This window comes from Rhinoraja longicauda, chromosome 1, assembly GCF_053455715.1.
Source record: "Rhinoraja longicauda isolate Sanriku21f chromosome 1, sRhiLon1.1, whole genome shotgun sequence".
In the NCBI taxonomy this organism is placed as follows: Eukaryota; Metazoa; Chordata; class Chondrichthyes; order Rajiformes; family Arhynchobatidae; genus Rhinoraja; species Rhinoraja longicauda.
This window is the reverse complement of record NC_135953.1, coordinates 131,563,120-131,635,208: the sequence shown is the minus strand read 5'-3', so window position 1 is coordinate 131,635,208 and position 72,089 is coordinate 131,563,120. Positions and strand designations below refer to the sequence as shown.

Genomic DNA, 72,089 nt, shown 5'->3' with positions numbered 1-72,089 from the left:
TTCCCACAGTGTCCTCGGATATATCTGATCAGACCTGGGAGAATTATCGACCCTCATACACCTGAGGATACCCAGCACCACAATACGGACTGTCCTCATGACATCACCATTTACTGTTACAAGTTCCCCAGTCTTCATGTGTCTCTATGTTGAAAACAGAGGAGAAATACTGCAACTACACACAGAGCATTGGTTTTTAAGGGGCATTATTCTACTTTTATTACACTTTTCCCTTAATGTACTTTAAAAATCTCTTTCCATTTTCCTGAAATTTATCTATCAGAGCTATCTCCTGCCTTCTTTTTGCACTCCTGATTTTCTTCTTCAGTATGCTCCTCATTTCCTGAAACTCCTCCAGGGATACATTTAACCCCAGTTCCTTATATCTGACCCATGTCTCCATTTTTTTCTGACCACATTTCTCTCATCATCCAGACTTCCTTACTCCCCCCTGAACCTTTGGCATCACACTTTAAAAAACATCCCACATTCCGGATGATTCTTTTTCCCACAGACAACCTACTCCAATCAACTTTAGCAAGTTCCTGCCTAATGCCATCAAAGTTGGCCTTGCCTCAATTCAGATTTTTTAACCTGGCCCTGCCCTGTCTTTATCCTTAGCTACTTTAAAGCAAATGAAATAGTGGTCATGTCATAAGTGATAGGACCAGAATTGGGTCATTCGGCCCACGAAGTCTACTCTGCCATTCAATCATGGCTGATCTATCTCTCCCTCCCAATCCAATTCTCCTGCCTTCTCCCCATAACCCCTGACCACCGTCTGAGGCTATGACCTCCAGTCCTAGACTCTCTCACTAGTGGAAACATCCTCTCCACATCTGGGGTCGCTGGCCCACGAGCACTTCAGTCACTTGCCCTTCCCAATTTCCAAAGAGTAGACCTAGCTTTGCCCTCTCCCGTGTAGCGCCTACTACACATTGCCTGAGGAAAACTTCCTGAACACATTTGACAAATTCCACCCCATCTAAGCCATTGGCACTAGACGGTCCCAACCTGTATTGTTAATCTATAAAGTTAAAATCCCCTACTGTGACAACCTCATTAGTCTTGCAGCTGCCCGCAATCTCCTGGCATATTTGTTCTTCTAATTCACATTGACTATTTGGAGGCATATAGTATACTCCCTACAGTGTGATCGCTCCCTTTATTTATTTCTCAGGCCCACCCTCACTGGATGTACCATTGGTAATGTCGTATTGGACCACTGCCATGACATTCTCCTTAATCAATAAAGCAGCACCCCCTCCTCTTTGACCTCTGTCTTCCCTGTAGCGCCTGTATCCTGAAACATTAAGCTGTCAGTCTTGAAGCATAAGCTGTTGATGGCATTTGCATGGCGCCATCTTACCTACCTCTTTCCCTCAACACAACTAACGTTCTTGGGCCTTTCCTCCTTCATATACACGAGAGGTGCGTGTGCCAAGTGGAGCGGAGAATCAAGAAAGCATTAACGATGAAGAAGTACTGTAACTTAATGGGCCATTAATAGTTTTTAAGACTGCTGAGAGGCCAGGCAGCTATTTTGAATAGCTTTCTTTTATAAGACTCAAGACTGGTACATTTACAAGCAGCTAGAAAATTCTGATTGAGACAGACCGCTGAGTGCATCCATTGCACAATTTCCCATCAGAATCCCTTAATAGGCATCAAACTTTAAGTTACAAAGTCAAAAGTCCTAATTGTCATATTAAACATCTTGCCTGGAAGTTAAGAAAAACAGAGGGGAGTAAATGTTGTTGTAGCGTACAAGATGATCTGTTATTACTGACAAAGGGATGCTTTGCATTTGCATTCATATCCTGTTTTCTCATCCCAATGGCCCGAAAGTGTTTCCACACAACAAATAATTTAGGAAAAATAAACATTGGTTCCAATGCTTGGCTTTTAGTAGGTACATCAGTAGGCATAAATGTTGGTGGAACAGAAGCACTTGTGTATGACGAACTTTGCATGTGCAACTTTTTAATTAAAGGCTTTTGAAAGAAAAAATGTCAATGATGCTTAATATGGTAATGTCTGCACCTCCAGCATAATGTTGAAGGAAAGTTACACTAATAGCCTTGTTAAACATATTTTAACATGGTTCAGATTCACTGTAATGAATTCCACAGATTCGCCATCCTCTGACTAAACAAATTCCTCCTCATCTCCTTTCGAGATGTTACATCCTTTTAATCTGAGACGATGGTCCTAGACTCGCCCAGTAGTGGAAACATCTTCTCCACATTCACTCTATCCAGGCCTTTCACTATTCGGTAAGTTTCAATGAGGTCCCCCCTCGTCCTTCTAAACCAGCGAGTACAGGCCCAGTAACTTTAAATCATTCCTGGGATCATTCTCGTAAATCTACTCTGGACCCTCTCCAATGCCAGCACATCCTTCCTCAGATATGGGGCCCGAAACTGCTCACAGTGTCACAGCATGGGCTAGTGCGAGTCTTTGTCTCGGTTGAAGCACTCCCAGCTCGGTATCACACAGTGTAGGGTTTAAGCCCGTTCCAGCTTGTCACAGCAAATGAAGAACAAAGTTTGGCTGTGAATGTTTGGGAGGGCAGCCAGCATGTTACTTGAGGGGATACTTGGGTCTATTGGATATATGTGAGTCATTATTACATCCATTATCCTATGGCCTGTGGGACCTCTTAGAATGCTCTCATGGTATAGGATCATCCACCTTATCATTTGATATGAAGACTTAATATGCTCCTATGATGGTTAATCAGCTTGTGAATCATTCCATTATGTAACCATATTCAGCAGAGAATGAATGCAACAACACAGAAGCAGCTACAGGACTTATTTCTAATCCTACTCATTTTTAGGGTCTTGTCATTCTGTGACACACATCAAGCGCTGTGTGTTGTCAACGACATTAGCACCGTTCTCTCCCTGCAAGATGTGCATTAACAGTCCTTTGCAAGAACACTAACTCACTAAATGTTCGTGTCAGCCTGAAAACCTGTAGGCAGCTGTTTGAAAATGTGATTTCGCAGTGCAATTGCTTCTCTTGATGTTCAAAGTGTAAGTACAGAACTATTATTAATACTTATGGGATACTTGCCTTAAATACCAAAGCCATCCGTAATCTTGGCATTTCATGGTGATAAAATTGGAACTTGCGTTGAGATTTCACTGACTAGTGTCAAGTTTGTTCCTAACTTTCAAAGATTCCTGGGCCCCATGCGAGCCAATTGATCACTTCCAAACCATTTTAGGTAGTTTAGCTAATTTTATTTTGTGTCCTATTAATTTGCCAACTTTTACTCCATTTGAATGCTATAAAAGTATGGTTTTACATTTTTCTGGCATTTCACATGCCCTTTTAAATAGATTCCTAAGATGAGATAAATGCATAAACTAAATTTCATTATGTTGGAATCCTAAAATAAATTTTAATTGCATTAGAGCAGATAATTAGTTTAGTTTTAGATCAGTTTAGAGATACAGCGTGGAAACAGGCCCTTCGTCCCACCGGGTACGCGCCGACCAGTGGCACTATCCTGCACACTAGGGCCAATATACAATTATACCAAGCCAATTAGCCTACAGACATGTATGTCTTTGGACAATAGACAATAGACAATAGGTGCAGGAGTAGGCCATTCGGCCCTTCGAGCCAGCACCGCCATTCAATGTGATCATGGCTGATCATTCTCAATCGGTACCCCATTCCTGCCTTCTCCCCATACCCCCTGACTCCACTATCCTTAAGAGCTCTATCTAGCTCTCTCTTGAATGCATTCCGAGAACTGGCCTCGACTGCCTTCTGAGGCAGAGAATTCCACAGATTTGCAACTCTCTGACTGAAAAAGTTTTTCCTCATCTCCGTTCTAAATGGCCTACCCCTTATTCTTAATCTGTGGCCCCTGGTTCTGTACTCCCCCAACATTGGGAACATGTTTCCTGCCTATAACGTGTCCAACCCCTTAATAATCTTATATGTTTCGATAAGATCCCCTCTCATCCTTCTAAATTCCAGCGTATACAAGCCTAGTCGGTTCAGTCTTTCAACATATGACAGTCCCACCATTCCGGGAATTAACCTAGTAAACCTATGCTGCACGCCCTCAATAGCAAGAATATCCTTCCGCAAATTTGGAGACCAAAACTGCACACAGTACTCCAGGTGCGGTCTCACTAGGGCCCTGTACAAATGCAGAAGGACCTCTTCTTCCTATACTCAACTCTTCTTGTTATGAAGGCCAACATTCCATCGGCCATGGAGTATGAGAGGAAACCGGAGAACGCAGAGAAAACCCAAGCAGTCATGGGGAGAACGTACAAACTCCGTACCGACGGCACCCATAGTCAGAATCGGACTCGGGTCTCTGGTGCCGTAAGGTAGAAACTCTACCGTAGCACCACAGCATACTGCCCAGCAATGTCCCTGCAATGTGGTGACCAGAACTGTATGCAGTGCTGTGACCTAACTAGCATAGTGTCACCTGGAATGCCCCTGATCTGCTGAGAGGGTGCAAAATATTTTTTAACACTCATAAATCCCAAAGCCAATTATGAGGTTTTGGAAATGGCAAAACCCAAAGCCATGTAGAGTAAGATGGAATATGGAAGAATATCGCCAACAGACAGCTCCCACATGGACTGTCAGGATGATATTGTTAGTGGCCCAAAGCAGACTTGCTCCTTTGGTTAATGCAAGAACAATGACAAGAGGAAATACATTTTGAAGGGCGAATGCACACAGGGAAATGTGTTTAATTGACATACATATCGTCATACAGAATGAGAACAAACCCATCAGCCCACCACATCCGTGCCTACCATGTAATACTTTAAGCTTGCATTTACATCACTGATTGCATTTTATTTTTGCCCACGTTTCCATCAACTGGGGCAGCACAGTGGAGCAACGGTAGATTTGTTGCCTTACAGCACCAGCCACCTGAGTTTGATTCTGACTATGGGTGCTATCTGTACAGAGTTTGTACATTCTCCCCGTGACCCGTGTGGGTTTTCTCCGGGTGCTTCAGTTTCCTCCCACACACCAAAGACGTACAGGTTTGTAGGTTAATTGGCTTGGTAAAACTGTAAATTGTCCCTAGTGTGTGCAGGATAGTGTTAGTATGCAGGGATCACTGGTCGGCGCGGACCTGGTGGACCGAAGGGCATGTTTCCTCACTGTATTATCAAACTAAACTAAACTAAACCAAACTAAACTAAACTGAACTTAATTTAACTAAACTAAACCAAAGTAAATTAAATTAAACTAAACTAAACTAAACTAAACTTAACTACCACATAAATTCCACTACTCACCCTCTCCAGGGGTAATTTACAGACAATCATCCAACCCATTTCTTTAGTATGCGTGAGGAAACTGGAGTAACCAGAGAAAACAGTTATTGTTTGGGTGTACATTGAAACCCCACACAGACACCACCATTTGGCACGTCCAATTCGGAGGCCAATTCTCTGAATGCATTCAAGAGAGAGCTAGATAGAGCTCTTAAGGATAGCGGAGTCAGGGGGTATGGGGAGAAGGCAGAAACGGGGTACTGATTGAGAATGATCATCCATGATCACATTGAATGGCGGTGCTGGCTCGAAGGGCCGAATGGCCTCCTCCTGCACCTATTGTCTATTGTCTATTGTCTCAACAACTCTGACCAACTTCTACAGATGCATCGCAGAAAGCATTTAATCAAGATGCATCAGAACATGGTTTGGGAACAGCTCCATCCAAGACAGCATGAAATTGCAAAGTTGTGGACGCAGCCCAGACTATCACGCAAACCAACCTCCCTTCCATTAACTCCAGCTGCACTTCACGCTGTCTCGGCAAGGCCTCCAGCATACTCAATTGGAGACCCTCAGACTATCTTTAATCGGACTTTACTGGACTTTATCTTGCCATAAACGTTATACAATACAATACAATACAATACAATATATATTTATTGTCATTGTACAGGGGTACAACGAGATTGGGATTACAACGTTATACCCTTTACCCTACAACTGTACACTGTGGTCAACTTGATTGTAATTATGTACAGCCTTTTTGCTGACTGGATGGTAAACCACATAAAAGCTTTTCACTGTACCTCGGTATAGGTAACAATAATAAATGGCATGGTAGTGCAGTGGTAGAGTTGCTGCCTTACAGTGCTTATTGCATTGGGGACCCGGGTTCGATCCTGACTATGGGTGCTCTCTGTACGGAGTTTGTACATTCTCCCTGTGACCGTGTAGGTTTTCTCTGAGATCTTTGATTTCCTCCCACACTCCAAAAACATACAGGTCTGGAGGTTAATTGGCTTGGTATAATTGTAAATTGTCCCTAGTGTGTGCAGAGTAGTGTTAATGTGCGGGGATCGCTGGTCGGCCAGGACTCGCTGGGCCGAAGGGCCTGTTTCTGCGCTATATCCCTTAACTCAACTATACTAAACTAAATTAAACTAAACTAAACTAAACTAAATTAATCAGAGACCAGGATTGAACCCAGGCTACAAGCTGTGTCAGTTTGCTGCCCAAACAATTAGAACTCAAGAGAGAGCTAGATAGAGCTCTTAAGGATAGTGGAGTCAGGGGGTATGGGGAGAAGGCAGGAACGGGGTACTGATTGAGAATGATCAGCCATGATCACATTGAATGGCGGTGCTGGCTCGAAGGGCCGAATGGCCTCCTCCTGCACCTATTGTCTATTGTCTAACTAGTTGTGATGCTTCTGATGGAATAACTTACATGTCGACATCCCAAAATTCATTATGTCCAACAGGTTTGAAAACTAAAAATACTGTAAATATCAGCAGGCAGTATTTGTGGAGAGAGAAACAGAGCTATAACTTCAGAGAAGATTATCAATCTGAAACATGAGCAAGTTCTTACTCCTCAAACGACTCAGATATCAAATAAAATTGACTGCGTAGGAGGCAATCTTTCCAACTGTTAATGTGTTTAGTGTTTAGAGATACAGACTGAAAACAGGCCCTTTGGCCTACTGAGACCACGGCAACCATCGATTGCCCATTGATAATAGTTCTATGTTATTACACTTTCTCATCCACCCCCTACATACTAGGGGCAAGTTACAGAGATTAATTAACCTACAAACCCAAACGTCTTTGGGATGTGGGAGAAACCAGAGAAACCCTATCTTCCAGAACTAGATCCATAGTCCTGTGGTCATGATTCATCAAGTACACATTCAAGAGCTTTTTTAAAATGACATTAGACTTTAGACTGCAGAGCCTTTAGAGATACTGTACAATGTGGAAACAGGCCCTTCAGCCCACTGAGTCCATGCTGACTAGCGATCACCCATACACTAACACTATCCTACACACTAGGGACAATTTTACAACTTACCACAGCCGATTAACCAACAAACATGTCACCTTCGGAGTGTGGGATGAAACCGGAGCACCCAGATAAACCCCACGCAGTCACAGGGAGAACATACAAACTCCGTGCAGATCGAATCTGGGTCTCTGGCGCTGTAAGGCTGGAACTCCACCACTGTGCCACTGTGCCACCCCAATGTGATGAGTGTTTCTGCCTCTACCACCCTATCAAGCAGTAAATTCCAAACCTATAACACTTTTCCGGTGCAGAAGTTTTTCTCGTCTCCCCTCTAATCACCTTTAAATATGTGTCCCTCGTTTTTGACCATTCTGCCAGGAGAATTAGGTTCTTCCTAGTTACTCCAGCTAATCCCTTCATAATGTCGAACATCTTATCAAACTCTTGACCCACCCTCTTCTGCTCCAAAGAAATCAGACTTTGTTCTGCACAATTTTCATATCTTGGCAACATTTTCATAAATCTCCGTACCAGCTGCAGTGCAATCAAATCTTTCCTGTGTTGCAGTGACCAGATCTGTACAGAGGATGCTTGCTGTGGCTTAGTTAGTGCAGGGTACAGCTATAGCATGACCTTCCACAACAAAAGGCCGCTGCCTACATGGACTTCAGCGAGACATTTGATTAGGCTCCGCATGGTAGGTTGCTCTGGAAGAGTAGACCGCAGGGGATCTAGGGAGACCTAGCCAACTGGATGGAGATTTAGTTTAATGGAAGGAAGTGGAGGGTGATGGTGGAAGGCTGTTTATCCGACTGGAGGCCTGTGACTAATGACGTGCCTCAGGGATCGGTGCTGGGCCCATTGCTGCTTGTGGTTTATATCAATGATTTGGATGAGAATGTGTAAGGCATTATTAGCAAGTTGCAACACATTAAAATGGGTGGTATTGTAGATGGCAAAGATGGTTATAAAAAAAATTACAGCTGGTTCTTGATCAGCTGGGTAAGTGGGCGAAGGAATGGTTAATGGAGTTTAATGAAGATAAGTGTGAGGCATTGCATTTTGGGAAGTCAAACAGAGCAGTATCTTCACAGTGAATGGTAGGGCTTTGGGGAGTGTTGTGGAGCAGAGGGATCTAGGAGTGCAGGAACACAGTAAAGTTCCCTGAAAGTGACATCGCAGGTAATAAGGGTGATCAAGAAGTCTTCGGTACGTTGGCTTTCATTAGTCAGGATATTGAGAAAAAAGTTGGAATATTATGGTACAGTTGTACAAGACGTTGTTGGGCCAGATTTGGAGTATTTCGTTCATTTTTGGTCACCCTGCTGAGGGAAGGATGTCATCAAGGATGACCATTTTTGGTCACCCTGCTGTAGGAAGGATGTCATCAAGCTGGAGGAGATTTATGAGGATGTTGTCAGGACTTGAGCTTTGGGAAGAAGTTGGGCAGGCTTGGACTTAATTCCTTGGAGTGCAGGAGGCTGAGGGGTGATGTTATAGAAGTATATAAAATGATGAAGGGGGTAGAAAGGGTGAGTGCACAATCTTTTACCCAGAGTACAGGAATCAGGAACCAGAGGACATAAGTTAAATGTGAGAGGGGAAAAATTTAATAGGAATCTGAAAAGCAACTTTTTCACACAGAGGGTAGTGGGCATAAGGAATGAGCTGCTAGAGGAGGTAGTTGAGGCAAGTACTATTACAACATTTAAAAGACAGTTACATGGATAGGAATGGTTTCGAGGGATATGTGCCAAATGCATGCAAGTGGGACAAGCATAGATGGGGCATCTTGGTCAGCATGGGCTAGTTGGGCCAAGGGTCCTATTTCTGTGCAGTATGACTCCATGACTCTGAAGATAGCACTATAATGCTCGGATCAGATAATTGCCAGATTATGTAGCGTTGAGTGAGTCTTGAGATTGAGTCTTCTAAAAATTACACAAGTCTCTTTCAAAGCAGTTCAGATAACGGAGCATAATTTGTGCACAACAGTGACCAGCTTCATCAGGTTTCAGGTTTGTTCCATATTTGGGATCTGGGTATTACAGAAAAGAGCAGCTAATACTGTCCATTCTTGTCCTTGACCTGGTGATGGCGAGCCTCCTTCTTCAACTGGTGCAGGTGCTGGAAGTTCTCCGACAATGTGCGTTTCCATACCGCAAATTGGATATAACATGATGGACTAATTAGGGAACATGGGCTGAATTGGTTAAAACACTATTTTGTTTGGGAACTAGAGAATTACTTGGTAATTGACAAGTAGAAATAAAGCTGTCTTACAAAAAAAACAAACACAGTAACACAGTAACACCAGTCTGAAGAAGGGTCTCGACCTGAAACATCACCTATTCCTTCTCTCCAGAGCTGAGGTCTGACCCGCTGAGTTACTCCAGCTTTCTGTGTCTATCTTCAGCATCTGCAGTTCCTTCCTACACAGTACCACCACCATTTCCCCCCGACAATGTTTCGGTAAAACAAGTAATGGAGGACGGACTACTGGAGAGCCACCATAGTCCCATATATTCTTCATTGCCATGGTGGATGCGACCGAGGTTCTCAACTTGCTGAACTTGCATGACTGGTCTGAAGTTTCATCACCACACTGAAGCTCCTGGTGGTTTCCATTGGAGCTGTGGTACGCACTGATACCTCTGCCATCAGATGGTCAATGTGTTTTGGTCACCAAGTGTTCAAATGGGTTTAGCCGCCATTTCTAGGCTAAATGTTTTACTTCCTTGCTCTGTGTCAAATCTTGTGCATGTCACAAAAAAAATAGCTTGTCAACATAAAATAGAATACACTTGGGAAAGAGGATAATGGAACAACTGCATTTGAAGTGCTGGCACATTTGAAAATGCAAATTGTGGGCGAGAAAAGTACTCCTTAGGAACATTTTCATAGACAGAAGACAGCTGTAAAAAGCATCCCATCATAACATTCTGGTGAGATGGAAATTACTGTCATCATGGTCAATATTAATCTGATGCCTCTGAGCAGGGAGTGCATATTCTGCTTATATTTCTCTTATTTTAAATACAATTTATGCTTGATATGTACATTTAGTTCCCTCTGACTGAAAGACAAATGACAAACTGAAGTCTGTTAGAACGGAGATGAGGAAAAACTTTTTCAGTCAGAGAGTTGTAAATCTGTGGAATTCTCTGCCTCAGAAGGCAGTGGAGGCCAATTCTCTGGATGCTTTCAATAGAGAGCTCGATAGAGCTCTTAAAGATAGCGGAGTCAGGGTGTAAGGGGAGAGGGCAGGAATGGGGTACTGATTGAGAATGATCAGCCATGATCACATTGAATGGCGGGTATATATTCACAAAATGCTGGAGTAACTCAGCAGGTCAGGCAGCTTCTCTCCCGAGATGCTGCCTGACCTGATGAGTTACTCCAGCATTTTGTGAATAAATACCTTTGATTTGTACCAGCATCTGCAGTTATTTTCTTATACACATTGAATGGCGGTGCTGGCTCAAAGGGCTGAATGGCCTACTCCTGCACCTATTAGACAATAGACAATAGGTGCAGGAGTAGGCCATTCAGCACTTCGAGCCAGCACCGCCATTCAATGCGATCATGGCTGATCACTCTCAATCAGTACCCCGTTCCTGCCTTCTCCCCATACCCCCTCATTCCGCTATCCTTAAGAGCTCTATCCAGCTCTCTCTTGAAAGCATCCAACGAACTGGCCTCCACTGCCTTCTGAGGCAGAGAATTCCACACCTTCACCACTCTCTGACTGAAAAAGTTCTTCCTCATCTCCGTTCTAAATGGCCTACCCCTTATTCTTAAACTGTGGCCCCTTGTTCTGGACTCCCCCAACATTGGGAACATGTTTCCTGCCTCTAATGTGTCCAATCCCCTAATTATCTTATATGTTTCAATAAGATCCCCCCTCATCCTTCTAAATTCCAGTGTATACAAGCCCAATCGCTCCAGCCTTTCAACATACGACAGTCCCGCCATTCCGGGAATTAACCTAGTGAACCTACGCTGCACGCCCTCCATAGCAAGAATATCCTTCCTCAAATTTGGAGACCAAAACTGCACACAGTACTCCAGGTGCGGTCTCACCAGGGCCCGGTACAACTGTAGAAGGACCTCTTTGCTCCTATACTCAACTCCTCTTGTTACGAAGGCCAACATTCCATTGGCTTTCTTCACTGCCTGCTGTACCTGCATGCTTCCTTTCATTGACTGATGCACTAGGACACCCAGATCTCGTTGAACTCCCCCTCCTCCTAACTTGACACCATTCAGATAATAATCTGCCTTTCTATTCTTACTTCCAAAGTGAATAACCTCACACTTATCTACATTAAACTGCATCTGCCATGTATCCGCCCACTCACACAACCTGTCCAAGTCACCCTGCAGCCTTATTGCATCTTCCTCACAATTCACACTACCCCCCAGCTTAGTATCATCTGCAAATTTGCTAATGGTACTTTTAATCCCTTCGTCTAAGTCATTGATGTATATCGTAAATAGCTGGGGTCCCAGCACCGAACCTTGCGGTACCCCACTGGTCACTGCCTCCCATTCCGAAAGGGACCCATTTATCCCCACTCTTTGCTTTCTGTCTGTCAACCAATTTTCTATCCATGTCAGTACCCTACCCCCAATACCATGTGCCCTAATTTTGCCCACTAATCTCCTATGTGGGACCTTGTCGAAGGCTTTCTGAAAGTCGAGGTACACCACATCCACTGACTCTCCCCTGTCAATTTTCCTAGTTACATCCTCAAAAAATTCCAGTAGATTTGTCAAGCATGATTTCCCCTTCGTAAATCCATGCTGACTCGGAATGATCCCGTTACTGCTATCCAAATGCTCAGCAATTTCGTCTTTTATAATTGACTCCAGCATCTTCCCCACCACTGATGTCAGACTAACTGGTCTATAATTACCCGTTTTCTCTCTCACTCCTTTCTTAAAAAGTGGGATAACATTTGCTATCCTCCAATCCACAGGAACTGATCCTGAATCTATAGAACATTGAAAAATGATCTCCAATGCTTCCACTATTTCTAGAGCCACCTCCTTAAGTACTCTGGGATGCAGACCATCAGGCCCTGGGGATTTATCAGCCTTCAGTCCCATCAGTCTACCCAAAACCATTTCCTGCCTAATGTGGATTTCCTTCAGTTCCTCCATCACCCTAGGTTCTCCGGCCCCTAGAACATTTGGGAGATTGTGTGTATCTTCCTCAGTGAAGACAGATCCAAAGTAACGGTTTAACTCGTCTGCCATTTCTTTGTTCCCCATAATAAATTCCTCTGCTTCTGTCTTCAAGGGACCCACATTTGCCTTGACTATTTTTTTCCTCTTCACGTACCTAAAAAAACTTTTGCTATCCTCCTTTATATTATTGGCTAGTTTACCCTCGTACCTCATCTTTTCTCCCCGTATTGCCTTTTTAGTTAACTTTTGTTGCTCTTTAAAAGAGTCCCAATCCTCTGTCTTCCCACTCTTCTTTGCTATGTTATACTTCCTCTCCTTAATTTTTATGCTGTCCCTGACTTCCCTTGTCAGCCACAGGTGTCTCTTACTCCCCTTAGAGTCTTTCCACCTCTTTGGAATAAATTGATCCTGCAACCTCTGCATTATTCCCAGGAATACCTGCCATTGCTGTTCTGCCGTCTTCCCTGCTAGGGCCTCCATTGTCTATTGTCTATTCTCTATTGTCTACTGTCTTCAAGAAGATTCACTATCCGCCCTTGTGGGTCTCATGGTAAAGAGGCAGCTCCTGGCTAGTTAAGCCAGGACTCTTTTTCGGGACCATGATCCTGTAAACCAACACTCGTATACATGATCCAGACCCAAAATGGATAATGTGGCCGTGTAACTATCCCAGTACCCAATTACAGCAAGGATGTGGAGGCTTTGGAGAGGGTGCAGGGTTTACCAGGATACTGCCTTGATTAGACGGTATTAGCCACATGGAGAGGTTGGACAAACATGGATTGTTTTCCCTGGAATGCCGGAGATTGGTTGGCGGGAGATGTTTGAAATACAGATAGTTTTTTCCCACGGTGGAAATGTCAAAGGCTGGCTTTAAGGTGAGAGGGGAAAGTTTACAGGAGATGTGCGGGACAAGCTTTTTTTGCAGAGGTGCCTGGAATGTGCTGGCAGGGGTGGTGGTGTGATGGTGATGTGTAAGAGACTTTTATATGGGCACATGGAAGTGCAGGGAATGGAGAGGCTTGAAACATGTGCAGAGAGATGAGATTATTTTATCTTGGCATCATGTTCGGCACAGACACTATATGGTGACGGACCTATTCCTGAACTGTACTGTTCTATGTTGTGTTGAGGAATAGAACCCCCCTAGCTACCCTCTTGCTCCTAATACAAGTGTAAGATGCTTTGGGATTCTCCTTTACACTATTTGTCAAGGACATTGCTTGGTCATTTTTAGGCCTCCTAATTTCCTGTTTGAGTTTTTCATGCTTCCTTTATATTCCTCAAGGGTCTTGTCTCATTTCCATTTCCTAAACCTTACGACACTTTATTTTTTATTTTAACTAAACTTGCAATACTTTTTATCATCCAAAGTCCCCAAAGCTTGTCAACGTTATCTTTCCTCCTCACATGCTGGAACATGCTGGTCCTGTTCAGTCTAGGTTCAGTGCACATTGGCGCAGGGGGTACAATGGCTGTCTCACAATGCCAGACACGGAGGTTCAATCTTCATCTGTGTGCGGCGTTTCTCTGTATATTCTCTGTCACCACGTGGGGTTTCTCCATGTGCTCCAGTTTCCGAACACATCCCAAAGATGTGTGGCTTTACTTGTTAGACAATAGACAATAGACAATAGACAATAGGTGCAGGAGGAGGCCATTCGGCCCTTCGAGCCAGCACCGCCATTCAATGTGATCATGGCTGATCATTCTCAATCAGTACCCCGTTCCTGCCTTCTCCCCATACCCCCTGACTCCGCTATCCTTAAGAGCTCTATCTAGCTCTCTCTTGAATGCATTCAGAGAATTGGCCTCCACTGCCTTCTGAGGCAGAGAATTCCACAGATTCACAACTCTCTGACTGAAAAAGATTTTCCTCATCTCAGTTCTAAATGGCCTACCCCTTATTCTTAAACTGTGGCCCCTGGTTCTGGACTCCCCCAACATTGGGAACATGTTTCCTGCCTCTAACGTGTCCAACCCCTTAATAATCTTATACGTTTCGATAAGATCTCCTCTCATCCTTCTAAATTCCAGTGTATACAAGCCTAGTCGCTCCAGTCTTTCAACATATGACAGTCCCGCCATTCCGGGAATTAACCTAGTAAACCTACGCTGCACGCCCTCAATAGCCCTCAATGTTAATTGGCCTCTGCAAATTGTCCCTGGTGTGCAGGGGGTGGATGTGAAAGTGGTTTAACATAGAACGAGTATGAATGGGTGACCAGTGGTTGGCACAGACTCGGTGGGCAGAAAGGCCTGTTTCCATGCTATATCTTTCGATCAAACAATGAATTAATAATCAGCTGGCCTTTAATAAACCTTCCATTTGTCAGTTTTGGATCTACCCGCAAATAGCACTTGCAGGCCACTATCCTACTTAAAACCATTGCAATTAAGCCCTTCCATAATTTTGCACTTTTGCCTGAGGATTTTTTTTTCCTTATCCCGAAATAATTTAAAACATGGAATTATAGTCACTGTTCCCAAAATGCTCCTTCATTTAAACTTCAATCAGCTGAGTAGACTTATTCCCCAACATAAGTGGCCACGGTGGCGCAGCAGTAGAGTTGCTGCCTTACAGTGCTTGCAGTGCTGGAGACCTGGGTTCGATCCCGACTACGGGTGCTGTCTGTACAGAGTTTGTACGTTCTCCCCGTGACCCCGTGGGTTTTCTCCCAGATCTTCGTTTTCCTCCCACACTCCAAAGACGTACAGGTATGTGGGTTAACTGGCTTGGTGTAGGTGTAAATTGTCCCTAGTGTGTGTAGGATAGCGTTAATGTGCGAGGATCGCTGGTCGGTGTGGACTCGATGGGCCGAAGGGCCTGTTTTCGCGCTATATCTCTAAACTAAAATAAATATAAGGTCAAGAAATTTCAAGATTTCAAGATCAATTTATTGTCACATGTACCAATTAAGGTGCAGTGAAATTTATCATAATATTTAAAATAAACATCCACCACAGCAGATTCCACATTCCTCACTGTAGAGAAAGGTAATAAAGTTCAATCAACTTCCTCTTTGTTCCCCTGCGGTCAGGGCTGTTAAACCATCTGCAGTTGCCGCTGCCAACTGTCCGAGACCCTCGTGTCGGGATGATCGAAATTCCCCGTGTCGGGACAGTTCAAACTCTCTGCGGCATGGAGCTCCCGAGTTGACCTCTTCTTACCAAAGACCGCGGGCTTCACGATGTTAAAGTCCACAGGCCCCGCGTTTGGAGCTCTCCACAATCGATCCTCAGCAAAGGATCGCAGCTCCACGATGTTAATGTCCGCCCCACGCCCACGGCATGAAGTGCCAGACAAGGCCGCCAACTCCTCGATGTTAGGCCGCAGTGGGGACGGAGATACGATATGGAGAAAAATCGCATCTCCGTCGAGGGAAAAAAAGTTTCCCCCAATCCTACCCCCCTCCACCCCCACATAAAACAAACCAAGAAACACTAAAACATACTTTTAACACATACTTAAAATAATAAAAACAGAATAAAGGACAGACAGACTGTTGGCGAGGCAGCCAGTGCTGGTGGTGCCACTCAATGAAATGCACATCCTCAGTTGGATTATCCACCTGCCACGCTGTGCCTGCCTCTTGCCTCTTCTAGCTTTCTCCTCCCCCACAATCAGTCTGAAGAAGGGTCTCAACCCGAAACGTCACCTATCCATGTTCTCCAGAGATGCTGCCTGACCCGCTGAATTATTCCGGCACTTTGTGTCCTTTTGTGGATTATCTACATGTTGTTTCGGGAAATTCTCCTGGATTCTGAAATAATGTTACCTATTTCTTGATAAAACCCGTGAGGGGCGTCATTTTCTCAGCATTCATCCCATCAATGTTCCCTCTGGATCTTCCATCTTTCATTAAGATTACATTTCATTCCTCTATTCAGGTGCTCCTCAACGTACGATGCTTCGACTTAAGATATTTCGACTTTGCGATGGTGCAAACGACAGCGACCCGTAGCGCGCCGCAGCCGCAGCTCGCTTCCGGCCACGTGATCGCGTGTATTCAATGCATTTTGACTTACGATATTTTCGGTTTCCGATGGATATCTCGAAACGTAACCCCATCGTAAGTTGAGGACCACCTGCACTCCAACCAAATTGTGCCCAACAGAGGGGTGGCACAGTGGTGCAGCGGTAGGGTTGCTGTCTTACTACGCCAGTAAGACAGCAATCCGGGTAGTATACAGACTACGGGTGGTGTCTGTATATACGTTCTCCCTATGACTGTGTGGGTTTTCTCCGTGCGCTCCGGTTTCCTCCCACACTCCAAAGACACACATGTTTGTATGTTATTTGGCTTCTGTAAATTGGCCCTTGTGTGTTGGATAGAACTAGTGTACGGGGGTGTTCGCTGGTCAGAGCGGACATGATGGGCCGAAGGGCCTGTTTCCATGCTGTGTCCCTAAATTAAAAACTAAATGCTCAGCTCCAAGCTGTTGAAGATGGCGGCAGTGGCGGACGGAGGAGGGAGATGGTGCCGTTTAGCGGGTTGGGGGTTCATCTCCCGTACCCTCAGAGGCACTGGGTGTTCTGAGTTGAGCTGAGGGAGGCAGCCGGAGTGCTTGCCGCGTCAGGCGTGGAATGGCGCGCTCGCGGTCTGCGTGCCTTGGTCAATGTGTCGATGCAGTGAGCCGCTTGGGGCCCTGCAGCAGCCGGGTGTCCAGTTGGATCAGGTACCGCTGGAGATCCCTGAGAGGTCAGAGAAGCGCGCGGATCGGACGTGGCCGGCAGCGACATGGAGCGGAGGAGCTGCAGCATCAGAACCAAATCTGGGTCTCTGGTGCCGTAAGACAGCGACTCTACCGCTGCACCACTGTGCTGCCACAAAGTGCTGGAGGAAGACAGCGGGTCAGGCAGCATCTAGGGAGGGAATGGACGGACACAAACATCACCACCTGGTGAAGACAATCACTGCAGCTCTGACCCAGTGCTGCCTGCAGAACAACAGGCCTTCAAGGCCAAGTTAAGACTACATTTTTAAGAACTTTGAAACTTGAAGGATATAAAATGGCATCAGAAACATGGCGACTCCTGTATACTGCCTCAGAGTATTTGACTTTTCTTATTCTCGTGTACTTAGTATGATCGTGCTTGTGCAAAGTACGTTTTTCACTGAATTATATACAAAAAAGGAATCTCACTGTACTTAGGTACCTATAACAATAAAGTATCATTGGCAATTAACATCTGCTCTTTCTTGAAGGAATCAGCTAATGAGCCTTTTCTGCATTGCTTCCAATGTAAGCACATCCTTCATTAAATATGGAGAACAGAACTGTATGCAGACCTCTAGGTGTGGTGCAAGACTGCCTTATTTTTGTATTCTACACCTTTTTCAATTTAGGCTAATGTTCCATTAGACTTCCTAATTATACAATGAACTGCAAAGTTTATTTTTTTGTTTTTCGTGTATAAGGTCACTTTGTACTGTAACTTTTTGCCGTCTCACTTCATCTCTCCAGCCACACGTTGCTCTGATCTGTCTTCCTATCTTTGTACACGTTAGCAGATGGCACTGGCAGTTATTCCTAAGGCTACAATCTTACAATCAAGTGATGAAATAACTCAGTGGGTTGGGCAACATCTGGGGAGGGAATGGTGAGACGTTTCAGGTCGCGATCCTTCTTCAGACCGATGAAGGTCTGACCCAAAATGTCGTCCGTCCATTCCCTCCCTAGATGCTGCCTGACCTGCTGTCTTCCTCCAGCACTTTGGGGCAGCACAGTGGTGCAGCGGTAGAGTTGCTGCATTACAGCACCAGAGGCCCGGGTTTGATCCTGATTACGGATGTTGTCTATACAGATTTTGCATGTTTTCCCTGTGACAGCGTAGGTTTTCTCCAGATGCTCCAGTTTCCGTCTGCATTCCAAAGACGTGCAGCTTTGTAGGTTAATTGGCTTCTGTAAAATTGTCCCGAGTGTGTAGGATAGAACTAGTGTACGGGTGGTCGGCCCGGACTCGGCGGGCCGAAGGGCCTGTTTCCACACTGTATCTCTAAACTAAACTAAACTAACCCAAATCAAACTAAACTAAACTAAATTAAACAAATCTAAACACTGTACTTTGTTCAAGATTCCAGCATTTCAAGGTCCTGTTTTCCATGCTCCCCAAACTCTGACCACACATTCTCATCTTCTTTCCACTGAAGTCATTGGACCATGACTTAAGCTCATAAGTGATAGGAGTAGAATTAGGCCATTCGGCCCATCGTGGCCGATCTATCTCTCCCTTCTAACCCCATTTTGTGGCTTTTTGAGGCAGGTGACTTCTGGGTAATCACCCTCCCTTTTCGGAATGCTCTGCTGCTGAGCAGTGGCAACCCAGACCCAGATATTAGGATCAATAGAGTTTAAGTTAACAGAGTTAACATCTCCACTTGATGACCTTTCGTACTTGCCATAAATAGCTTGGGTGAGAGTAAATTACAGCAGCTGTTCATTCCTTGCATAGACATTTTAAGGTCTATTTTGTGCCTTCATTGATCATAAATGACAACACCAAGATAGTTCTGCAATTTAATTGCCCCTGGGTATAAGCTTCTTTGTACTGTAAGAAAATAACTGCAGATGCTGGTACAAATCGAAAGTATGTATTTCACAAAATGCTGGAGTAACTCAGCAGGTCAGGCAGCATCTCAGGAGAGAAGAAATGGGTGACGTTTTGGGTCGAGACCCTTCTTCAGACTTATTTGTACTTATTGATTCCTTGTTCTGGAGTTTGATCCACTCAGGGGACTCCATGAAGCTTCAGTTCGACATTCACACAGAATCCAATACTTTTAAATATTATAAATAGATGTTAGGTTAGTGCCCTGCATTATGTCCAATTATCCCTGAGGTTGCAGAGAGGATTTATATCTCAAGTTTAACTTTCAATAAGTCGTTTTAATAAACAGTTTCTGAAAACAGTATGAAGTGGTAATTTAATGGAGATGATAAATAGACATTACTGGATGCACTGAGTCCGACATTATCAACGGAATGAATTGTACATGATCGTCATGAGGATACTTAATCATTATGTTATCCATACGTGGATTTATGCTGTTGCTGAAACTAATAAAGTAATTATTTTTTTCTCTCATAAGAGCTCACTAAGATATCTTTCAGTCTGAATACCTTCATTTACTGCGGATGGCAAGTCACACAATCATGTTATTTTAATCATCCATATGCAATTTACAAATAAAGATCCAGGTTTGTGTTATCAACGTTGCCCAAGATAATGAGTTGTTGGCCTTTACAATGTTTGATACTCTTTTGGCATTATCTTGAGTCATTTTGAAGTGAATCAACATTCATTTCACCTTCCATCTGTCATTGCACTTGCTACTAATTACTCTGCAAGCATACTTTGTGTTTCTTTAGGTTTTATTAATTTAATCCTCTGTCCTATTCCCTGACTGCAGAAATTCCCGATTAGCAACGTGTACAGAAATAGTTCACGGAATCCGCATGCAAGAGGCGACAGGTTTTGGCACAATTTTCAAAGCCCAGTGGTGTTCCAGTTCTTATGAGCAGTGCCTGATCCAGACAAGCCCCAAGCTGCTGCAGAGCCTCCAGCCGTTCCCTTCCTTCAACGTGTAGATTGACCAGCGAACCGATGTCCCTCTCCTCATCCATCCATCTTTGTGTCCAGGGGCGCCCCCTGCTGTTGACCTTGAGGGTGCGGTAGGCTCCCCTGCTTCCTTCTCCTGCCAGCCTCGCTCCTCACCCATTGCGTCCATTGTCGTCACAGGCTCGAGCCTCCCAGTCTTCAGTCTCGGGGGACGAGCAGGGGCCGGCTAGACGGCTTCACGCCAACAGACCGCCGCCCGCTGGGAGTTTCTCTCACGTGGCCTGCTGGGAGCTTCTGCCGCCCGGCACACTGGGGAAACAATTAACATTGCCTGTCAGAGGAGGAAAATATTAACAAAGGAAAAGTCAATAACAAAGACAGAAGTAGGGGAAGAACAGTGCTGGAGAAAGAAAAAGGTATTTTGGGCCGAAGGACGTGTTTCCGTGCTGTATGTCTCTATGACTATGCATTTTCACAGGTACATGGTTAGGAAAGGTTTAGAGGGATGTGCACTAAATGCAAGTAAATTGGATTAGTTTAGATAGTGCATCTTGGGTTAGCATGAACAAGTTGGGCCAAAGGGCCTGTTTCCATGCAATAAGACTCTATGAATGTAAAAGGATAGAGATTAAATCATGAATCAATTGTTAGCGCATGGTGAAAGTAGATGGTAATGGGACAAGGGAATAAATAAAAGATGGATGATAGAGTCATAGACTGATATAGTGTGGAATCAGGCCCCTTGGCCCAACTCTGTAACCCTTTCCAGCTCCCATAGAGGGTGCAACACCAACATAGAAACATAGAAACATAGAAAATAGGTGCAGGAGTAGGCCATTCGGCCCTTCGAGCCTGCACCGCCATTCAATATGATCATGGCTGATCATCCAGCTCAGTAACCTGTACCTGCCTTCTCTCCATACCCCCTGATCCCTTTAGCCACAAGGGCCACATCTAACTCCCTCTTAAATATAGCCAATGAACTGGCCTCAACTACCTTCTGTGGCAGAGAATTCCACAGACTCACCACTCTCTGTGTGAAGAAATGTACAAGTAGATTGACCAGCGAACCGATGTCCCTCTCCTCATCCATCCATCCATCCAACAGAACAAGTACCTGCAGTCCGAGCTCTGATAAAATGGAGGCAGTGGCCATGGTCTGAAATTATGAGATCGTGAGATTGATAAATAAGCCAAAACAGAGTACATTTAAAGATTTCTACATTGAAGTTGGAAAACTAAGAATAAACACAAGCAGATTGCACTAGAAAGAAACGATGTATCCAAAATTTCAGAGGAAATAAATGAGTGAAGAGATGCAAACGATTGGTTTGGAGAATTGATTGAAAGTATTCAATAAATTAGACAATGTTAAACTAATTTCCATCTTCCCAATGAGAGATTTGTCACATTATTGCACTGTTGCACCAGTTTCAGAGCCACACAAAGTGCACAGTTTTTTTTCCACCATCTAATCTGTCAGTTCATTTGGGCATCAAAGTCAATGACTGTGTTGTCAAGCAATGATTTTTCATCATCTTCTCACAATTGCTGACAAGATAATTTTAATTTACCAAATTTTACTAATTAAAATTGGATAACAGGAATAGGAGTTAGTTTAGTTTAGTTTAGAGATACAGCGCGGAAACAGGCCCTTCGGCCCACCGAGTCTGCACCGACCAACATTAACACACACCAGGGACAATTTACACTTATACCAAGCCAATTAACCCTACAAACCTGTACATCTTTGGAGTGTGGGAGGAAAAACCAAAGATCTTTGAGAAAATCCACGCAGGTCACGGGGAGAACGTACAAACTCCCTACAGACGGCACCCGTGGTCGGGATCGAACCTGTAATTCTGGCGCTGCAAGTGCTGTAAGGCAGCAACTCTACCGCTGCGCCACCATGCCGCCCTTTATCTGAGTTTATCTCAGTTTGAAGACGATTCGATAGTTTTCTTGTACACCAACATTGGAGAAAGAAAAAGGCATCACACCTCCATTTAGAATGAGGATGCAATGCTGTCAATGAATTTTACAACATAATTCAGAAACAGAACAGTCATTTTATTGTTTATTCTTGTACAATGATGATGACATGTTCGGTTTCAAGCTTTACATAATATCACTTCATTACCAAATGGAAATAATGTGCACGATTCTTTGTAAATACAATTTTCAAATCAGAAAACACGGTTTTCGCCAAATAAGCTTCCATTTCAACTTTGATTATCTCATTTACAAAACAAATTCTTACTTGGAAGTTCTTCGTTTTAATTTTGCCTTCCCTTTAGCAGAACATACCGGAGCATTGAAGCATAGGAATGTACTAGCATAATAAGGACAAATAAGGGTTGAAGTGTTTATATACTCAGACAACACAAGAGTTCATACTTTAGAGCATTATAGGTATCCTTTGTTCTTATCAGTGCTCATTGACGAAAATACACTGTTGTAAACTGCTATTATCAGCATATCTCAGCAAGCAACGATATGCCATACAAAGTGAAATTAGCCCTTACCAAATTCCATCAAATTCATAGCAACTAAATGAAACTGAGTTAAGTCATTACTTCCACAACCATTTAACTAATGCATGCAGGTGTAAATTTCAAAGGTTTCAAAGGTCTTTTATTGTCACAAGTACCAATTAAGGTACAGTAATATGCGAATTACCGTACAGCCATACGTAAACATAAAAAGATATAATAATCTAAATGCATCACTCTCTTCTAATTTTATTTACTATTTTTTAGTCTTTAATACTTTACATTTATTGTAGTTAGGATCAATTTGTAATTTTCTTCTATAATGTTTCAATCAGAAACAGTGTTCTGCAGAGTAAGTGTACAATTTTTAATTGTTCGGAGTGTCATGGCAATCTAACAGGTTATAATAAAGATAACTAATTAAACTACCAGTTCAGACAGCTGCAGAGATCATTTTTAAATATGTTACTTAAAGTAAATTATATGTTACTTAAAGTAAATTATATATTTTTTGAATGAAACCATATCAAACATTTACTTTTGTCTGACATTTAATGAAACATGAATTCAACAATCAGTGGTGGCATCAGTGTTATTGAGAAAAAAATAATTGAAGGTATGTTATATCAACAATGAATCATTCTCAAAAGAATCATCAAAATCAAAGGCAGCCTGTCACTTATATTTCTACAGCATCAAAGTGATGTAATGACACGGTTTAACGTAACAATATTCTTTTCCTGCACATACAAAAACATGCTTTACTAAATGACTTTTAATACTGTTCTACTTTCAAAACTGTTTTAAACTTGTAAATTGCAAGCGGTGCACAGAACATAAAACATTATGCAAACTGGTAAAATAAGATATTTTAGACAGAGTAATTGGTTTCAGCGCATGATTGAGGGGTTGCTTTAGATAGTGGCGTGGAATATATATTTTGTATTGTCTGCATTTGTGACCTCCATTCACATTAAGTCACAGTGAAAGGTGTGAAAATGACTGTAGTAGTGATTTATCTTTGGTTCAAAATAATTTGACATCAAAAATTTGGTTTCCAATGTTTCCTTTGATAATATCTGAAGCCTAAAAATATCATCACTGAACTTTAGAAAAGTACAAGACTACATTGTGTGATTGGTTCATTGAGTCAATGAAAATCCACGACATTTAAATCAAACAACAAATTCCCTTTTTTACATTAGCTCATTTTATGAATATTTCTAGAACCTCTGATTCATGAATGTTTTCGTTCATGACAAAATGAATAACATTACAAGATAACGGTTATTTCTTATTTATATACTGTATCACTGTAAAACACAGTAAAAATCTATATTAAATTTTCCATCATGATTTCAGTAAGATAGTGAGATCTTTTAACAAACCCTTTAGTACAGTACATCAGGGAATGAGTTTGATTGATTTAGTACCATATATTGATCAGAGCAATACTGTCAAAATGAATTCAGTGACCTGGTATTAATTAACTGTGCATATGACAGAGGTATTTGTCAGCTTGATATGACAAACCCCAACTTCTATCCTGTCTGAGTATTATTTTACGCAAAAGCATTTGACCAAGGATTGTAGACTGGATTTAATACCATTATTCAAGAATCCATATAGTATAGGATTCAGGCAACAGGACAGCAATCCCAACAAGTGACAAATGCAATAAACCAGCTTGAAGTGTCTGTTGGAAATCAGATTGGCATTGAAGTCAGTTAATAGATGAAAGATATGTAGAGGCATCCAGCTGACAGTAAAAGCAACGATCACTATGGTCAGTTTGTAGAAAACGCTGCGTGACCGTTTCCTCAATCTGGTGATGGATTTTGTTGTCACGGGAATAACGTGCGCGTCAGTAGTCCCCTCTGATTCCATTGGTTTCACTTCAAAGCAAATGGGCACACCTGGTAGAAAGGAAGAGGGCAGAGGTTGTGCACTCTTTGAACCATTGTGTGCCTGGTCATTCTTGTGGACTTTGACCATGGCAGGCACGACAGTGGCACACTTCCTGCTGTACCTCTTCTTGTGTTTCCTCAGAAGGGAATAGTTCCATCCTTGCATCTTCGAATGCTTGTTAGCCGGCTGGTGTATCGTTAAGTTTATCATTTCATTCTCATCAGGTCTACTTTGTGTGCTTGGCACGGTGGCACTTATCTTCCTGCACACGCTGGCATGGCTGACTGTTAGGCAAACTATCGGCAAAATATACTGAATGAATAACAAGGACAAGGTATAGGCGAATCTGTAAGAATCAGAAGGCCATGCCTCAATACATAAGAATTTATTTTTTAAGGACTCCAAGTGAACAGTTTCACTTAGGTCTATTATTTTATGAAAGATGGGCAATGGTGAGCATATCGTAAATCCAATAATCCACACAGTTCCCATTAACAGGTAACCTGTATTTATGGTGAAATTATTGGATAATGGATTGTTGATCATCTGGTATCTAACCATAGCAATTGACATCAGCATTAGTATAGAAACCATAACACTTACACACTGAACAAATGGTACTATGTAGCACATGATCTCCCCAAAGATCCATTGATCCAGAAGTACATAAGTCAATGTAAATGGAGAACAAAATAACAGAATTAAAATGTCAGATAATGCTAAATTTCCAATCAGAAAATTAATAATTGATTTCTGCTTTACGTTTTTGCACAAGGCAACCACAACACAAAAGTTACCAAGAAGCCCCAGAACTGTTATCAGTGTGTAAATTCCAACCAGTAAATATCTGATATCATGTATGCTTCCATTATAGTCATCCCACAATGGAAGGCCATGTCCATATAAGGAGGTGCTGTTAGCGTTATCGGATATAACAGTGAAATTACTTTTATTTTTTTCCTCAATATCCATTTTGGATGGATGGGTTGTATATATTCAGGGAACAAAATTGCACATGATGTGCGATAAGACAAGAATCAGTTCAATGACTAATCATGTGCCAACTAAGGAAATGTAAATGATGCAAGCTATAGATTTCCATCGCTCCTGTACCAAGCAGTAATTGGCCAATAACATTAGTAATATTAGATTACACACAATGCACGTGATCCAACATCACAGCATAACATTTCGGGAATATAATGAGATGTGTATCCGCGATCCTTCATGTTGTATCAGCAGTAAATCTCCATCAACGTGCATTAGAAAGTCAAATATCACAGGCACGCAAGAGTCAGTGTGCGGACATTTGTGATAGATATCTAATTTTTAATTTCAAACTATCGAAAGGTTAATTCAGGAAGTTGAATAACTTTGTTCGCATTCGCAAATCTTCAATGATGCTCTGATGTGGAATCTCTCTATTTTTGTAATGGTTTAGGATCTGTCGAGCAGATTTGTGAGAGTGAAGTCAGGAAAGGATTTCCTGCTGTACAGTGGCGGGTCTACCGAACTGGCAAGGAACGCTGCTTTCAGGTGCCGATCCACAACTGTTCAGACCCAAGCGTGTCTTCTTTTCACAGCATTCCTAAAAAAGACTAACAAATGAAATTAGTGACTTCAAATGACATCATATTTAACAATTATTGGAGCATATGTATTTTAATTGGCTCTTAAATAACCTGCTTAAAATAAAAGATATTGCTGGTAAATAAAGATGTTGGGAAAGGAACAACGTGATAGTCAGCTCCTGATCTGAAAAATCAAACAATTCTACAGAAAATCATGTTCCAACTTGGACTTGAGTTTGGACTGATACACGTTCTACCATAATAATCCACTATAAACAAAAGATATCTGCTAAACTAAGATGAGTCAAGATAAGTTGCCTCTAACATATCTTTAGTTTCTTCCTTCATTGCCATTCCCATTTCACTTTGCAGTCTTCACCTTCCCTCTTGCACTTGATATGCAAAGATATTTTTAACAGTAGCTCAGTTCCGTTTACTTCAGTTTGTTGTCACGTGTACTGAGGTACAGTGAAAAGCTTTTGTTGTGTGCTGACAGCCCTGCTCGCGACTGCGGATATCCAGACCAGACCGTCCCACGCATTGTGAATGACGGCTCACTGAGGCTTTTCCCTGGTGGCATCAATAGACAATAGGTGCAGGAGTAGGCCATTCGGCCCTTCGAGCCAGCACCACCATTCAATGTGATCATGGCTGATCATTCCCAATCAGTACCCCGTTCCTGCCTTCTCCCCATACCCCCTGACTCCGCTATCCTTAAGAGCTCTATCTAGCTCTCTCTTGAATGCATTCAGAGAATTGGCCTCCACTGCCTTCTGAGGCAGAGAATTCCACAGATTTACAACTCTATGACTGAGAAAGTTTTTCCTCATCTCCGTTCTAAATGGCCTACCCCTTATTCTTAAACTGTGGCCCCTGGTTCTGGACTCCCCCAACATTTGGGAACATGTTTCCTGCCTCTAACGTGTTCAACCCCTTAATAATCTTACATGTTTCGATAAGATCCCCTCTCATCCTTCTAAATTCCAGTGTCTACAAGCCTAGCCGCTCCAGTTTTTCAACATACGACAGTCCCGCCATTCCGGGAATTAACCTAGTAAACCTACGCTGCACGCCCTCAATAGCAAGAATATCCTTCCTCAAATTTGTAGACCAAAACTGCACACAGCACTCCAGGTGCAGTCTCACTAGTGGCCTGTACAACTGCAGAAGGACCTCTTTGCTCCTATCAAGGCCATCCACCCAGCAACTGATGCTGCCCTGGCCTGGATGTCCACTCTTGACCTACAATTTTAGGTTGTGCATGCCATAGGCAAGAAGAAGAAGTTGTGTGCTAACCAGTCATCAGAAAGACAATACATGATTACAATCGAGCCATTCACAGTGTACACATAAGAAATGGGGCAGTAGCAGTAGAGATTTTAAAGTGTGAAGCGAAATAGCAGAGATTAAACAGTTTTTGTTAATTAACTGCCACTCCTCCTGCTTGTCATTTTTTTTAAACTCATTTTAATATTTGTTTTATCTAAATCATATCTTTTTATAGAAAGGCAAACGTCCTACAAACCATATTAAAAATAGATATACGTTTTCATACTCTATTTGTTCGTCATTTTTTTAGGATTTCAACATGATTTATATAAAATGAATTAATTTGTAGCACATTGACCATTGATTTATAGGCAAATGCTGTATCTACATTGCACACAAAATGAGTCGTGTTTAATAATTTGAGACAAATAACCCTGTTTTTGAAATGTTAGTTAGCCACAACACTGAAGCAATGCATTAATTTCAAAAGCGAGCAGGGTCTTTTAAAGAGTCAATATCACTCAAAAACATCGCCAAGGGTAGATTAATTGATTATGAAGCACGCTACTCATTTTGTGTGCAATATGGATACAGCATTTGCCTATAAAACAATGGTCAATGTGCTACAAATTACTTCATTTTATATAAATCATGTTGAAATCCTAAAAAAATGACTTGAACAAATAATGAAAATGTATATCTATTTTTGATATGGTCTCCCAAGTACAATGTAATAGAAGACAAACACAAAATACTACAGTAACTCAACGGGTCAGGCAGCATCTCTGGAGAAAAGGAACAGGTGACATTTCAGGCCAAGACCCTTCTTCACACTATCTATCTTTGGTATAAACCAGCTTCTGCAGTTCCTTCCAACACATGCAATGTAATAGAGTTGAATTGGAAACTATTTCTGCGTGTTCAGAATTTCTTTCCTTCGTTAGTTAAATCTCTGAATGATACCTGAAAAGACAAGTTCAGCAATAGCAAAAATTAAAGGATGATTTTGTTAGTGTGATTAATTTGATGCCAACATCTGTGGCAGTTATATTTTTACTGTAATTAAAGGTACTCTCAGTATAATAAGCACAAAGACATATTCTGCATAAATTCTTGCAGTTTCAGAATTTATCTGTGAAACCTCTTTGTATTTTGAACTCCTATGAACAGCATCATCTGAATAAATTAAAGTCAATTAGAGGTAACCCTGCAATTAAAAGACAGATTATTATGTAAATGAATAGAGACAGCAAATGAGTGTGGTTCAAAATGTGTTCCAGTGCATGATTCACAAAACGTTAGCAGGCAAGTACAACAGAGAGTTAAGAAGATAAATGTTAACGGGGCAAAACACCAAGTGCTGGAGCAAAGAACAAAGCACCCAGTGGGTCGGGCAGCATCAGAGGAAGGAAAGCACAGGCTGTGTTTTGGGTCAGAGGTGGGGGTGGAACGTAGCCTGGCAAGTGATAGGAGGATATTGGTGAAGAATGTTTACTTGGGTGAAGGGAGGAGTAAGCAACCAAAGCTAGACATTTGTGGGCAGCCACAGTGGCGCAGCGGTAGAGTTGCTGCCTTACAGCGCTTGCAGCGCCAGAGACCCGGGTTCGGTCCCGACGACGGGTGCCGTCTGTACGGAGTTTGTACGTTCTCCCCGTGACCTGCGTGGGTTTTCTCCGAGATCTTTGGTTTCCTCCCACACTCCAAAGACGTACAGGTGTGTAGGTTAATTGGCTTGGTGTAAGTGTAAATTGTCCCTAGCGTTTGTAGGATAGTGTTGATGTGCGGGGATCGCTGGTCGGTGTGGACTCGGTGGGCCGAAGGGCCTGTTTCCGCGCTGTGTCTCTAAACTAAACTAAACTAAAAATGAAAAAGAGACAAAAGGGTGCCAGATAAGGAGAAGGGGAGCAGTGAAACGTAAGGCCTGACGGAGGGTGAGGGTATATGGGTGGAGAGGGACAGGGATCGAGAGAAGAAGGGGAAGGAAATGAGATAGAGTACATGCGTATGGGAGGTGAGTGTACAAAGGAGGGGGAATTTGTAGGATGATTATGGGAGGAGAGTGGGAGATGCTGGGAGAAGTGGGAGTGCACCAAGGTGAGGGTTGGAGACATGGCAAAGAAAGAGGGTTAGGCGAAGTATTGCATGAAGTTGGACAATTCAATCTAAGTACTTTTTTTGTTGTAAACTATCCAAGTGGAATATGAGGTGCTGTTCCTCCAGTTTGCATGTGGCCTCACTCTGACAATGGAGGAGGCCAAAGACAGAAACAACGATATTGGAATAGGAAGGGGAGTTGAAATAGTTAGCAACGAAGGGATCTAACGCTTGGTGGACAGAGCGTAAGTGTTCGACAAAATGGTCGCCTAGTCTACGCTTGCCCTCGCCAATGTAAAGGAGGCCACATAGTGAGCACTGAATGAAGCAGGCATGGTTTGAAGAGGTGCATGTGAACCTCTGCCTCACCTGGAAAGGCTGCTGGGGTATCTGAAAGGAAGTGAGAGATGGGATGTGGGGACAGGTGTTACATCTACCGTGGTTGCATGCGGAAAGTACTTGCCGAGGTGGTGGGTTGGGTCGGAAGGAATGAGTGAACTGAGGATGTGCGTAAGGAGTGGTCTCTATGGAAAACAGAAGCGGGGGGGGGGAGTACATGAAGGTGCAACTGGTGGCAGGATCACCTTGAAGGTGGTGGAAAGATTGGAAAATTATGTGTTGGATTTGGAGGCCTGTAGGGTAAAAGATGAGGACTTAGGGAACATTATCCTTGTTCCATCTGAAGTGACAGCCGAACAGCAGGACACACAAAGGAGACATGGATGAGGGTTCCATCCGCAACAGCAGGGGAAAGACATGTTTGCTGAAGAAAGAGGACATCTTGGGAGATGGAGCTGAGGCAGTGATATTTGTGTTTTATTGCAAAGGGGTTTGTGTTTAAGAATAAGGTGGTGATGCGACAGCTGTACTGTGTGTAGATGAGGCCACATGAGGACTACTCTGCACAGTTTTGGTTCCCTTAACTGTTAAAGGATTTAGTATGTAGGAGGCAGCACAAAGGAGATTCACTGCGCTAATTCCTGGCATGAGGCATTGTTCTATCAAGAGAAAGTTTAGATCTGATTCCCTCGGAGATTGGAAAAATGAGGGATGATCTTATTCAACCATATAACATCATCAGGGGTCATGTCAGGATAAATAGCGAAATGTTCTTATTTGTGTGGAGAATCGTGAACAAGGGAACTTAGCTGCAATATTAAAAAATTGGTGCGTAGAACTTTCTTCTCCCAGAGGGTAGTGAATCTGTGGAGTTATCTGTCTCCAGGGTTGATGAAAGTCAGATCATTTGATGTGCAGATAGATCATTTGATCTGCAGGCACGGTGGCGCAGCGGTAGAGTTGCTGCTTTACAGCGAATGCAGCGCCGGAGACTCAGGTTAGATCCTGACTACGGGCGCCGTCTGTACGGAGTTTGTACGCTCTCCCCGTGACCTGCGTGGGTTTTCTCCGAGATCTTTGGTTTCCTCCCACACTCCAAAGGCGTACAGGTTTGTAGGTTAATTGACTGGGTAAATGTAAAAAACTGTCCCTAGTGTGTGTAGGATAGTGTTAATGTGCGGGGATCGCTGGGCGGCGCGGACTCGGTGGGCCGAAGGGCCTGTTTCCGACACTGTATCTCTAAAATAAATCTAAAATAAACATTTGAAAGATGGAGGAATTGGGGGTTGTGGGCAACAGGCAGGAGTTGAGAACAACATGAATTAGCCATGATCACATGAAATGATGGGGCAGGCTTGAGGGAGCAGTCAGCCTACACTTGCTTCTGCATTTTTTGTATCCATGTATTTGCTCATGAAAGGACAACTGAGCTAACCTTTGTGCAGGAAGGAACTGCAGATGCTGGTTTAAACCGAAGATAGACACAAAACTCTGGAGTAACTCAACGGGTAAGCCAGCATCTCTGGAGAAGAGGAATTGGTGACTTTGTCTGAAGAAGGGTCTCGACCCGAAACATCACCTATTCCTTTTCTCCAGAGATGCAGTCTGACCAGCCAGCTTTTAGTGTCTATCTTTGAGCTAACCTTTGCTTGAAAACAAATTATGCAACCATAAGACAACCTTGTAGATTAAACATATGTGAAACTGCTGATACTTTTGCATTACTCCAAATGAATTATTCCTTCAGTCCAGCCACGCATGACTAATGCAAGGGGGAGAAAATGTAAACTAAATTTCAAAATGGCTGTTGTGATCATTTCTGACAGGGTATTATTATTTCCCAGTGCAGTCTAAGGTTACAGAACTAAATGAAATGAAATGAATGGGGTTGCTCATAACTCAAGTGGCTGCCTCTGGTCAGTGACATTACTGTTACCATTGGCAGACAGAAAGTTTATAATTGTACGTAACACACATATGAATTCATGCCTTGTTTTTCATTTTAAAATTCTCTCACACCGGACTGGAATTTCAAACACCATTCTCCCTGGACTTGTTTTTCTTGTTAAATAATTTAACAGTAAAGAAAAAGAAACTGGGCCTGGACTCAAGGATATAAATGCTAAAATCTAAGGAAAGACACAAAATGTTGGAGTAAAGGGCTTGTCCCACTTAGGTGATTTTTTAAGCGACTGCCGGCGACTGTCAAAGTCGTAGCAGATCGCCAAAATTTTCTTTTACCCGACGACAATGACCACGACAATGCCGAGTCAGGTCGATACAAGTTACTTTAACAGTTACAAGTCGCCTTAAAATCGCCTAAGTGGGACAGGCCCTTAAACCAGCGAGCCAGGGAGCTTTTCTGGAGAACATGGATAGGTGACGCTCTTGGTCAGGATTCTTATCAGACTGATTGCAGGGGGCTGGGACAGAATGCTGGAAAAGAGATGGGGCAAGACAGAGCATGGCCAGTAATGGGTGAACACAGGCCAGGGTTTGGTTTTGATAAAAAGATTAGATTAGAAACTAACAACAATAATAAGAGAATTAGATTAGACCCCAAGGAATTATACACTCAACATTCACATGCATTGTGATATTATATATTATATAAAATATCCTAAGATCAATCACAAGATGGATGCGTTTGATGGCACTGGGCCTGTAATCACTGGAGTTTAGAAGAATGAGGGAGGACCTCATTGAAATGTACCAAATAGTGAAAAGCTTGGATAGAGTGGAAGTGGAGAAGATGTTTCCACCAGTGGCAGAGTCTAAGACTAGTGGTCAATTCTGGCTCAGAATTAAAGGACGTTCCTTTAGGAAGGAGATGAGAAGGACTTTCGTTGGTCAGTGGGTGGTGAATCTGTGGAATTCTTTGCCACTGAAGGTTGTGGAGGCCAAGTCAGTGGATATTCTTAAGGCAGAGATAGGTAGATTCTTGATTAGTACGGGTGTTAGGGGTTATGGGGAGAAGGCAGGAGAGTAGGGTTAGGAGGGAGAGATAGACCAGCCATGATTGAATGGCGGAGTAGACTTGATGGGCCGAATGGCCTAATTCTGCTCCCATCACATGACTTTATGGAAGGAAGATTGGGCACACAAAAAGAACAGGAAAAAGAGTTGGGGTTGCTGATCAGAATTAAAGAAATTGGATTGTGGTCCCTACCGAAGGAAATAAATAACGTGATTATATAGCAACTTTTATATTCCAAGGAATTCCCAAAAAATTTCACATCCACTGATACCTAAATACACGAGCAACTGTACTAAACAAGTTTAAAGATTGGATATGTTTGTGGGGTCAGTTCAGGAGTAAATGTTAGCCAGATATCAAAATATCGTTTTATTCACAAAATGCTGGAGTAACTCAGCAGGTCAGGCAGCATCTCGGGAGAGAAGGAATGGGTGACGTTTCGGGTCGAGACCCTTCTTCAGACTGATGTCGGGGGTGGGACAAAGGAAGGATATAGGTGGAGACAGGAAGATAGAGGGAGCTCTGGGAAGGAGGAGGGGAAGGGAGGGACAGAGGAACTATCTAAAGTTGGAGAAGTCGACGTTCATACCACCGGGCTGCAAACTGCCCAGGCGAAATATGAGGTGCTGCTCCTCCAATTTCCGGCGGGCCTCACTATGGCACTGGAGGAGGCCCATGACAGAGAGGTCAGACTGGGAATGGGAGGGGGAGTTAAAGTGCTGGGCCACCGGGAGATCAGTTGCGTTAATGCGGACCGAGCGCAGGTGTTCAGCGAAGCGATCGCCGAGCCTGCGCTTGGTTTCGTCGATATAGATAAGTTGACATCTAGAGCAGCGGATGCAATAGATGAGGTTGGAGGAGGTGCAGGTGAACCTCTGTCTCACCTGGAAAGAATGTTTGGGTCCTTTGATGGAGTTGAGGGGGGAGGTAAAGGGACAGGTGTTGCATCAAAATATCTTTTTGGCCCTCTTTCAGATTACGCCACTGAATTCTATGTGCTGCATCCATCTAGACAAATTGGATCTCACTTTAGTATCTCAGGTTAAAAAGCTACAACTTTGATAATGCACAACCTTCTCAGCACACTGCTGAAATTCAACTAAAATTATATGCTCTAGTATAGCGTGGAGTTTGAACCCACAACCTTTTGACCTAAACATAATAATGCTATTTTCGAACCATGAGTCTCCACACAGTCCTTTGAAAGTGGAAAGAATGAAGCCATTTAGGATTACTAATCCAGAGAATTCAGGAATGCAAATGAACAATGAACTATTGCACAGTAATTTGATGAGTAAACATTGTACTAAGTACTTCTAAATGAGGCATGAGGAAGATTTTGTAATCTGGCATTATACATGCGTGCTTCACGGTGGATTCATATTGTAATATATCTCCATACAACACTTGCTTCTGCTGTGGCCTTAGAGAGCTGATTGTGAACTCAATCTGCTCCCTGTCCACACCCCTTGTGCACTCTGAAGGCCGATTGTGAGATTCAATTTGAGCCCTTCCTAAGTCATTTTATTATTGCTTCTTGATACAGTATTTTTGTTCATGAACAAAGTACTCTTTTTTATATTGCTTCCGTATAACTGGATGTAGAAATTTCTGAACCATTTTTAGAATGATCCTTGAAGTCTTTCAAGGATGATAACTTGTTAATGTCTCATATATATACATTTTTTTAATACACCCTATGATTGGTTCTGAGTTTAGTTCATTGTCACCTGCACCGAGGCACAGTGAAATGCTTTTGCTGTGTGCTAACCAGCAGGGGAAAGACAATACATGATTATAATCGAGCCACCTTCAGTGTACAGATGCACAATAAAGGGAATAATGTGAATAATGTTTAATGCAAGATAAAGTCCAATAAAGTCTGAACAAAGATAGTCAGAGGGCCTGAGAGTCTCCAATGAGGAGACTTTATATTGCACTTCATGCACTGATGAGCCAAAACATTATGACCACCTGCCTAATATGCTGTTGGTCCTCCGTGTGCCGCCCAAACTGCGTTGACCCACTGAGGCATGGACTCTACAAGACCCCTGAAGGTGGCCTGTGGTATCTGGCACCAAAACATTAGAGGCAGATCCTTCAAGTTCTGTAAGTTGCGAGGTGGAGCCACCATGAATCGGATTTGTCGATCCAGCACATCTCACAAATGCTCAATCGGATTGAGATCTGGAGAATTTGGAGGCCAGGGCAACACTGTGAACACTTCATCATGTTCCTCAAACCATTCCCGAACAATGTGTGCAGTGTGGCAGGGCGCATTATCCTGCTGAAAGAGGACACTGCCATCAGGGAATACCATCGCCATGAAGGGGTGTACCTGGTCTGCAACGATGTTTAGGTAGGTGACACGTGTCAAATTGATGTTCACATGAATGGCCGGACCCAGGGTTTCCCAGCAGAACATTGCCCAGAGCATCACACTCCCTCCATTGGCTTGTCGTCTTCCCACAATGCATCCTGGTGCCATCACTTCCCCAGGTAAACGGCGCACACGTATACGGCCATCCACGTGATCTAAAAGAAAACGGGACTCATCGGACCAGGCGACCTTCTTCCACTGCTCCAAGGTCCAGTTCCGATGCTCGCGTGCCCAATGTAGGTGCTTTCGACGGTGGACAGTGATCATCATGGGCACTCTGACCGGTCTGTGGCTATGCAGCCCCATACGCAGCAGGGTGCGATGCACTGTGTATTGTGACACATTCCTCCCGTCACCACCATTAAAATTTTCTGTGACTTGTGCCACAGTTGACCTTCTGTCGGTTCGGACCAGACGGGATAGCCTTCATTGCCCTCGCAGATCGATGAGCCTTGGGCGCCCAACATCCTGTCGCCGGTTTGTGGTTTGTCCCTCCTCGGACCACTGTCGGTAGGTACTCACCACTGCTGACCGGGAGCACCCCACAAGCCTTGCCGTTTCAGACATACTCTGACACAATCATCTGGCAATAACAATTTGGCCCTTGTCAAAGTCGCTCAAGTCTTTACTCCTGCCCATTTCTCCTGCATATAACACATCAACTTCAAGAACTGACTGTTCACTAGCTGCCTAATATATCCCACCCCTTGACTAGTGCCATTATAACAAGATAATCAAAGTTATTCACTTCACCTGTCAGTGGTCATAATGTTTTGACTCATGCACTTTATATTGGATTTACTCTTACATTTTGTACCTCATGTCAATATCGTTCCATCACATGGAGATCATATAAGCAAATGGTTAGCAAAGATATTCCTTATAAAATCGGGATTGTGTGGGATGTGATTGCTAAAAACATTATGGCCAATCTATGAGGTAAAGAATAACTTGGTTTTTAGAATGTTTTACAGTATAGTATTTTTTGTGTGATAACTCGTGGCCCTCGTTTAAAACTTAGTGCAACACATTTTGTGTGTAACATCAAAAAGGAAAAGATCATAAAAAGGAAAGCAATGTAAGTAGGAATGTACTGCATAGAAGATGTAAAAGCCGGAGCTAATCTTAAAACATTGATTCAACGAATGCTTTGAATGCATGCAGGAGTTTGTAAATGCAAATGTAAAACATGTAAGAAAAGGAAGGAAAGGTTTGGAATAATGAGTGCAACAGATAATTAATTGAATGTAAAGTAGTTGGAGAGCTCTTGAATGAATGTGAATGAAGGATAATCCAACAGTAAAGCATGGAACAATGATAATGCAAAATGTGTCCAAATCATTATTCAAGTAGCAGCATTTTCCAAGCTAAAGTGGACCTGCCTAGATGGGTTGTAATCTCTATTCAACACTGACTGATGCAGTCAATTTTCTGCAGTTTAATATGAAGGTGCTTTTCTTCCATTTTTATTCAGACAGTTTGCATCCAATTTTTGCAAAACCTGAGAAAAAAACAGAAAAGGCTGGATATATTCAGCAAGTCAGGAGGCATCCATAGAAAAAAGAACCAATCAATGATTAAGGGTGATAACATTCCATTAGAAAATCAGAAATTCTGCCAAGGATATGTTAGAAAGAAACAATTTCATTCTGCTCAGATTCTGGTTACGATGAGAATCTTAAAAGGTGCACACTATTTTAGATAAATTGATAGTTCTCGTCTCTGCAAGGGCAGGTTTTAAGCAAAGATTAAAATATAATTAAAAGTAAATGCTGTTATCAAACAACAAAATAGAGCATTCATATCAGTCAAAATTTCAGAATACTCCGATGGTGTTTTTTCAGTTCATATAACATTTGATAGTGGTTTTATAAAAAAATCGAATTAAAATATCATAAGAAAATCAAAACACTAATATTTCTCAGGAGTCTGAATTGAGTCTCTGTAACTGTAATTATAGGTTAGAAACAACAGATTGCAGAGATAACAGCAGTGTTTATACATAATCCCCCCATTTCAGGGCACCTGAATGTTGAGACACAGCAATTTCATGTAAATGAAAGTAGCCATGTTTAGTATTTTGATGCATATCCTTTGCATGCAATGACTGCTTGAAGTCTGCGATTCGTGGACATCACCAGTTGCTGGGTGTCTTCTCTGGTGATGCTCTGCTAGGCCTGTATTGCAGCCATCTTTAGCTTATACTTGTTTTGGGGGCTAGTCCCCTTCAGTTTTCTCTTCAGCATATAAAAGGCATGCTTATTTGGGTTCAGATCGAGTGATTGGCTTGCCCACTCAAGAATTGACTATTTTTTAGCTTTGAAAAACTTTGTTGCTTTAGGATTTTTGGGATTGTCTTGCTGTAGAATGAACCGCCGGCCAATGAGTTTTGAGGTATTTGTTTGAACCTGAGCAGATAGAATGTGTCTATACACTTCAGAATTCATTATGCTACTACCATCTACAGTTGTATCATCAATGAAGATAAGTGAGCCAGTACCCTCAGCAGCCATACATGCCCAGGTCATAACACCTCCACCACCGTGTTTCACAGATGAAGTGGTATGCTTTGGATCTTGGGCAGTTCCTTCTCTCCTCTATACTTTGCTCTTGTCATCACTCTGATATAAGTTAATCTTCGTCTCATCTGTCCACAAGACCATTTACCAGAAATGTGGTTGCTCTTTTAAGTACTTCTTGGCAAACTGTAACCTGGCCATCCTCTTTTAAGACTAACCAGTGGTTTTCATCTTGCAGTGTAGCCTCTGTATTTCTGTTCATGAAGTCTTCTACGGACATTGGTCATTGACAAATCCACACCTGACTTCTGAAGAGTGTTTCTGAACTGTCGGACAGGTGTTTGGGGTTTTTTCTTTATTATAGAGAGAATTCTTCTGTCATCAGCTGTGGAGGTCTTCCTTGGCTACCAGTCCCTTTGCGATTAGTAAGCTCACCAGTGCTCTCTTTCTTCTTAATGATGTTCCAAGTAGTTGATTATGGTAAGCCTAAGGTTTGGCTGATGTCTCTAACAGTTTTATTCTTGTTTCTCAGTCTCATAATGGCTTCTTTGACTTTCATTGGCACAACTTTGGTCCTCATGTTGATAAACAGCAATAAAAGTTTACAAATGTGATGGAAAGACTAGGTGCTGAGAGCTCTCTTATACCCACATTATGGAGGCAATTAAACACACCTGAGCAATTACAAACACCTGTGAAGCCATGTGTCCCAAACATTATAGTGCTCAGAAATGGGGGGGCACTATGTATAAACACAACTGTAATTTCCACAGGGTGAAACCAAAATGTATAAAAATGGTCTTTAATAAAATCTGACAATGTGCACTTTAACCACATGTGATTTTTTTTCTATTACAAATCTCAAATTGTGGAGTACAGAGGCAATTAAATAAATGATGGGTCTTTGTCCCAAACATTATGGAGGGCAATGTAGATGTAACATGACCGGCCAAACGTTTCTGCACAGAAGATCTTCAGAATTAATGTACGTGCTGAATTTGTGAAAGAGCTATCCAAATTAATTTCATAACATATCTGCTGTTCTCTAATTGTTTTTTGAAGGTTTATTTTAAAATCAAATTAGCCTCCTTAAACAAAGAGAAACTGTAAAGGATTTTGCAGAGGCCGACGACGAGGCACTGAAATTTGCTCGCTATTGGCAAACAGTTGTGTGATGACACGAGTAAATAAATATTTTCAGTCAGTAGTTTCCACTTCATAACATTATGCGAAAAATTATATTCATCTTCCCCAATGGTTTTTTCCAATCCTGATCCTTTGGTTACCATCCGTTTAGCCAACAGAAGTAGAAGTGATTGTGTTTGGTATATTTTCTTATTATTGTTTGCTCAGCAAAACCCTGCCTCATTTAGCAATGTCACGGAAATTGTGTATTTTTAAGTTGGCCAATGATCGTGTATTTCATGTTATAACGTGCTCCAGTACAAAGTAATTTCAGTCACCCATCAAAAGTGCAAATTAACTTGCAAAATGTAATAAATGAATGTTAAATTTTACTATGGAAATAGGTTTGTATGGGGCCCTCTGTAAAAGGTTCTAAACGTAGCACAAAAAGTAAGGAAATTTGTGTTTGGTAGATTATTTCTTTGTTGTAACAATGCTTCTTGGTAATAAATCTTATACCGTTGGAAAGCCTGTTTATTTCCCTTTTAAATGGTGCCACATTTGTAAGGAACATGCATTTGTGGGATGAACAGCAGAACTGAGTATATGGGTTGCGCTCATGAAAAATTTGCCAAATCTTCTCTGCCAATGCCAAACAGCTTATCCTGCTGTTGCTATTGACTCTTGTTTTGAGCTTCTGGTACCCCCAGGTGCTGACAATCAGGTGCCTGATTGGCAGCATCTGTGAGCATGGGCCCTGCTACAGTGGTCAGTAGGTGTCTGCTCCAAGAATCGGCATGCCACGTTTGACTGATCTGGATAGGGCCCGTGCGATAGGGCAACTTCAAGCTGATGTTCCGCAAAACTAAGTTGCGACATTATTTGGAGTGAGCCCTAGTACCATCTCCAAAGTGAAGGCCAAGTTCCATATAACGGGGGATGTCAGAGACAGGCCGCGAAGTGGGCGTCCCAAGAAGACGACACCCGAAGAAGACCGTTTCCTCACCCTGTCAGCACTTAGGAACCGTAGGCTGTCTTCTACAGATTTGCAGTCAAGGTTTGCCCTTCACCATCAGGCCCGTTTGCGCTGGTGTCGGCAACACGTGCACTGGAACCTGAACATGTGGAGGAACGTTATGTTCAGCGATGAGTCCAGATTCTGCCTACGGCAGTTGGATCATAGGGTCAAAGTGTGGAGAAGACGCGGAGAACGCTATGCTGATTGCTGCACCGATAGAGTAACATCTTTTGGTGGAGGCAGTGTGATGGTGTGGGGCGGCATCTCCCTCACTGGAAAAACGAGGCTTGTCATCATTGGAGGCAATCTCAATGCAGAGATATCGAGATGAGATTCTGCAACCAGTGGCAATCCCATATCTCCACAGTCTGGGACCGAACTCTATCCTCCAAGATGACAATGCTCGCCCCCACAGAGCAGGGTTTCTCAGAGACTACCTCCAGAATTTGGGAGTGGAGAGGATGGAATGGCCTGCCAGCAGTCCTGACCTCAACCCCATTGAACACTTGTGGGATCAGCATGGGCGTGCTGTTCGTGCCAGAGTGACCAACACAACCACATTGGCTGACTTGCGACAAATGCTGGTTGAAGAATGGGATGCCATCCCACAACAGTGTGTGACCAGGCTGGTGACCAGCATGAGGAGGAGGTGCCAGGCTGTTGTGGCTGTGTATGGTTCTTCCACACGCTACTGAGGCTCCTGTTTATTAAATGAATAAATTGTTAAATTGCCAATATGTCTTGTTTCTTCAGACTTCAATCATCCAATCCACCAAACAACACCGAACAAGAGTCAATGGCAGAATAAGCTGTTTGGCATTGGCAAAGATTTGGCAGATTTTTCATGGGCGCAACCCACATACTCAGCTCTGCTGCTCATCCCACAAATGCATGTTCCTTACAAATGTGGCACCATTTAAAAGGGAAATAAACAGGCTTTCCAACGGTATAAGATTTATTGCCAAGAAGCATTGTTACAACAAAGAAATAATCTACCAAACACAAATTTCCTTACTTTTTGTGCTATGTTTATATTGTCTTGCGTTCATGAGTCTGGGTAACACTCGCCAATGGGGTGGCACAGTGGCGTAATGGTAGAGTTGCTGCCTCAACGCTTGAGACCTGGGTTCGATCCTGGTTACAGGTGCTGTCTGTACGGAGTTTGGACGTTCTCCCCGTGACCACATGGGTTTTCCTTGGGTGCTCCGGTTTCCTCCCACATTCCAAAGACGTGCAGGTTTGTAGATTAATTGGCTTTGGTAAGCTGCAAAATTGTCCCTCGTGTGTGTAGGTTACTGTACAGCGTGGTCAGTGCAGACCCAGTGGGCCAAAGCACCCGTTTCCAAGCTATTTCTCTAACGACTAAAGAATAAAGACGAAAGGCTAATGTCACAATCTCAGTTCCAAATCCTATGATATGAAGTCCAGTAGCATTACAAATTAGGCAGCGGGGACATGGGCTAAACGACAGAAATAACAATGAGGCTTAGGAATGGTCTTGAAATTAATCGTAGTGTCTGTCATTAATAATATGTTTCATTTGAATTGTGGTCAATACTGATCCAATATTAGTTAATGCAACACTGGCTCAATGTATGTGGTTTCTTGGTTTTACGCATTAATATTTAAAGTGCATAAGTAATGATGTAACAAATCAGCGTATTCATCAGAAATTATTGCATAAATGCATGGACAGCATGAATAGTATTTTGTGGAATATGCCATTTAAACAAAGAGAAATTTGTATAGCGAGAAATAAATCACTTAACTTACAAACTATTGTGAGAGAAATTATATTCAATTTAGTGAGAAACTGAGCACTCCATGTTTTGTTTATAATTGTATGCAGTCCTGCAATTTGTGCTTCATAATTATAATCCAGTCTCTCACACAGCGTTAAGTTGGCGTGAATTATATTTTGCAACATTGGCAAAGGCTAGATATCAATATAAGACAGACACAAAACGCTGGAGTGACTCAACCGGGACAGGCAGCATCTCTGGGGAGAAGGAATGGGTGATGTTTCGGGTCAAGATCCTTCCGACTGATATCAATATGTATACGTTCAAATGAATCTTGACAAGCACAAGTGGTAACACGAAAGAAGCAACTTAACACAGAGAAATGTAGGGGTTGGGAATTTGAGAGGATGAAAGGTGATAAGGACAGTTGAATAAATGGGAATGCATTTGAAATATTGGAGGACGTGATGACTCTGGCCATGTCCATTCCACCTGAGCTCATACACTGTTGAAATCCACAACCTTGGCTTACCCTACGCCCAAGATAGACACAAAATGCTGGAGTAACTCAGCGATACAGGCAGCATCTCTGGAGAGAAGGAATGGGCGACGTTTCCGGTCAAGACCCTTCTTCAGGCCAGTTGCCCACAGGCTAACCCATGTAAACATGACCTCACAGTGACAATAGACGATAGACAATAGACAATAGGTGCAGGAGTAGGCCATTCGGCCCTTCGAGCCAGCACCGCCATTCAATGTGATCATGGCTGATCATTCTCAATCAGTACCCCGTTCCTGCTTTCTCCCCATACCCCCTGACTCCGCTATCCTTAAGAGCTCTATCTAGCTCTCTCTTGAATGTATTCAGAGAATTGGCCTCCACTGCCCTCTGAGGCAGAGAATTCCACAGATTCACAACTCTCTGACTGAAAACGTTTTTGCTCATCTTTGTTCTAAATGGCCTACCCCTTATTCTTAAACTGTGGCCCTTGGTTCTGGACTCCCCCAACATTGGGAACATGTTTCCTGCCTCGAACGTGTCCAACCCCTTAATAATCTTATACGTTTCGATAAGATCCCCTCTCATACTTCTAAATTCCAGTGTATATAAGCCTAGTCGCTCCAGTCTTTCAACATATGACAGTCCCGTCATTCCGGGAATTAACCTAGTAAACCTACGCTGCACGCCCTCAATAGCAAGAATATCCTTCCTCAAATTTGGAGACCAAAACTGCACACAGTACTCCAGGTGCGGTCTCACTAGGGCCCTGCCCACCTTCCAGTTGGCACCAAATATTATGCAGCCATCATATTTTTCCTTGCGGAGCTGAAGTAGCTTCCAATTAAACAACAGAAGCGGGATATATAGATAGAGGTATAAACTCAAATACATAATTCTGCCATTGTCTTTGGTTGTGGACAGATCATATCAAAATTAAATACAGTTTCAGGCTCTCCAGTTTCAAATGGAGATTTGTTTGTTGGAAATGTGCACTGAAGGCCTACACAGACAACCTCAAAAAAGGGTAGTATAAGAAAATAACTGCAGATGCTGGTACAAATCGAAGGTATTTATTCACAAAATGCTGGAGTAACTCAGCAGGTCAGGCGGCATCTCGGGAGAGAAGGAATGGGCGACGTTTCGGGTCAAGTCAAGTTAAGTTTATTTGTCACATACACATACACGATGTGCAGTGAAATGAAAGTGGCAATGCCTGCGGATTGTGCACAAAAAATAATTACAGTTACAGCATATAAATAAAGTTAATAAGTTACTATAGTGTAGACAAAAATTTAGTCTCTGGAGTTATAAACGTTAACAGTCCTGATGGCCTGTGGGAAGAAACTCCGTCTCATCCTCTCCGTTTTCACAGCGTGACAGCGGAGGCGTTTGCCTGATCGTAACATCTGGAACAGTCCGTTACTGGGGTGGCAGGGGTCCCTCATAATCTTACTTGCTCTGGATCTGCACCTCCTGATGTATAGGCCCTGCAGGGGGACAAGTGTAGTTCCCATGGTGCGTTCTGCCGAACGCACTAATCTCTGCAGGGCCATCCTGTCCTGGGCAGAGCTGTTCCCAAACCAGACTGTAATGTTGCCGGACAGGATGCTCTCTACAGCCCCAGAGTAGAAGCAATGAAGGATCGTCAGAGACACTCTGAATTTCCTCAGCTGTGTAAGGTGGTAAAGGCGCTGCTTTGCCTTACCCACCAGTGCGGCAATGTGCGTTGCCCATGTCAGATCCTCTGTGATGCACACTCCCAAGTATTTAAAACTGCTCACCCTATCCACAGTAGACCCATTTATCTCCAGTGGCGTGTACGTCCTTGGATGTTTAGCCCTTCTAAAATCCACAATCAGCTCCTTCATTTTAATGACATTCAAGAGGAGGCTATTGTCCTGACACCAGAGTGCCAGGTCAGCCACCTCCTCCTGGTAGGCCTTCTCATCGTTGTTGGAAATCCGGCCCACCACCACAGTGTCATCAGCAAACTTGATGATGGAGTTTGAGCTGAACCTGGCCCCACAGTCATGTGTGTACAGGGAGTACAGTAGGGGGCTAAGGACGCAACCCTGGGGGTTCCTATGTTCAGGGTGAGGGAGCTAGATGTGTGTTCCCCCATCCTGACCACTTGGGGCCTGGCGGTGAGAAAGTCCAGGACCCAGGCACACAGAGGGGTGCTAAGCCCCAGTTCCAGCAGCTTCTCAACCAGTCTGCTGGGGACTATTGTGTTGAATGCTGAACTAAAGTCAATGAACAGCATCCTCACATAGCCCCCCTGGCTGTCCAGATGAGAGAGAGCGGTGTGCAGAACCTGGGAGACCGCATCATCCGTGGACCTGTTCGGACGGTATGCGAACTGCAGTGGGTCCATGTTGTGAGGAAGGAGGGCACAGATGTGCTTCTTGATTAGTCTCTCGAAGCATTTCATGATAACCGAGGTGAGGGCCACCGGTCGGTAGTCATTTAAACACGCTGGAGAGGCATTCTTTGGCACCGGTACAGTGATGGATCTTTTGAAGCATGCAGGGACCACGGACTTGGCCAAGGAGAGGTTGAATATTGTGGTGAGCACTGGAGCAAGCTGAGTAGCACAAGACTTTAGTACTCGCCCAGATATACCATCTGGGCCTCCAGCTTTCCTCGTGTTCACACGCGTCAGAGCCCACCTCACCTCATGCTCGGAGACCGAGAATGTGTGCACATCCCCGGCGGTGGATCCCCCTCCAGCCTCGCTAGCCAGCGCCCCTTCGTTGCTGTTTTTAGACGGCGAGCTGGTGGTGTTACCCATCTCAAACCGTGCATAAAAAGAGTTCAGGTCATCAGCTAAGGAGGAGCCGGCACTCCCGGTTGAGGGTGTGCTGGACCGGTAGCTAGTTATAGTCCGTAGCCCCTGCCAAAGGCTCCTGGTGTCCTGCTGCTCCATCTGTGACTCCATCTTGTCCCGGTATCTCCTTTTTACATCCTTCACTGCCCTTCGCAGTCGGTAGGACTCTACCTTGTAGTCGTCCATGTTGCCGGATGCCAGGCCAGAGTTGCAAGCATTCAAGGCCACGCGAATAGACCTGTCCACCCAGGGTTTTTGGTTAGGGAAGGTCGAGACCCTTCTTCAGACTGATGTCAGGGGGGCGGGACAAAGGAAGGATATAGGTGGAGACAGGAAGATAGAGGGAGATCTGAAGAAGGGTCTCGACCCAAAACGTCACCCATTCCTTCTCTCCCAAGATGCTGCCTGACCTGCTGAGTTACTCCAGCATTTTGTGAATAAATACCTCCAAAAAAGGGAATGATTTATGGAAAAAACAGTTTAATATGGGTCTTTACTCTCTTGAAAAGGAAGAAAAAATGTTGTTATATTTTTAGTGGTGTTTAAAATTATAGAAAATGTGGACATATTATAGCAAGTATAATATGCAAGTATATTATAGCAAGCATGAGTCCTTGTTGTGCCCAGGATTTAAGCATGAAAATACATACTTATGTTAAAACAACACGTCAGAAAAAGCAAGAACAGCTTTTTCACTGAAAGGATGGTAACTATGTGCTGTAGAATAGCAGCACAGTCAAGGATCAAGAAACCTTAATGGGTTTTAAGAAGAACTTTTAAGAAGAACTTTGTCTAGTTCAGGTCAAGAAATTAAATTCAAGATTATTAAAAATGTCAAAACTCGAATTGCTAATATATGTTTACTTAATGAAACATCTACAATATGACCAAACACGGTATTCAACCAACCACATCACAGTATTTATTTGATATGATACAATACGATAGAACTTTATTTATCCCGGGAGGGAAATTGATATGCCAACAATTATAAAAAACACAAAAACACAAAATACATGAATTAAAGTGACGAGTGGAAAGGATTGGGGATGTGCAAAGATTGGGGGGGGGGAGAGATTAATGATTAAGAATAATTAGCTTGGAGCCATCAGAGAATCTTTTAAACATACTTAATCTATCACTTATGGCTGACATTGCTCCCCTACTTTATTTTTCCTTTGATAGACACAAAATGCTGGAGTAACTCAGCAGGACAGGCAGCATCTCTGGAGAGAAGGAATGGGTGACATTATGGGTCGAGACCTTTTCCTGTTACTCTTCTTCATTAATCCTACACTATCTACTTAGTGTTGAACCCTAGTGTTTCTCTACTTAACTCTGGATATATGTATCTACGTATCTCTATCTGTCCCTTTTACATTTTCTAACATCATATCTTATCCCTTCATCTGTTTCCTGCCACAATATTTACCCTAGGTCTTTCTGCGTTGTAAGCAATCAGACCAGCCGTCACCTCATTGTATGGTGAGGACAGCTTGAGGGGCCATATGGTCAAATCCTGCTCCAATTTCCCATGCTCATGTACCATCCAGTGCTCCAGCTTGTCTGTCGTGATGTCCAACAGACTGACATAAAAAAGCAAAATATAAACTTTAATCCTCAATAAAAACCCAGCTCAAATTCCCCACTGCTTGGAGAAGCAATATTTAGACTGAATTATTATTTTCATGAGCTATTAATTCTCCTGTTGTTATGTCATAAATGACAAAGTAAGACTTTGGTATGATTTTAATTAATCATATTTAATTAACTCTTTGAAACAAATACATTTTTACAAGGTGAGATGAAAAGGATATTCTATTAATTCATTTGATCTTTTTATTTTTCATTGCTTCATCCCTTTGTCTCCCCTTAACCTATTTCCCCATCTAAAAGCGTAAACAAGATATCAGTCTGCGTATCTCTGGAGATGCCACCCCATGTTTCAATATGAACACCTTCAGGTGCTCCTTGTCAGGTTCCTGTCCTTCCTTCCACCACTGTGGTAGGTAGATGTTGATGCAATAGTCCACAGATGCTGTGTAATCTTGAGCAAAAAAACAAACTGCTGGAGGGACTCATTCAGCGACCTCAGCAGTTTGATTTTATTTTACTGAAGAGATGCTGTTCACTTGCACAGGGGTTTTCACTTTGACAGCTCGTTGCTGTTAGGAAGTCATGTGTGAAGAATCTTGCCATCCAGATATCTCCCATAGGAAATTCTGTCTGAATTCTTATAAGGGAGTTTATTTATTTTACTGCTTTAAAGAGGGCGAGCTACACATTTCTGATTAACACTGGTTGTCCATCAAGGCCAAAGACCAATTGTTATGTCACTTGACCAGTGAAAGCAACAAGGGCAAAACTTCTCCTAATGAGTACACAGATCATTTGATGATCTACATAACTATAGTTAAGGAATATCCGCCATTAGGAGCATTTATCACTTGTGTGTGTGTGTGTGTGTGTGTGTGTGTGTGTGTGTGTGTTATTTGTGTAATATTTTATGAATCTGTGTTAATCTCACATTCTGGCACTCAATCCTATTATCAGAACCTCCACATACATTTACGATTTGAACTAAATCTAGTCGTTGGACGAATCTTTTACGTTAATAAAACCATGAATGTTAGTAAAACTCATAACTTCAACAGAAATGGTCGTGGAATATGCAATGTTTCGGCATCTTCCTCCAATCATCGATCATTTTCATTACCCAGTTCCCCTGAGCAACAACAAAAAAAACAGTGAAAGCAAACAATTCTAATAATGCACGTACTGGTGGGGCATGAATGAAATAAACGCTGCGATATTCATTCGTGTGTTTTTGAGGCAGTTGCCGAAATAAACCCGCCGTGTGGGCAGCTTTGATAATAAGTCTGTCTGCTTTTTGTCCTGGGATTGTAAGCACAAATGTTTTCTAAAAATGCATCATCACTTATCCACCAGAAACAACGCTTTCTTCCTTGTGCAATTTGCCAGACTTTTATGATCACCCTTTTAAGGTAAATGTCAAAAATTATATGTATATATAAAATATACATACATTTTTTTTGACATTTACCATAAGGGGTGATCATAAATATTTACATATCTATATATCTACACATCTATACCTATATATATCAAAACAAACGAAACCCACCTACCCATCTCTGCACAGCCGAACCTGCCTTTTGCTGTGGCACCCGGCTCTTCAGTGAATAATTTACCAATGCGAGTTATCAAAACAATTATACCCACACACACACACATATATATATATATATATATATATGTATATACACACACACACATATATATATATATGTATATACACACACACACACACACACACACATATATATATGTATACACACACACACACACACATATATATATATGTATACACACACACACACACACACACACATATATATGTATACACACACACACACACATATATATATATGTATATACACACACACACACATATATATATATATATATATATTTAATTATACATTTTATATGTTTACAAAGTGGGCACAACAGGAGGGTCATTACCAAATGAACGAACTAGAAAGCGAACATGACCGTGTAGCATCGATGCGATTATGTCTTTACCGAGTTTGAAACCCACATGCATATCTTCCCGATGCCCCACAAAAGAGAAGAGACCGAATACCTGTGATCCGCAGAGCCACGGGCAGTTAGTTGCCTCTTGCGATCATTCCCAGCCCGGCGATCCCAGCCAAGGGGTTTTCGCGAGGGACTCGGCGATTCCTCTGAGGGTTTCTCGCGTGTTGGCTTCGCTGCCCTGTCGGTGTGTGTGTGGGGGATTGAGGCGCGGTTGCTTTCATCTGCGATCCCTTCCTTCCCTGGACTTCTTCATACGCTCACTCTCTCCCCCCTCCCTCCCTCCCACCCGCCTCCTGTGCAGTGCTGGCTGGCTGGCTCGGAGCTACCACTGACGGTCACGCAGTCAAAGCCTGGAGATGCATCGCAATCCCTGCGAATCGCTGCTCTGCAAATGCTCTGCAAGTGCTGTGCAAGAGTCCTCGTTATTATCCGGTCGGACAAACACCCCTTAACAAGACAGGGGGAGGGGGGAGGTGAGAGGGGGGCTGCAAGGTGGAGAGAGATGAGGAACCATTCACACTAAGGTCTACCAGCAGATGCATATCACCCGTCCATAGACAATAGACAATAGGTGCAGGAGGAGGCCATTCGGCCCTTCGAGCCAGCACCGCCATTCAATGTGATCATGGCTGGTCATTCTCAATCAGTACCCCGTTCCTGCCTTCTCCCCATACCCCCTGACTCCGCTATCCTTAAGAGCTCTATCTAGCTCTCTCTTGAATGCATTCAGAGAATTGGCCTCCATTGCCTTCTGAGGCAGTGAATTCCACAGATTCACAACTCTCTGACTGAAAAAGTGTTTCCTCATCTCAGTTTTAAATGGCCTATCCCTTATTCTTAAACTGTGTGGCCCCTTGTTCTGGACTCCCCCCAGCATTGGGAACATGTTTCCTGCCTCTAACGTGTCCAACCCCTTAATAATCTTATACGTTTCGATAAGATCCCCTCTCATCCTTCTAAAAGCCGGCATTGTTGACAACTTCATTGTTGACAAGTTTCATCGTTGACAACTTACGATGTGGCACTGGCTCGCCAGAGACAGTGGTCTCCGAGTCTACCAGACGGAGAGAGCTCTTGCTTTCCTGCAGGCGGCGGCAGCAGCAAGCCAGAAAGTAAGCACAGTCTCTAACAGCAGGGCAGGGGAGGAGGGGAGAGAGGGGGGTAAAAGCTGGGACGTTCTCGGAGTGGTCTGGCAGGCACATGGGTGAATCGTTCTCTACTTGGGACCAGCTTTGGGGGTTTGGCGAGGAATTCTTTACGTGGACATTGGAAATCTATTCCTCGATCAGTCTGCAGCGGCTGACACTGAACCGCCTGGACTGCCAGTGTGATTTGACAGTAAGTTCGGCTCCGAGACCCGCCTCCTCCACAAGCAATAAGGGAACAACTCGCATTGATGAATTATTCACTATAGAGCCGGGCGCAACAGCAAAAGGCAGGTTCGGCTGTGCATAGGTAGGTGGGTTTGCTTTGCTTTTCATTTCCCCCTGTGAAAACCGGTCTCATTGCCTCGCCGTTCAGAATTATAAGTAGATATTGAAATGTCTATATTTTATATTTTTCACGACAAAAAAAAGGAATATCGACTCTGAATGTGTTTATCAGGAAGCGTTCAAAGCACAGGGTCGCTTTATGCAGACGCGATGGCAGATTGCTTCTGGGCGAAGTGGGTCAGAAATGTTACAAAATGCTGGAGTAACTCAGCAGGTCAGGCAGCATCTCAGGAGAGAAGGAATGGGTGACGTTTCGGGTCGAGACCCTTCTTCAGACTGATGGCCATCAAACGTCGCCCATTCCTTCTCTCCTGAGATGCTGCCTGACCTGCTGAGTTACTCCAGCATTTTGTGAATAAATACCTTCGATTTGTACCAGCGTCTGCAGTTATTTTCTTATAGAAATGTTGCAGGTGAGATGCCACCCCATGCGTTCCCCTTCACCGAGAGGAGAGAGAACTTCAGTCTGAAGAAGGGTCTCGACCCGAAACGTCACCCATCCCTTCTCTCCAGAGATGCTGCCTGACCCGCTGAGTTACTCCAGCATTTTGTGTCTACCTGCTTTTTAAAAAAAAATATATATATAATCTATCTACAGAAAAGCAGTCGTCTCTCCCGGGCAGTGGTGATGGAGCCTAACTAACCACTGCGCGAAACGCCCTCCCTCAGTTTGATGGCATTTCAGGGAAACTTTTAGACCGCTGTTACTTTTTGCGTTTCACGGTATCACAAAATGCTGGGGTAACTCAGCGGGACAGGCAGCATCTCAGGAGAGAAGGAATGGGCGACGTTTCGGGTCCAGACCCTTCTTCTTCAAACTGCGTTTCAATGAGTGATTGGAATGTGCGGTTAAAGTACTTTGCAAAGAAGTATGTGAATGTGTGCGAATCTGCCCAGGCAATTCATTTAAATTGTTTTCTAAGAAAATAACTGCAGGTGCTGGTACAAATCGAAGGTATTTATTCACAAAATGCTGGAGTAACTCAGCAGGTCAGGCAGCATCTCAGGAGAGAAGGAATGGGCGACGTTTCGGGTCGAGACCCTTCTTCAGACTGATAAATTGTTATGTTTCTTGTGCACTTTGACGCGATGTTTAAAGCCAGCTATCGCTCTGTTTAAGTAAAATGACACATTCTGCGTGGTTTTATGATTTTTTTACATAATGGAGGGACCTTAAAGATGTGCTCTCAAAACTCTTGCGGCTTAACAAGTTGGCTCTACGCACTGCACGGTATTATTGATGCACTTTGTACTTGTGTCTTGTATCTTGTGTTACTACCTCTGCCGCCTATCTATCTCCCGGTTGTTTCGTTCAAGTGGGTGCCCTGTTTTAGATTTGGGTTTTTTTTGGTAAAGATTAAAACGCGGGAGATGGAGATGGCTGTGAAAGACAATATAGACAATAGACAATAGGTGCAGGAGGAGGCCAGGTGGAAGAGAGTTGGAGTCGGTGTGATGGAGCACATTCTGAAATGGGGCATGGAGCGAAATAGACCGCGGAGCAAATAAAGAGCAGGGCTGAAACTACCAAAGGGGCCCCAGGTAAACGGGCAAGAGTGAGCAAAGGTAGCTCAGCCAAACTACAGGGGGACGACGACAAAAGTGGGCGAGTGGGGAGAAAGTGGAGTGAAATAGGTGAAGTGTGGTCTGATGCGTGATGGAGATAGTGGAAGGAGAGCAGTAAGATCAGGTCCTTTCTACGGGGGTGAGTAGGGAGGATGTGATTTGTGGGAGAAACAATGCAAGTTTATCAACTCAGTTATCCTGACGTGGGAGAACAACAACTTAGCGGCGCTAAACTAACTACACTTCGCCGACTGCCGGTCCATCAGTGCGTTCATGGTTGTCTTTAGACAATAGACAATAGACAATTGGTGCAGGAGGAGGCCATTCGGCCCTTCGAGCCAGCACCGCCATTCAATGTGATCATGGCTGATCATTCTCAATCAGTACCCCGTTCCTGCCTCCTCCCCATACCCCCTGACTCCGCTATCCTTAAGAGCTCTATCTAGCTCTCTCTTGAATGCATTCAGAGAATTGGCCTCCACTGCCTTCTGAGGCAGAGAATTCCACAGATTCACAACTCTCTGACTGAAAAAGTTTTTCCTCATCTCAGTTCTAAATGGCCTACCCCTTATTCTTAAACTGTGGCCCCTTGTTCTGGACTCCCCCAACATTGGGAACATGTTTCCTGCCTCTAACGTGTCCAACCCCTTAATAATCTTATACGTTTCAATAAGATCCCCTCTCATCCTTCTAAATTCCAGTGTGTATAAGCCTAGTCGCTCCAGTCTTTCAACATATGATAGTCCCGCCATTCCGGGAATTAACCTAGTAAACCTACGCTGCACGCCCTCAATAGCAAGAATCATTTCAGCAGATGTATTATTAATGGCGGGCATTTATGTAGTGCACATGTTTTACATGTACACCAGTTTGAGAATTAATTAATATAAGTCAAAATTAAACTGAACCCACAAGCAGAAACTCAGGTCAAACATTGGTTTCTCAATCCAAACCATGTCACCTGTCTTAAACTAATAAGCTTGACACATTTTATGTCAATATTTTGCTGTTGAAAATAATAGGGTTTTTGTTTTAAAAATAGCTCTCCCACATTGATGGGAAAGAGAGTTCGTTAAATTAAACAACGTTCAAAACACATTTGGCCAAAAATAAATTAAGAAGATGACATCATGAAGTTTTTAAAAAAAAGATCTTTAATAAGGAGCTTGATGATAAAGCTGGATTATTATGATTGCCCAGGTTCCCAATCATTTCCCTTCTCCTGCTCATTCCTTAATGTTTCCCATGTTACTGTCAGCATAAATACATTCTGTTATAACTCTAGCACTTTTAGTAGATACAAGGAATAGGCACAGAGTGGGAGCAGACTCTGAAATGTCACCATCCTTTTTCTCCAGAGATCCTGACCCGCTGAGTTACTCCAGGACTTTGTGCCCAACACTTTTAGCTTAACTTCTCTCTTTGTTCTATGTCGCACATCACTTTTCAGGGTTGCTGGACTTAACCATAAGATTCTTACATGCTGAGAGCATCGGAGTGGGGTAGGCCATTAGACTCAGTACTGTCAGAGTGCCTTGTACTTCGAACACAAAGTACTGGAGTAACTCTGCAGGCCAGGCATCATCTCACTGTCTCTATTTTATTGTTAGAGATGCTGCCTGACCCACTGAGTTTTGTGTTGTATGCAGGATTCCAGCAACTCCAGTCCCTTGTGTCCCTGCCTTGCATTTGGCCTCGGTACATTATTTTGGGATATAGAAACATAGAAAATAGGTGCAGGAGTAGGCCATTCGGCCCTTCGAGCCTGCACCGCCATTCAATATGATCATGGCTGATCATCCAACTCAGTATCCCGTACCTGCCTTCTCTCCATACCCCCTGATCCCTTTAGCCACAAGAGCCACATCTAACTCCCTCTTAAATATAGCCAATGAACTGGCCTCAACTACCTTCTGTGGCAGAGAATTCCACAGATTCACCACTCTCTGTGTGAAAAAAAACTTTCTCATCACGGTCCTAAAAGACTTCCCCCTTATCCTTAAACTGTGACCCCTTCTTCTGGACTTCCCCAACATCGGGAACAATCTTCCTGCATCTAGCCTGTCCAACCCCTTAAGAATTTTGTACGTTTCTATAAGATCCCCCCTCAATCTTCTAAATTCCAGCGAGTACAAGCCGAGTCTATCCAGTCTTTCTTCATATGAAAGTCCTGCCATCCCAGGAATCAATCTGGTGAACCTTCTCTGTACTCCGTCTATGGCAAGAATGTCTTTCCAACCAATCAACCCAATTAGTCACTATGACAATGTACATAACTCAGCTTCAGCTCTGCTGTTTAAAGGCCCATTGCAAGCACTTCGTAGACACTGGAGTTACAGCAGCTGCACAACACAACCAAGGGAGGTAGAAGGTAAACTTCAGACACACCGAGATCCATTGGACTCTCGGGGAACTCCTTGTGGAGGCTGCAGGGGCATGTGGCCTTAGAGAGAAGAGCAGCTTTGCAAGGAAGTATGCCAGAAGGTTGACATGGAAGTGGGCAGCCAGAGTGTGGTCCTTGTTCCTTCTTTCAGTGCCACAGATAGTTTAATGGCCTCATCAGATCAGCAAAGATGAGAACAAAGGCGCTGTCACCAATGCTCTGAATGTCACAGATAGCCAACTCCCCCACTCAGCTCCAGATCATCATTGCCGCAATTAAGTGTGCAGTACGCCCATTCCTTTCTGTCTTTGCAATTCCTCACGTCTGCATCTGTCCAATTTTCAATCACATTCAACCTGATCCCAAGTAAGAAAAGCATCAATGGCCGTTTGCAGGACTGGTTGATGGTGCGGGAAGATAGGGTGGAGGTGGATTGACGGCAAGTGGGTGATAGTGGTAATGATCAAAGGATTTGCAACTAGATGTGGCATGACTGGTCTGACAGAGCCAAATGGGCAGTTTAATTTGGGCACTCTGGGCAGCACCGTACACCACTGCTCTTCCCCCCGTCTGCAGCTCCTTCCCCTTCCTTCCCCATCTCATCCAAAAGAGGTTGTGCCCTCTCCAACTTGTGTCTCCAAGGCACTGTGCAGCATCTGGCAGCCAGGCATTACTTTGGAGACTTTATACGCTGCATTTTGAAGGGTGTTTCCAGATCCATCAGGACACCAGAAGCACCACAACATACCGACGTAGAAACAAGGCTACAGATGCTGGTTTACAACAAAAAAAGCCACAGAGCGCTGGAGTCACTTAGTGGGTCAGGCAACATCTCGGGAGGTGACGTTTCAGATGGGGACCCATCACTCGTTACCTCTAGCGATCTCCCCTTCACAACCTCCAACCTTATAGTTCCACAACATGCTGATATCTCATTGAGAGTTCCCAATGAGGAATGGCTGCCATTGTCCTGCTTCTGTGCTACAGAGATGGGTTTCCTGCTAGCCAAACGTGTTATCCATACCATGGTTTTACTTTCAGGCCTGTAATTGCCTTCCTTACAGTTCTCCTTGGGGAGATGAGAAGATTGGGGCTCTTCTACAACCTCCAACGCTATCCTCCCTCTTCAACCTAATATGTATCCCACGTGGACCAGTGAATATAGCCAGTATCCTAACAGCTCCTTCTCATCGATACTTACCCTTATCCTTATCCTAAAACCTTCCTGACAACTTCTTCCTTGGTAAAGCAGGACTTTCAAGATGAAAAGCAGCAAAAAAAATCTTATCGAAAAAAATCTTATCGAAACATATAATATTATTAAGGGGTTGGACACGTTAGAGGCAGGAAACATGTTCCCAATGTTGGGGGAGTCCAGTACCAGGGGCCACAGTTTAAGAATAAGGGGTAGGCCATTTAGAACGGTGTCGAGGAAAAAACTTTTTCAGTCAGAGAGTTGTAAATCTGTGGAATTCTCTGCCTCAGAAGGCAGTGGAGGCCAATTCTCTGAATGCATTCAAGAGAGAGCTAGATAGAGCTCTGAAGGATAGCGGAGTCAGGGGGTATGGGGAGAAGGCAGGAACGGGGTACTGATTGAGAATGATCAGCCATGATCACATTGAATGGTGGTGTTGCCTCGAAGGGCCGAATGGCCTACTCCTGCACCTATTGTCTATTGTCTATTGTCTATTGTCTAATATGCTCTCCACAATCCTGCATGTGGCAGGAGGAAAGGATTAACAAGGAGATGTGACTTACAGTTGCTCCTTGTTGTTGTGCAGTAGTGTGTAGGAGTTTACACCTAACTCAGAATAAAAGGATGTAGATACTACTGATAGGTGAAGTAGGAAGAGGATCATACCAGATCAGCTTATTGTCATATACACCAGGATGCAATGAACGGGTGCACAAGGGGCCTGTAGCAATACAAAATCTCATAAAAAAGATGTTTAATTTAGATAAGTAGTCATTATTTTATATTAAATTTGATCCTTGTGGAATTCTGGGGGTAATAATGTAGCAGGACTGAAGCAAAGTCATTCCTAGTGGGATACTTGCAATGATTGAAGAGTTAAATGAAGAATCGAGGCAGGCAGTTTTTATTTTCGAGAGGCAGTGCGGAAACAGTCCATTCGGCGCAGCGATCCTGCACATTAACAGTATTCTACACACACTAGGGACAATTTACAATTTTCACCAACCAATTAACTTACAAACATGTACATCTTTGGAGTGTGTGAGGAAACTGAAGCTCCTGGGGAAAACCCATGCAGGACACGGGAAGAACGTACCAACTCCACACAGACACCACCCATAGTCAGGATCGAATCTGGGTTTCTGGCGCTGTAAGGCAGCAACTCTACCACTACTCCACATTTCCGCTAAACTATTTTTTGTCTACATACTCTTCTTCTTCCTTTTCCTTAGCTATACAATGCAGGATAGGTTTCAGAGGAATAATATTTGCATGCATTCTGTTTTCACAAAGATATCATGTGCAAATAAAAGTTTAACATTTTGTTTTTCAGGAGATATGTTCAGAAGTATAATTTATCTAAGTGTTCACAGAATCTCAGTTTGCAAACCCTTTGATACCAATTAACATTTAAGCTACAGTATTAGATTATGAGAATCAAGTTATCTGATAATATTCAGACGTTCAAGACCAAACATCAGCTGCTTCGATTTCACTTCCAATTATTTGATTGCTTGATCCTGATAAAGTAATTAGGTGACAGAAAATGACCATATTTTCTCCATATTCTAAAGATAGATATTTGCAATAGGGTTCTTTAATCATGCCCAGTTAATATTATTTGAGACTTGTTTTTAGTTACTGTATTTGTGCTAATGTTTATTTTCAATTATAGGAAGATTCGTGCACATAAGGAAACATGGAACCAATGTGAAGTGTGAACAGAACGTTCTTCTCAGAAGACTACTTTGCCAAACTTTTTATAATTAACGTTGCACTTCACTAAACATTGTTTGGAACCAGAATGGATGGCACAACTCCTGTTTACGCTGAAAATCACTCCATTCGTTTTAACTATTCCGAGAGAAATTTCACCTTTGACCATTTTGACCAGTGTTATTCGCCACCCGCCATGATTTTCATATTAGCTCTGGTTTACAGTGCCATTATCATCCTTGGAGTTTCGGGCAATCTGCTTCTAATCATTATCATAATGAAACAGAAAGAAATGCATAATGTCACAAACATTCTGATCGTCAACCTGTCAGTCTCCGACCTGCTCATCAGCATCATGTGCCTGCCCTTCACATTCGTCTATACGTTCATGGACCATTGGATTTTTGGAGAGGCCATGTGCAAGATGAATTCCATGATCCAGTGCATTTCCATCACCGTCTCCATCTTCTCCTTGGTCTTGATCGCTATTGAGCGCCACCAGTTGATAATCAATCCCCGTGGTTGGAGACCCAACAACAAGCATGCCTACCTAAGCATTGCCTTCATGTGGACAGTGGCCATGCTGACTGCATTGCCTTTCCCACTGTTCCACATCCTAACGAATGAGCAATTCCAGTATGACTCGAAATACTCCGAAGAATTTGCTGGGAAGTACTTGTGTTTTGATCAGTGGCCGTCGGAAAACCAGAGGCTGGCCTACACCACGTGTCTCCTGGTATTGCAGTATTTCGCACCGCTCTGCTTCATATTCATCTGTTATTTTAAAGTAAGTCAGTAAGTAAGGAGTGCCTGGATTTTATGATGATCTGCCCCGGTTTACATGTGATCAAAGTTGATTTGGTTTTTGAATCCTATGTTTCGGTTTTCAAGCTTTCGATTCTGGACCAGCTAATGTATTTCGATATAATGCCACACTGAAGCAATTTCAAAACAATGCTGAAACAAGTCGTTCAACACAACGGCAGATATGCATAGTTTGCCAGAAAACACGGTGGCGCAGCGGTAGAGTTGCTGCCTTACAGCGAATGCAGCGCCGGAGACTCAGGTTCGATCCTGACTACGGGCGCCGTCTGTACGGAGTTTGTACGTTCTCCCCGTGACCTGCGTGGGTTTTCTCCGAGATCTTCGGTTTCCTCCCACACTCCAAAGACGTACACGTATGTAGGTTAATTGGCTGGGCAAATGTAAAAATTGTCCCTAGTGGGTGTAGGATAGCGTTAGTGTGCGGGGATCGCTGGGCGGCGCGGACCCGGTGGGTCGAAGGGCCTGTTTCTGTGCTGTATCTCTAAATCTAAAAAAAAAAATTAACATGAAGTCAATGTAATGCAAGTGAAGTAGGAATTACTTTTTGCATCACGTGGGGCAAACTGATTGCAACATGATTTCAATTGGGAACTAGAAAACCACTTAAAAGTTACTTTGTCTTGGATTTAAACAGCTTAGGGGGGGAAAAACCTGTTTCCCCGTAGTGATCAGGCACCATTGTCTCATTGAGAAATGCATGTCAATGAAAATGACAAGAAATCCCTTCTATTCATACTTGTGCAGCCTGCAAGAAAAGTAACGTAATTATTGCCAGTCTGAAACTCTCCAGACCCCAAATCTCACTTTCTCCTAATCTTTGCACATCCCCAATCCTGGGCTTTCCACTCATCACTTAAATTTCATGTTTCATGTATCGTTGTGCTTTATGCCTGTTGGCGGACCAATTTCCCTCCTGGGATAAATAAATTTATATTGTATCATATCATCATATCGTATTATAGCAGAACTATTTGTAATTGTCTAGAGCGGTGCCAGACAGAAATGTTAGCAAGCACTCAATATATACATCAAAACTTTGGCTATGTGCATCTGTATTGTACTGTGCTGCATTAAGGTGATTACAGTGAAAATGAAGGTTATGTACATGCATTAGAGAGTCATACAGTCCTAGAGTCTTACAGCATGGAAACAGGCCCTTCGGCCCAACTTACCCACACCGGCCAACATGTCCCATCTACATTAGTCCCATCTATCTGCATTTGGCCCATATCCCTCTAAACCTGTCCTATCCATGTACCTGTCTAAATGATTCTTACAAATACAAATGCATTAGAACGTCAAGTGTGCATGTTATAAGTCTGTACAAATTTATTTGGGATATGTGAAGTCTTTGTTACATTAATATGATTTAAAAACCATTTTAACAATACTAATTAAATGAAGCTTATTTAAGAGATATCTGGATATCAACTATATGACGTAACATTTTCCAAAATCTGAATTCAAATCACAACGTTAGCTGTCATTTAAAAGTCTATAAATGTAACAAGAGTGAGAGAAAATTGGCTGTGCTGATTATTTCTCTACTTTCCAATTATGCTGTAAGATTGCAGCATTTTCAGTTGTTAAATGTAACAACGACTACTTTCGTTCAGAGTAAACCATCAAAACTGTCCAAATGGACCACATTGATTTGACTGTAATGTAATAGTTTATTTTATTTTCATTTCTTTTTTCACTTGTGAAGGACAATCATCATCAGTGAAGGGACAACATAATATATGGTGTCCCTTTGATAGAAATGTTCGCTTGTCTGTTGATTTGCTTTATGTTTCCTGCATATCTTGCTTTAAGATTTCCACCATTAGCAGTTTGTTCTGCTTTTCACAAACTTTAAGCTTTCTGATGGGTTGACTGGGGAACATGAGTAATATAATTGCTGAGATGAAAGCAATCTTTGTCACTGACTTCCCGATAAGATTACTCTGTTCAATAACATAAGGATGCTTGGAGAACTGGCGGCAAGTTGCAAAAGTAAATGGAAAAATACATTAAGGTAACTAAATGGTTGTAACCTTCCTAGCTACTTTAAAGAAAACGCTTCATATTCTCAGAGAAAATAATGACAGACAGCTATTAAGCTGATCATTCATTCATTAGTGTAAGAAAATAACTGCAGATGCTGGTACAAATCGAAGGTATTTATTTCACAAAATGCTGGAGTAACGCAGCAGGGCAGGCAGCGTCTCAGGAGAGAAGGAATGGGTGACGTTTCGGGTCGAGACCCTTCTTCATTCATTAGTTATTCACAGAGCTAAATAATTATCTGCTATATTACACTGATATTCTAAATATTCTCTCAAATTTCCCAATAAGGCTTAACCACAGGTACACTACATGCAATAAAAAATGTTCATATGTCATTATTTCTTACACAATCATAAATCTTGTCTTGATGAACAAAATCATACACTTTACCACATAAAATAAATATTCCCATATTATCTCAATCTTTTTAACAGGATATCAATTACTCCTTGCCAAATCATTTTTATTTACCTCCCACAGACAATCTTGTGATTACAGCTTTCTATTAGATTTAAACAGAGCTCAAAATCAAATTTCATCCAATAAATTACAGAAGTATAGACATGACTGTGTTAGGTTCTTGTATGAATACTTAAAAGGTTTGAATGAAATTCCTTTCTGCTTTCATAACGAAGATATTAATTTATTTAAAATTAATTAGTTATAAAGAAAAAAGGTTGAAAATATCTTTAAAACACAGACACGGGCGGCACGGTGGCGCAGCGGTAGAGTTGCTGCCTTACAGCGAATGCAGCGCCAGAGACTCAGGTTCGATCCTGACTATGGGCGCCGTCTGTACGGAGTTTGTACGTTCTCCCCGTGACCTGCGTGGGTTTTCTCCGAGATCTTCGGTTTCCTCCCACACTCCAAAGACGTACAGGTATGTAGGTTAATTGGCTGGGCAAATGTTTTTTAAAAATTGTCCCTAGTGGGTGTAGGATAGTGTTAGTGTGCGGGGATCGCTGGGCGGCACGGACCCGGTGGGCCGAAGGGCCTGTTTCTGCGCTGTATCTCTAAATCTAAAATCTAGACACAGGAATATAAAACTATCCAAGTGAAACGGGTCCTGTTTCCGTGCTGTATGATATTGACTATATTAAGATATATAAATATCCGATCTAAACTTTTGTCAGATATATAAGTGTCTGTGAAGATAATTTATAAGAATTTCAGGCTTTTAGCGATGTTTTCAACAATGATACATTCAATGGTGGTGTCCCATGCAGCTAAAAGGAGATGTTTCAGGTTGTTACAAACCATTGGGTCCATGCACTGAATGCCTGGTTGACGCTGAAGTGAAGAAGTAAATCAAATCCGCATCATGTGTTAGCCTTCTTGAGCAAATTCTTAATGTTTTCTCCCAGCATTCTCCCAGCTTTGCATGGGGCACACGAATCAGCATGAAAGCTTCCTTTTATTGCCAGAATGAAGGCTACCTTTGGAGCTATTTTTTTTCACCAATGAATAGAATGCAATCATTTTTTAAAATAGTCACGTCAAAGATTTGATTAACAATTGTCAAGGTCCCTATCATAGCATACATGATAAAGATATTGAGGAGTGGAAAAGGTTAGCAAAGAACTACTGCTTATCTAACCACACAGTTGTTTTGAAATTGTAACAATGTAGAGGTTACTGCAGAGAGATTATCATACGCGTTATTTAGGTGACAGAGTTATCTCTTGAAGAGGAACCACCTATTTCCTCAATCTTTACAATCTCTTTAACAATATGATCAAAAGTCATGTTTTAATCTTACAACAATCCTTGACTGCAACGCTTTATATTGTGATGAATGAGCAATTAGATTTAAGCTGATTTGTTTAATGTAACAGTGATTTATTGTGACTTTGGAATTGAATATCTAACACGAAGTGATCACATTCTGACAAATATCTTGACTTTGAGCAGCGCTGGAAAGAAACACAAGCTAAACAATTGACTTCAGCCTCACATAGGAAACCCCCTGGCATTTACAATTCACAAGTTCAGAAACCATGGCGAGCTGCAGAGCCAACACATTGTCAAAATGCCAAATGTGGCACCTTTGAACCGAGCAGAATTAGGTTTCAACTTTCGTTTCACAAAAAAACTTCATTACCATTCATTTCATGAATTGCTGTGCATTTCTCAATTGCTTTGATGTGATTACTTAGGAAAAATTTCCAAGTCACAGAGTCATAGAGCCCAGAAACAGGATTTTAGTCCTACTGAATCAATGTCAACCATCAAGTACCAGTTCACTTTATTCCTACTCCAGTCCCATTTTACTTTATTTTTTTCGTTTAGTTTAGAGATACAGCGCGGAAGCAGGCCCTTTGCCCCACCGAGTCCGCACCGACCAGCAATCCCCGCATGTTAACATTATCCTATACACTCATTCGGGACAATTTACACTTATACCAAGCCAATTCACCTACAAACCTGTACGCCTTTGGAGTGTGGGAGGAAACCGAAGATCTCGGAGAAAACCCACGCGGGTCACGGTGAGAACGTACAAACTCCGTACAGACAGCACCCATAGTCGGGATCGATCCTGGGTCTCTGGCGCTGCAAGCGCTGTAAGGCAGCAACTCTACCACTGCAGCCCTACTCTCCTCACTTCCCCATGAACTCTCTCCAGGCTCTACCAACCGCCAAGGTAGACACAAAATGCTGGAGTAACTTCTAGAAGGGTCTCGACCCGAAACGTCACCTATTCTTTCTCTCCCAAGCTGCTGCCTGACCCGCTGAGTTACTCCAGCATTTCGTGTCTACCTTCGATTTAAACCAGCATCTGCAGTTTTTTTTCCTACCACTTGGGGCAATTCACAGCAGCCGATTACCCTACCAACCTGCATGTCTTTGGGGATGTGCGAGGAAACTGGAGCACCCCGAGGAAACCCACAAGGTCCCAGGGAGAATGTGCGAATGGCATACAGGTAGCATTAGGGTCAAAACACAGGGGGTATGTGAGGGAGAACTCATTGGTTTGCACTTTCACACAGCTAGGAAAGGCACAGTGGTCAGAATAGCCTCTGACTGCAGGAACCTGAGGCCTGATTTTCTCTTTTACCAAATAGTCAGCTTAACTCCTGGAGCAGAAGCAAGCAGAACCAAGCATGCTGAATGCTGATCAGTTTTAAGTGAAGCATTTAAGAAGCATTCTCACCTATTTACTCGGTCTGTAGTGGTAAAGTTTACTTCGTTTTTATCCATTCAGCATTATTCAAACAGTGTCACAAAACTCTCTGTGAAGGGAAACATTTCACAGTTAATTTCTTTTCCGTTTGATCTTGTTTACTGGAAAGTACAAGGAGGGCTTGAACATCTGTCCAATAAACTGTTTCATAAATTATTTCCTCCTGGCTGCATTTAAACCCATCACTTTCATCATGTATTGCACCGATAGAAATCAATATTCAAAATTTATATTTACGGTTTTCTGGATTAGCTTTAACATCCTACAACATTAGAGAGTAACAATTTGGATTGCTAAATGATGAGAAAACTATTTCTGATAGGAACTTAAAGCAAGTGTTAAGCTATGATATTTTTGTAATGTTCATAAGATCATAAGATCATGTGATAGGAGTAGAATTAGGCCATTCAGTCCATCAAGTCTACTCCGCCATTCAATCATGGTTGATCTATCCTTTCCTCCTAACCCCATTCTCCTGCCTGCTCCCCATAACCTCTGACGCCTGGACTAATCAAGAATCTATCTAACTCTGCCTTAAATATATCCACTGGTGACCTCCACAGACTTCTGTAGCAAAGAATTCCACAGATTCACTACCCTCCAACTAAAGAAATTCCTCCTCATCTCCTTCCTAAATGTCCTTCAATTCTGAGGCTATGACTTCTAGTCCTAAACTCTCCCACTAGTGGAAACATCCTCTCCATGTCCACTCTATCCAAGCCTTTCATTATTCGGTATGTTTCAATGAGGTGCCCCCTTCATTCTTCTAAACTCCAATGAGTACAGGCTCAGTCCCTACAAACGCTCATTCCCAAATGTTCCCAAAATATTACACTGAATTAAAATAAATCATGTTTAATAGGTTCATGTATAAATTCCATTGTTTATATTTCAGACATTGATTGAGTGTAGGAAGTGTGGAAAGCAGAACAAAACAACTGGGGCTGTTGAGAATTGGAAAACTCAAATCATTAAATCTCCTGACAATTAGTGTTCTTGAGTCTCGCAGCATTGAAGGAGGAGAGGGAAAGAAGAAAGGTTAACAGGGGAATGCTGAATGAGAAATTATGGCCATGAATAGTGACAGCCAAGTGGCTTGTTGGCACATTGGCTTGAAACAAGTTACAAATTCAACCCATTCAGATACTGGGAGTCTACAGAGACCTTAAGCAGCACAGCCGTCTTTTATTTTATTCCCAGTTCCCTCTTTCTAGACTGTTTGATAGCAACAATGGAGTTTCCATTAGCAACACAAATACAGTAAGCAAAAGAGATGAACGCTTTGAAGTCAGTTACAGCAAGAGAGAAAAAGGATTAAGGATTCTCCTACTCACTGTTAGCAAATTCATAACAGTGCTTTTGAAGCTTTTCTTCACCTGTCATTTGTGGTGATACCCTAAGTGCAGGATTAAGAATCAACTTCAGTGTTTCACTAGAAGCACTGAAGAAATAAATAAAGAATATAAATGTTGCTCCTTGCCGGGATCCACATTGGAATACTTAGTTATAAAGCTGTACACATGGATTCGGGTCCTTCTGCCCACTTTGTGTCAGTGGTTATGGGGAGAGTGCAGGAGAATGGAGTTAGGAGGGAGGGATAGATCTGCCATGATTGAATGGCAGAGTAGACTTGATGGGCCGAATGCCCTAATTCTACTCCTATCGCTAATCACCTTATGACCTTGTCCATGCCGACCAAGTTGGCATTTTGGACTAGTCACGTTAGCCTGAATTTGACCCATAAAAAAAAAGTTTAAAATGCTCACAGGAAAGGGGGAGACTTGACACCTCTCCAATTTACACACTGGTCATTAATTTCAACTTTTTTTTTCAGAAAACATTTTCTGTATATTTTAAAATATTACAATTAACAGGATTTAGGGGATGTTTCCAAGATAGACTAATTCAATTACCAATGAATAAAGCAAAGACTAATTTATTGAACAGTGGAAATTATTATAATTTCAAGTTGATTGTAGCTTTGAGATGATGTATGAAGATATTGTACTTTATATTTCATTAATAGTTTCTCTATGGTGTTGTGCAATGATTTACATGAGCCTCAATCCTTCTTAAGTTAATTCATTTTAGAGAACACTGTTAAGGACATCATTGTTAGTAACTCATTGTGTACTTTGATTGCCTGAAAGAATAGCTAATATTGTAAGTTTGTGTCTTTTTTTAACTACTTGTATTTTCCTCTGCAATTCCTCTGCATTCCCTGTGTAAGAGGATTCCTTTATGAATATGCTCTCAATGGAATTAAGTTATAGTTGACATTTTGCCCAAGTGTGTATTCTAGTATGCAATTCTACAAATAATTAGGAAAACTAACAGAATGCAAAGGTAGGAAGGCAAATATTCCAGTTCAGTCAGACAACTGGTGAGACAACATGTGGACTGCTGTTGTAGGAAGGAACTGTAGGTGCTGGTTTAAACCGAAGATGGACACAAAACCCTGGAGTAACTCAGCGGGACAGGCAGCATCTCTGGATAGAAGGAATGTATAACTTTTCGGGTCGAGACCCTTCTTCAGATTGATGTGGACTGCTGTGTACCACATCAGTTTCCTTATTAAGAAAGAATGTTAATGTATGTTCAAAGTAGTTCAGCGAAGGCTTAGTAGATTAATACACGGTGTACATTTTATCTTATGAGGAACGTTTGGACAGACTAGGCTTGTATCTGCTGGATTTTCAAAGAGTCAGTTTTGATTGAAACATGCAAGAGGGATCTTAACGGTGGATGTGTAGGGGTTGCTTCCTGTTGTGGGAACTAGGGCACACTATTAAAAACTTAACATAAGGTATCTTTTTTTTTCCTCCCAGAGTCATTGAGGATGGAAACAGGCCCTTCAGCCCAACGTCCATGCCAACCTAGTTTTATAGTTGAACCAGTCCCAATATAGACCTTTATATTTCCCTACTTCAAACGGTGAAGGAAGCAGACTCCTTGACTATTTTTAAGGTGGAGAGAGTTAAATACTGGAAGAGCAAAGGGGTGAAAGGTTACCATGGAAATGCAGATTTGACGTTATAGTCTGATCAGCCAAGATCTTATTGAAAGATGGAGCAGGCTTGAGGAGCCAAATAGCCTATTTCTGCTCCTGATTCTTGATGCGTTGGCATAGGCATTGACCCTATTCAGGCCATTCAAAGATGCACTGCCGAGCCTGACCCTGTAATCTTCTAGTAAGAAGAACCTTCAACGAGGGTCACTGGTTGGGAATTAGGAGCCAAAACCTTGGATTTGTTCCACAAGTCAGGATAGTGCAGCCAACTGGGCATTCCTTCTATCATGCAGGAAGAGATGAGCCAACTCAGCAGAAACTACAGGAGGACTCTGTGCATGACCTGGACTGCAAGACGGAGCTGATAGTTCATTAATCCATTTACTGACTTGGGAGCTGTCGCCCTCGAGAAATAATAATTCTAGAAAAGAATATATCCTATAAATTTAATGCTTGAATGTCTAAATATATAACTTGTTAAAAATAATGGGTCGACACAAAATGCTGGAGTAACTCAGCGATTGCAGGCACTGGAGAGAAAGAATGGGTGAAGTTTTGGGTCAAGACCCTTCTTCAGACTGACCCCCTCTGTGATTCCTCCTTCCCTCCGACACCGCTAAGTTGCTCCAGCATTTTGTGCCTACCTTCGATTTAAACCAGCATCTGCAGTTCTTTCCTACACAGTTGCTAAAAATAATCTTGTTTTGTCTTTAAAAGATATACGTGCGGCTGAGGAGGAGAAACGACATGATGGACAAGATGAGAGAGAATAAATACAGGGCAGATGAGAACAGAAGAATCAACATTATGCTAATCTCCATAGTAGTTGCTTTTGCAGTCTGCTGGCTACCTCTCAACATCTTCAATGCTGTTTTTGATTGGAACTATGAGGCCATTAACAATTGCCATCACAACCTGGTTTTCTCCGTTTGTCATCTGACAGCAATGCTCTCAACCTGCACAAACCCCATTTTTTATGGATTCCTCAATAAGAATTTTCAGAGGGATTTGCGATCAATTCTCCATTACTGCAAATGCAGCCCCAGTGTGGAGGACTATGAGGCCATTGCCATGTCAACCATGCAAACTGAGATTTCCAAGAGCTCTCTGAAACAGACAACACAAATTGCTTGAGATTTGTTGATTTCAAAATCTTGTTTGAGCATGAACAGTAATTAATTCCTGGACCTCTGCCACTGAATGTCACAAGGGATCTTTCTATCTACCTTCATGAACTTTGTACTTTATCTGTTAAACAGGAGATTCCTTGCAACTTGGTTTTACAACTTGTTCCTTACAACTTGTACTCCATAATGGATAAATCTTACCTTATTTTGAAGAAGACTTTGCTAAAATAGCTAGAGATCAGAAACTTTACAACACAAAACTTCTATCTTTTTCTTCATGTGCTTTTTGGCAACGGCATTTTATTAGCTACCTGCACTATATTCAAATTATATTCTGTTAGCATGCATTTTGTTTTCAAAATCTTCTGAACATATTAACGAAAATAGTTGTCTCTAGTGATTCCTGCCAAGGAGAAGTGAAGTGGAAGGTGTTAGCTTTCTTCCCAAGTTGAAAGGAAAATGAAAGGACCATCTACCTCATTGCCTCCCAGCAGCAGAGTAAAGGATGATTGGTGTTGTTTTTCCTGGGCAGATAATGGTCAATGATAGAAGGACTTGTAAATATGGAAGTCATTGATTTTGAGAAACCATTTTGTTTCACAAAAAAAAGTATTTTCTCTCACAGGTTTGATTTTACAAGTTCATTCCCATTCTGCACCAAGTAAAATCTGCAGCAGATACCATGAACCAAAAAAAAAATTGATGTGATAACAATCTTTGGGTTATCCTGATAAAGTGTACAATTATAAGACCAGTATTGTTCAATTGTTGTATATTTAGTGCATGGCATTGTTTGGAAAGAATAACTTTTATCAGCATTATTTTTCAGAATGAGATACTTAATAAGAAATGTCTACTATCGCCAGAACAAACAAGTCATTGACACTCAAACTGAATCAAAAGAAAAATAACCAATACCTGCTTTTGATAGTGAAATGTTGCCAAATTATTTAAGTTTATTAATTTAGATTTATGTACAGTTACATGACTTGTGAATGAGTTATTTTACAATCTCAGCTTAATGTAAAGGACTTGATGTGTTTAGCCTGCGCATGCTTTGTGGATAAAGTTATGCAGGGATTAGCATTGGCTGATGGTGCAAATAACAACAGAGTATTTAATGTTCTGTTTAGGAAACGAATAGTTATCTTCAGAAATATCACAGAGAAAACATTTACTGCCACTGGACCTGAACAGATCATGATGGCCTCAATCTAATTCTTTATCTGCTTTGAAGCACGGTACTGAACTGTTTCTGAAGAAGGGTCCCAACCCGAAACATCGTCTGTCCATTCCGTCCCCAGATGCTGCCTAACTTGCTGAGTTATAGAGCACTTTGTGTTTGTTTTATTTTTACAGCATCTGCAGTTCCTTGTTTCTCCATCGATCTGTACTGTGTTGGCGTATCTCATTCAGAGCACAGGTAAAAAAACACCCTGGGTCAAAGATGGGAAAATCATACCGATTTCAAAGAATACTCTGTTTGAAGTACCCCTGGGTTGCAAACTGCATCATATTAATGTAAATCTTTCTGTCTTTCCACTTCCTGTGCTGGAAGTCCGTATCTGTTTTATTCGAGTAAGAAGTGGATCACATTCATCTTCGATATCCAGTGTGGTGTAGCTTAATTAAACTCGCTGTGTCTAAATGGTGAATTGCGGCTATTATGGTATAGGAGTCAAATGCTCCTGCGAACCCGTCTATATGAATCCATGGCTTTGTGGTGCCTTGATATTACCTGTCTCTGCGATAGTTTAGTTATCGTTGCAAATACATAACAGTTTGTGATTTTGTGTGGTGTTATGTATGCATGTGTGTCCATGTATGTGCACCCATGTGCGTGCGTCTGTGTGTGTGCTTGTGGGTGCGTGTGCAAGTGTACAGAATCCTCAAACCTGTTAACTCCCTTGTTGAGATCCACAAAGTCAAGTGAGGAAGAAATCTAAGCGGGGGAAGATCAGAATAACACCAAACAAAAATAAATGTAACAGTTTTTGCTAAATTTTAACAAAACTACTAGCTTTGCTATTTCCTTGGTGTAATAAAATAAAACAGATGTGAGCCTGATCTAAAATCTCTGTCGGTATGTTAACTTGTCTCAGTTGACAATGACTAGAAATATGAAGCACCATTTTGCGGTCTCAATACTCACTCCTTGATGTGAGGATATATAACCAACTTTGTGCAATACTGATGGGATTCTGCATAGAGGTAGATGCTCTTTGAATGTGAAACAAGATCATTGTCCAAGATTTCAACGACCATTGAAGAATGTCAGAGTCCTGAGAATCCTTCCTCAGCCTAGCTCTGTGCTAAATGATTGCCACCGTGATTTAGATAATAATTTGAAACTTGATGTTTAGTGCGCGAGTGCTTTCAGAATGAGGTCATCAAACATCAAATAAATGTAAACCCTTTCTGGAACTGACAATGTATAACAGGAATAAATAATGTAATCTTCGAGGCATTCTACAAAATATCAGTAGGATCTCTGAAACAGTTAAAATTGATAGGAATCAGTGGTTTTACGTACCGGTTATTTTCCAGCAATTGAATGCACATTGGATTGAAGTAACGTTTTACATTAGAATCTCCATTATCCATCTTAATGAAGGAGAGCTCTACATTGCGCTTTTACAAACTGTTATAATTAATGGAAGGAAGGCAAGGACCATGCAGCTAAACATCAATTGAGAAACAAATTACTTGGACTGTAAGGTTGATTTAATTCAGCTCGATGAAGACCAGTGTGGTGAGCTATGCAATTAACCAATGTCTGACATAAGACTCTGTTCAGTAGATTTCTAATAGATAATTGGGAATGTGAATAATTGAACCTCACATCATCTGTGGTGCTGGCTGAGGAAGAATTCCTCCTTTAAAGAAACATGCACATCTAATAGCCAAATATTGAAGTGGATTATCTCACCGTTATTTCCTTCTCTGTCAGACACTGAGAATCATTGTTCAAACACAGTTGCACTCACATTTTCAACAAAAAAAAGAGTGTTTGGACAAGGGCTAATGATCCAACTCTTGAACATTGAGGTCAGAATGCCAAATTGGAATTGAGGTGAAGCTGTGCACTTCCGAATCTCACAAGCAGTGGTCACTCAAAGGCTAATGGGGTGTAACTACAAACACATGACGCATAACATGAGTGACACCATTACACTAATCTACACCTGCCTTAAAAAATAGCTGAATGAAAAGCAGAGCTTTATTATTGCATGAACATGTTTTTGCAGAATATCTTGATCACTGACTTTTCAAGGGGGTGATGTTACTGACAGTGGAGTTTTTAAATGCCTTGCTAAGGATGCTTAGCAACAAACACAGATTTGAAAAAAAAAGTAACATGGTAAAGCAAGGGCAGGGAGTGTCGTGTGCAATTAGCCCAGACTATTCAACACAATGGTGTCAATGGCTGAATTTCACGTTGCCAGCTCATGGTAATGATTTCAGCACTGAGCTAGCATGAATTCACTGTTTTTACTGGTACCTTCCCCTGCAACCGCAGGAGATGCAACACCTGTCCCTTTACCTCCTCCCTCGGCTCCATCCAAGGACCCAAACAGTCTTTCCAGGTGAGGCAGAGGTTCACCTGCACCTCCTCCAACCTCATCTATTGTATCCGCTGTTCCAGATGTCAACTTCTCTACATCGGCGAGACAAAACGCAGGCTCGGCGATCGTTTCGCTCAACACCTTCGCTCAGTCCGCCTTAACCAACCTGATCTCCCGGTGGCTCAGCATTTCAACTCCCCCTCCCACTCCCAGTTTGACTTTTCTGTCATGGGCCTCCTCCATTGTCATAGTGTGGCCCACCGCAAATTGGAGGAACAACATCTCATATTTTGTTTGGGCAGCTTACACCCTAGCGCTATGAACATTGATTTCTCTAACTTCAGATAGTTCCTCTGTCCCTCTCTTTCCCCTCCGCCTTCCCAGTTCTCGCACTAGTCTTCCTGTCTCCAACTACATCCTATCTTTGTCCCGCCCCCTCCCCTGACATCAGTCTGAAGAAGGGTCTTGACCCGAAACGTCACCCATTCCTTCTCTCCTGAGATGCTGCCTGACCCGCTGAGTTACTCCAGCATTTTGTGATACCTTGAATTCACTGTTGATCATCTATTGCACAAGCAGTGGGCAGCAAGCACTAGTGCAGCCTAGCCTGTGTTACTTGAAGCCAACCTGCAATTTTTAAAATGGAGGTGCATGGAAATTAAGAAAACAGATGCTGCAATGGCGAATGAGCTTTAGGTTTCTGAACGTTGCACTGGAGGAACTGAGATGAAAATCGGCTCAAAGTTAACATCTCGGGTCGTTGCACTGCAGATTTCCAGCATTGGCAGTATTTTGCATTGGGATCCTGTTTGATGCATTGTGTGTGTGGCAGGACACAAAGTGGACATTAAGTGTTTGGATTCAATTCAGGTTAGGGACATCACCGAGTTAACAGGTAGTGCTTTCAATGCATCATATGCAGTCAATAATATCCAGCACTGTGGGCATGACTGCTTACTGCATTCATCCACTGCTCTGTGGTAAAGAGAATGAAACATGTTCAATTGTCTCAGAACAGAGTTGGAATGTGACTACCCAGGCAGAGCAGTGTGCGACAAAATGGGATATTTACTACTGAAGAGGAGTAATGCATCAAATTCCATTTCCAGTCCCACCATCAAAACTATTGGCAGGGCAATCTGTCCTTCTCTGTAGTTAAGAGTCAAAAGAGTCACGAGCCAAGAATGGTTTATTGTCACATCTCCCAAAATGGAACAATGAAATTCTTACTTGCAGCATCACAACTGGTGTGTAAGCACAGTACTCAGCGGATACCATGATCAACAGTAAGAAGTGGAATTAAAGAAAGAAATATAGTGCAAAAACAACAACAAATTCCAGAGTCCGGACTACGACCCAGGCAGTTTGTAGTTCTGGGTTTAGTTGGAGTTCATAGTGTTCAATACCCCAATGGTTTTTTGAAAGAAGCTGTACCTGAACCTGGTCATTACAGTTTTCAGACTCCTGTACCTTCTTCCCAATGGCAGGAGTAAAACGAGAGCGTGGCCAGGGTGGTGAGGATCCTGGCTGTTGGAACTGCATCTGCGTTTGTGC

General features: G+C 42.5%; 2 protein-coding genes across 4 annotated transcripts; one reads left to right on the top strand and one right to left on the bottom strand.

Annotated features, from left to right (window-relative positions):
• Window positions 1-22,127: 22,127 nt before the first annotated feature.
• On the bottom strand, window positions 22,128-48,680 carry LOC144597414 (neuropeptide Y receptor type 5-like). Of its 2 annotated transcripts, none has more exons than XM_078406768.1 (2): window positions 48,471-48,680; window positions 22,128-26,038 (listed from the first exon to the last, which is right to left on the bottom strand). In XM_078406768.1, the coding sequence occupies exon 2, from the start codon at window positions 25,410-25,412 to the stop codon at window positions 24,090-24,092; it is 1,323 nt and encodes a 440-aa protein (XP_078262894.1). In that variant the 5' UTR covers window positions 25,413-26,038; window positions 48,471-48,680; the 3' UTR covers window positions 22,128-24,089. The 2 variants fall into 2 exon arrangements, with proteins under 2 accessions (XP_078262894.1, XP_078262903.1); XM_078406777.1 differs by having other exon boundaries at window positions 22,128-26,028.
• LOC144597426 (neuropeptide Y receptor type 1-like) lies at window positions 48,485-70,729 on the top strand. 2 transcript variants are annotated; one of them, XM_078406790.1, is made up of 3 exons: window positions 48,485-49,879; window positions 56,737-57,564; window positions 66,560-70,729. In XM_078406790.1, the coding sequence occupies exons 2-3, from the start codon at window positions 56,866-56,868 to the stop codon at window positions 66,974-66,976; spliced, it is 1,116 nt and encodes a 371-aa protein (XP_078262916.1). In that variant the 5' UTR covers window positions 48,485-49,879; window positions 56,737-56,865; the 3' UTR covers window positions 66,977-70,729. The 2 variants fall into 2 exon arrangements, with proteins under 2 accessions (XP_078262916.1, XP_078262924.1); XM_078406798.1 differs by having other exon boundaries at window positions 48,485-49,883.
• The last annotated feature ends 1,360 nt before the right edge of the window (window positions 70,730-72,089 follow it).

What these genes read in the sequence shown, in the direction of transcription:
- LOC144597414 (XM_078406768.1), bottom strand. Translation starts at nt 25,412, where the DNA reads ATGGATATTGAGGAAAAAAATAAAAGTAATTTCACTGTTATATCCGAT.
- LOC144597426 (XM_078406790.1), top strand. Translation starts at nt 56,866, where the DNA reads ATGGATGGCACAACTCCTGTTTACGCTGAAAATCACTCCATTCGTTTT. An exon ending in TATTCATCTGTTATTTTAAA is followed by an intron (nt 57,565 to 66,559) that starts GTAAGTCAGTAA and finishes TGTCTTTAAAAG; the next exon opens with ATATACGTGCGGCTGAGGAG.